This window comes from Eublepharis macularius, chromosome 7 (assembly GCF_028583425.1).
Source record: "Eublepharis macularius isolate TG4126 chromosome 7, MPM_Emac_v1.0, whole genome shotgun sequence".
Lineage (NCBI taxonomy): Eukaryota > Metazoa > Chordata > Lepidosauria > Squamata > Eublepharidae > Eublepharis > Eublepharis macularius.
In genome coordinates this window covers 51,882,667-51,954,755 of record NC_072796.1, presented here as the reverse complement: position 1 = coordinate 51,954,755, position 72,089 = coordinate 51,882,667, and positions in this window count along the sequence as shown.

Sequence of the window (72,089 nt, the reverse complement as noted above, 5' to 3'; positions counted from 1 at the left end):
ATTGAGATCCAGGCCCTGCAGGACCCTTTACAGTTCTGCAGGGCCTGCAAGATGGAAATGTTCCACCGGACCTTTGACTAGGGACCAGCTTTTTTTGTCCCCCTCCTGATCTCTACACCCTCCTTTTGCAGCCACCCTTGAGTTACATCATGGTGGTACAAGGGCTTATGATGATTTTGTAGTAGCCGATCTGGTGATAGCACCTGAATTTTAATGTGTTAATGCATTAATAAGGTTTTTATTGTATTTTAATAGTATATTTGCTTGAAGATGCCCTGAGCCTGCTTGAGGGAAGGGTGGGGCATAAGTTGAATTAAATAAATAAATAAATAAATAAATAACGCAGAAATATTACTCTAGATGTGTCAAGCACCATGTCTGACAGCATCCAACTCAGAGAGGTTGCTTCCTGGGGAACTAGGTGGCAGTTAGACTAGCATAATACCATATCAATCGTTAGTTCCCAATGTAATGAATATACAGACTATGCCCACTATATATTTTCAAAGGCTTTTACGGCCAGAGAACATTAGTTGTTGTAGATTTTCCAGGCTGTATGGCCGTGGTCTCAGCATTGTAGTTCCTGATGTTTCTCCAGCAGCTGTGACTGGCATCTTCAGAGGTATAGCACCAAAAGACAGAGAAAACTGAAAGTTGAGAAAGTGCGGTTCACAGGAAAAGTGTTTTTGCTATATTCCTGCCTCCAAGCCAGTGACATTGGCCACTTAGGCGGGAGGCAGCAGTTTGCTGCCCTGGAAGGAGGGAGACTGGAGATTGGCTCGACATACGCGCTTAGCTTAGGGGGTGGAGTCTTGCTGCGTTGGCTGTTCCTCCGCCCCCGAGGCTCATGCTCGGCCCACCCTCCTCACCCTATTTCAGTGCAGGATTAGCCGGTCGCCTTTTATGGGGCCAGGTAGGAATTTTTTATCTCCTTGCCCCTAATTGGCATTGGGATGGGAGTTTTTTCGCCTACCTCGCACTGGAAGGCTTGTGGGGTTAATTGGCTTGGTGGGTGCGAGTTAATGCCACGGGTGGCGGGATGTTAGTTAGGGAAGAATCTGTAGCAGCCCGGTGAGCACCCTTGGCACCTCCCCATTGGTGGGGAATTGTGGTCTGCCAGAAGCGGCTGGCTGCCGTATGGCCCAGTTGTGTGGTTAGACGCCGTGCTGGGGAACCCCTGGACAAGCCAGTCTACCCCCGCTGCCGTACGGCCGGGTGGGGGAGCTTTACAGGGGTGAACCGCTTCACCTGGCCAGGCCGGGTCCCAGCCATTGGATGGATGGCTCGCACCCGGGGCAGCGAGTGCTCACCCAGACAGGTCAGGGCGGGGTCCAGGAGTGACCCCAGGGCCTGACCTGTACTGCTAGTTAGGCCCTTGCCATAGTTGATGTTTGGTTTATGTTATTTTAATAAAGTAGCCCATTTTTATATCCCAAAACTTGGTGTCTGTCTCTCATTCCGACTAGGGGGGCAAATCAAAGGAATCACTGATGAGATGGGAAAGCTTATGAAAAAGCACAACCTACAAACAGTATTCAGACCCACTAGAAAAATACAATGCTACGATTAGCAAAAGACAGTAGAGACCCCCTCACCTCTGCAGGAGTATACTGTATACCCTGCAGCTGTGGACAAGTTTACATCAGGACCACACAGTGTAGCATCCAGACAAGAATAAAAGAACATGAAAGACACTGCAGACTTGGCCAACCTGAAAAATCAGCAGTGGCTGAACATAGCCTAACTCAGACAGGACACAGTATCTTATTCCAGGACACTAGAATACTGGACAACACATCCAACTACTTTGTCAGATTGCACAGGGAAGCCACTGAAATTCATAAGCATAAACACAATTTCAAAAGGAAAGAAGAGAGTTTAAGAATGAATAGGGCATGGTTTCCAGTCCTGAAAAACACCAGACTAACAAAATACTCTACATCTTACAATAGCCCTGCAGATAAGATTAGCCTATCAAGCACCAATCCATATGCAAAAGAACCTCCTCAAGATACAGTGAAGCTTCCCCCCATTAGCATTCCACACCCTGGGAAACTCTTACAGGATGACTCAGCCCAAACCCACCTTCCTGAGTAGATATGAATTACCTGCTAATATCTTCTCCACACATTGACTCTGAGAGATCTCTGTCTTTCGGTGCTACACCTCTGAAGATGCCAGTCACAGCTAGTCAGGAACTACAATGCCAAGACCATGGCCACAGAACCCGGAAAATCTACAATAACTAATGCCCGCTATAGTTTTTACTGGGAGTCTGTGGAAGTTAAAGGTTTTACAGAATTATAACAGCAATTCCAACTCCCCTGCAGACTGTGTGGGGTTGGTGGAGGACCACATAATCAAGTGGAATTAGCTGGGACAGGCATCATAGTCTTCCAACCATGTCTCAGTAATCCAAGCTAGGTCATTTCCCTCTTCCTGCAACAATGCATTCAGGCAGGCAGATTTGTGTCTACCAATCTGGCATTACACAGCATTAGAGAGAAAGTGAGAGAAGAATAGGGTCTAGCAACATCAACTTTGGGATGCTACAGAGACTGAGCAGGCAGCGAGGAGCTTTGCCTGGTATTGAGCATCTTCGCATATCATTCCCATTCTGCAGACACTCCACTGGCTACCCATCAGTTACTGGGCTCAATTCAGAGCTATGACTATCATATTCAAAGCCCTTCATGGCCTTAGCCCCTCACATCTGTACAACTGTCTTTCTCCCTATGTGCCTCCATGGCAGCTTTGGGCAAAATCAACAGCTGCCCATACACGAGTTTTCTCTGTGGTATCCCCCGCCTTATGTAATGGCCTGCCAGAGGAGGTCAGGAAAGGTCACACTCTCCTGGCTTTCCACAAACTATGCAAAAATGAATAATTCAGGAGGGCTTTCTACTCAGATTATAGGGCTGATGAAATAGCTTGGTAAGGGAAAGGGACTATAGATTATGGTTATGGGTACTGTCTGCTGAGATAGATGTGCTATTGGGTAGTTTCCATGTTGCTAAAGATGTCATGTTAATTAGTTATGCTTTGTTTCAGAAATTAGTTATGCTTTGTTTCTCTGTGTTCAGCTTTATGCTTGTTTTAAATTTTCTGCTACCGTATTCTGTTATATCTGTTCACTGAATGTCCTAGCTGTTGTAGCTGTCATATTCAGCTGGAGGAGTCTCTATGTTTAGGTGTCTCTACAAGCTTAACTACTGGCTCCTGAGGAAGCGTCTTCTGCGAAACAAGGAGCACTAACCATTTGCTGGACCATCACCAGACCAGTACCGGGCCAGAACTGGGCCAGGGTGGTGGAGGTTGCCCCTCTCCACCCCACAATTTTTGGCTACAAACAGATAGAATTACATTGTTGACTGTATTCATTGTATTTAGATTGTGGGGTTGCTGTGACTCGAGGAATTAGTAGAGACTAGACATGGGCATGAACGGAAAAACCCCCGAACAAGCGGTTCATTGTTCGTTGCCATTCACGAACAGTGAACAATGAACAGTAACGGACGTGACCCTGTTCACAAACATGTTCGTTGTTTGTTGTTCGTGGCCCATTAAAGATCCCTTTAAACTATCAGCTGGCAGGTGGCAGGGGGAATTCCCCCTGCCACCTGCCAGCTGATAGTTTAAAGGGCCCTTTCCTGCCAGGAGCAAGGGGCAGGGCCCTTTAAACACCCCACAAACTGACCTTCCCAATGTACAATACCCACCAAATTTGCAGGGGACATAGTCCTTACTGTCCTCCAAAGACCCCCCCAAGTTTCAGAGAGATTGCACCCCAGAAAAGGCATGATCCATGTGCCCCCCCTTTACTGTCATTTTCTCTTCACAGTGGCAAAAACGGAACTGCCTGTTGGAAGGCAGCTACTTCGAGGGGTTACAAACTGACCTTTCCAATGTCCAATACCCACCAAATTTGCAGGGGACATAGTCCTCACTGTTCTCTGAAGACCCCCCAAGTTTCAGAGAGATTGCACCCCGGGAAAGGCATGATGCATTGGTCTCCCCCTTTGTTGTCATTTTCTCTTCACACTGTCAAAAATGGGACTCTCTGCTGGAAGTACCTTGAAGGGTTAAAGCCAGAAGGAAAGCCAGAAGGAGTTCGGACAGAGTTCAGTCCCTGCCATTGCCAGGGGAATTGATTGAAAGGCCCCAGACTGTCTGGCTTGACAAATGGCTGTCAAAGGCAACGAACGAGGCTTGCAATGACCACTTGTTCATTTAGAATGGAGCCTCACGAACGGCTTCTTTATGAACAGAAAAACGGGCTGTACATGGGGTTTTTCCATTCGTAATGCTGTTCGTGCCCATGTCTAGTAGAGACTGCACCTGGCACTTTACCAACTCATAGACTTCTTGGGACTGAATCCTTCAACTGTGAATTGTGTATATATTATAAATGTATTCTGTATGTATCTTTTGAGAAATGATTAATGTGTGATGTGTATTGATATTTATCGAGATTGACTCTTTGGTAGATGTATTGACATAGGATTGACTGAGCACTTTTGCACTTTTCACATTTTGAGTAAATAAGTCATTAGTAGTTCATTGTATTTATTAAGAGAGGGAGATAGTGTTTGTTGTAGTTTGGTGGTTTCCCCTCTAGTGCCTCTTTTGGTTGTATATTGTATTCACTGCAGTATGTAATCTGTTTTCAGTCTCAGTGAGAAAGGTAGACTATAAACAAATAAAAAAATAAAAAAATACTTGTTGATGACCAGAGATCAACATGTCATGCACAATAAGCAAGTGCAAAAAAAAAAAAAAAGATTCAGGATGTCTAAAAACTTAGATAAAATTCTGTAACATCAGGATTAAAACTAACAACAAATCCATCTGTTACATGTATCCATTTACAGTGATAATGTCCCCTGGAAACTCAAATAGAATGAAATTTTAGGGGTTGTACCCATCGGTTCCTCCTATGGGGACATTCTGAGGACTTTTCTGGGGATGCTCTGGTATTAGGGCAACACTCTATGATTAAACCACAGGGTTTTATCCAAATACCAGAGCTTCCCCAGACATGATAATGTCGGTTCCAGGCATACAGGGATGATGTCAGCACATCAGATTGCTGCTGATGTTAATCCCTGTATCCTGCCATTTTCCCCCTGCTGGCCAATGAGCAGCTGTGGGAAGGACTTTCTCGTGGATAGGGATCCCCTGCCACTCACAGGAGGATGGTAAGCCTGGATCTACCCAACTATTACAGTAATTTTTAGAGTCCCTGATTCAGGTGCCCCAACCTTCTAACTAGGCATATGGCAACCCAAGAGAGAGCCTTCATGGAAATGGCACCAAAACTCTCTTTGCCCAGAGAGACTCATCTGTCCCTGGCTGTTGCCATCTTCTGCTAGCAGATAAAGGCTTTTTGTTCTGTTTGACATTCCCTCAGTGATCCTTCCTTCCAGTCCAATGTTTTAATTGTAGTTTGATTTTTGTTGGTTTTAATGGTTTTTAAGATGTGATTTTATTTATATGTTTTGATCTGTTAGCCCAGGTATAATGTTTTGCATATAATTGAGTCTGAATATTTTTTTTCTGCTTGCTAACGTGGGTTTTAAAAAAATTGTTACTGTGAGTTTAAATGTAGGTCTCTGAGGAAAAGAGGGGAGCTGGATGGGTGAATGGAGTCTGCTCTGATTGGACAGTAGCTGTACCACAGGAGGCAGAGTGAACTAAAGTTTTTAGTAGGTGTGCTGAGGGAAAGGATTCAGTCTGAGCAAAGCAGGCAAACTGTGTGGATCCTGTGAAAGAGTCTATGGGCCAAGCTACAAGTGACGAATGACACTTGAACGGCAAGTGCATTTCTCCCTGTTCACTTGCGCTCCACTCAATCCGCTTGCCATTCAAGTGTCATTCGTCACTTGTAGCTTGGCCCACAGTCTGTATGTTTCTGAGAGAAAATATTTATTTTAGTTAAGTCAGGCAACTTGTGTGGAAGCCTGAAAGGTGTCTCATTCTGCCAAGTTCAGTGGATAGTGTTCTGAGAAATTCTGTCAAAGTCAGGAAAACTGACTTAAAATCCCTTAGTCAAAAACCTGGATAAAATTAAATGTTTTGGTGTGGCACCTACAGAAAGGTAGGCTCTAGAGGTGCCTCAAGGGGAGACCATGCCAATGCCAGGGCACTACCTTGAAAAAATATGCCCAACTCACCTGACAGAAAGCAACATTAATTTAGAAAAGAAATGGTTTCCTTGATTATTTCAAGGCTGTTCAGGTTGCTAGAGGAGGAGCTATGTGGATTCCTTCTCTAGAATCCCAGCCTTGCCTAATTTGTCTAAGTTAAGGTTGCCAAAAGAAGCCTTGCTCACATTCTGACAACAAACCACAACAAGGAAGGGTGGCAAGGACTTGAGCATGGTACAACAATCTAAAAGACACCCAGGCCACCTATTGGGTAGAGCAGAGCAGAATACTCTCAGGCAGAGCCTTTTAGAGGATCAAGAATGAGTCACCGGTCCGCCCCCCCCCCCCCCCGGCAACACAGCAATAGTTATGGTTTTGTTAGATCTAAGTAGTTTGAATGTTGAGGAAAACTTGAAAAAGGATTCCTACATAGAAACGTTATTTAATTATAATTTCAGTAGCAGTAATAGCAGTAGTGCTAGACAAGTAGTAGCAGCAGCAGTAGAAGCTACTTAATTATAAATGTGTGGTTTTTAAATGCAGAAGCCTCTAAAAGGGTAGGTCAGGTATGTTGGAACTTGACATCTCTTACCTCTTGCTAACTCCTTCATTTGCCAAAAAATGGCCTAGAAAATTGCTTTTGACAACATTCCAGAAGTATCTCATTTGTCCAAAGATTTTTATGCCATACTACTAGAAAAACATGAATAGGTTCCATTTGTAGTCAGTCCACAAATATTTAACTTCTAATTGTATTATTCAGTAAACAAGGACTAGCCACCATGTGGAATGAACTGTTATCCCATACAAATGTTTGAAGGACAAATATGAATATGTGTGTTTGTGTGCATGTGTGTTTAGTGTAAGATGCCTGATTGAGGGACTTTACTTCCTGTATAGGGTTGCCAACTGCAGCCTGGGAAATTCCTGAAGAATTGGCAGTGGAGTCTGTGGAGGAGGGAATATGGGAAGGACTTTCAACTAGAATATATGGTGCACCACAGAATCTGCCCTCTGAAGCTTCCACTTACTTCAGGGGAACTGATCTCTGTAGACTTGAGATCTGTTGTAATTCTGGGAGGATGCCGGCCCCCACCTGGAAGTTGGCAAGCCTACTTCCCTTCACCTTAGCATATATATGCCAAAGAAGCTGCAAAGTGAAGCAGAACATTATCTAGGCAATTGACTTGGTTAGGTGACTGAAGGAACCAAAGCAATTCCATTTATAATGCCCCATCCAGAGACTTCCATCTGAGCAATATGTTTCCTAGGAGGAAGACTGACAGATTAGGTTCTGTCTTGCCCCTAACCAATCTTGTAGTAGCTGTTGTCTCTGGAATCTGGCAGTTCCACTGCAATGCATGCTACTGTCCCACTGTCAACTAAGGACCAAGCTACAAGTGACGAATGACACTTGAACGGCAAGTGAACAGACTCACATGTATTCCTCCCTGTTCACTTGCACTCCACTTGATCGAGGAATACAAGTGGGTCAGGGAGGAATACAAGTGAGTCTGTTCACTTGCTGTTCAAGTGTCATTCGTCACTTGTAGCTTGGCCCTGAGTCTGTTCACTTACTGTTCAAGTGTCATTCGTCACTTGCAGCTTGGCCCTAACTGCTGCTCTGAAAATCTGACTGCATGACTTTCTGGGCCACCCTGCTTTCCTCTGGCCACTGCCAGTCACTTGACTACTTCCTTCTTCAGAACTTGACAGCCACATATCCTAAAACCATGCCACTTGGCTAATGGCTTATTGCCTTCTCAGTTTAGAATCCTGATCCCATTACTAACTGGGAAGCTGACCCCACTGACCAAGTAAGTCTAGGAGTGGGGTAGGGGGGTAGTGTATACATAACAAATGAAAACTTTAAAACAGCTCTTTAAAATCTACTTTATTATCTATTTTAATGTGTTCTACCTAGATTAATCTACTAATATTTTGGAAAATTATTTAGAGAATATAAATTTTAATCAGTGGGTTTGTAAATCAAAGGCACACTTAATTTTTTTAGACTATTTTGATTCAGGAGTGTTATGGGAACAGAATATGAAAAGACAATATCAATGTTTGCTTTTGAAATCTTACATGAATGTCTGTTTATTAAGTTGCGTGGTACCGTCCCTGACACTTCCTTCCACATTGTAAAGGATTCTGGAGTAATTTTCACATTTATTTCAATTTAGTGAAATGGTTAATGATTAGATAACTACACATTTTTAATCAGTTCAGATCCTTAAGCCTAGTACATCTTTATTTTTCAATGGGGATTGAATAATGAATGGCATTGGTAAGCGGCCACCAGTATAATGCCAATGCAAATTGAATGCACTCTTTTAAGAGTAGCTGTTTTCACCAAAGCTGCTCTGTTGCTTACCTCTTTATTCCCAGGGCTTTAGTCTCTGAATCCCTAGCAATGCTTAGTGTTGGCAAGCACGTTATTTAATATTATCTGCTACGCTCTATACTTGTCTTCAAATATTGTGATTTAGATAGAACTCTAATGCACAAGAGCAACTTGTCCCCAGAGTATTATTCAGAATATAAATTAAGTGATATTATAACAGAGCCCTCACTTAGCTCAGCATAATGAATATGAAACATCATGTACTAGTGACCAAGGTCATTCTGCGAGAATGAATTACTCTATTAACTTCCCCTTTAAGTAGCATTAGAGATAATAAATGGAGAGATTTAATGTAATTCTGATAATATTATTCATGCAGAAGTAGCATACTTTATCTTGTTAAAATAATTAAGACACACATTGAGGGTGGTTTTACATGGCAGAGATATGAAGCTTAACAACATGTTTGTTGTGTGTCGCTGGGTGTCTCTGCATTCGCCAGCAGCAATGCAGATAATCTGATAAAAATAAAAAGCTGATTTATCGCTATGCTAATTCTCGATCATCCTCGTAGCCCTCCTAGGTACTTCCCAAATGCTGCATCAGATTATGCCAGGCTTAAGAAGTTATATTAGATTAAATTCCTTTCTTATGATTTTTTTAAAAAAAAGAAATTACATCTATCATTCTTTTCCATAAAACCTTCTTTAGCTTTTCTCTAAGAAGCATGTGATACTTTTTCAAGCTCTGCATATTACTTTTTTATCCAGACATATTTAAGCTTCCAATCTCAACAATGCAAGATATTACTTTAGAGTGCCTTGTGCTTAGCTATTATATTTTTAGCTGAATGACTATTATAATGGCCTAGTGATCATCACAGCCTTTTCTAGACCTGGTTTGTGTAGGCATTGAGGTACATGAAGGGCCAACAGTAAAGGATTATGTTGTCTCTTTTGAAATTAATTGCATTATATCATGAGAGGGTGAAAGAAAACTTCTATTCAGTTTGGATGCCAGGCTAGCTATGTAAGCATTGTGCTGGGAATTTTAAATGATTAAAACTGTGTTTATTTTAAAAGTGTCAACAAAGTGGTCTCCTTGTCACTGTTATTCACATGAAGACTCGTGGACTGTATGATTGAGTTCCCTAAAGGACATTTAAAAATTCTTGATGGGTAATTTATTTATTTGGTTGGTTTATTTAAAACTTTACTATGCTGCCTTTGCACCCAACTCAAGGTGCCCAAGGCAGTGAACATTAGAAAATTTCAAACATTAAAACAGCATTTAAAATCCAAATTATATATATTATTTAAAGTAATTAAATAAAGCATGTAAATACATAAATTCATATAAACACAAAAACTTCAGAATGAGTGACTGCAGAATAAGAGTAATATTCGTAATCTGCCTAGCTCCTGATAATAACCAAGCTGCAGCATTCTGCACCAACTAGAGTCTCTCAGTTAACTTCAAGGAGAGACCTACATAGTGCATCACAGTAGTCGAGTCTTGATGTTACCATGGTGTGGATCCTGATGGCTAGACTGGTTGTGTCAAAGTAGGGAGCTATCCATCTGACATTGGACCAGGACAGTAGCTAGCCTTACTTTCTCAGTGGGGCTCCCACTTTTCATGCATTATTTTTTTTATGTGACACCTGGAAAACCAGTGATTTTTACCCATAACCAACAGAAACTCCTAGAGCCTTTTCATTGAGCTCAATTATCGAGGTATATTTTAATGTTTATGACCTGCTAATTGTCACAAATGTATTAAGTTGAACAAGAACAGTTATTTTAAAGTTTTATGCATTTTTTACAGACATCATAACACCTTGAAGTTACCCTAACCACACAGTAACTAAAGGGGGATTTGCAGACATATGAAGGACAATCATCATCTTGGAAAATCCAGTAATGGGAATTGTGAATGCATGGGACACCAGTGGTTCTGGGTCTCCCCCCCCCCTATTTTAATCTATTTTTCCTGTTCTAAAACAAGTTCTTATTCTTTAATGGAAACTTTCATATTACAAATTTTAAAATTCTAGAATGCTTAAGTCCCAACCTATGCCTAGGATGGGACAGGACACCCACTGGCTCCACCCTGGCTACAGCCTTGCCTTGGACATCCAGAATGGAACTAGTCAAGTGGTTGTATGAATCTAGACCAGAAAAGAGACTCCCGCAGAAGTCCAAGATAGAAATTCCCAAGTTATATAATTGAATAAATGTCATAATTTACTCTCTGAGTAATAAATAGATCATTTAATCAGAGTATTAGGTTTTCCATTGAGAGGACATCCAACTTCAAATTCAACCATAAATCCATTGATTGACTTCAGGTAGGTCGTTGTTTCTCATCATAATATATTTCAACATGAGATCAAAGTTGTAATAATATATATGTATATCTGAAACTCTTGTTGTTCAAATGTCATCCTTGCTAGTCTGTCATTTATTACTTCCAGAAAACTTCCATTCATTTCAGTGGAATTTGCACAAGGGAAGCATTAACAAAGTAGATTGTACATATTGTACCATATTATAAGCCATATAGGCAATACAACCAGTGTTTCAATCTGTTTATTGATACTTCCCAGCCAATTTGAAAAGTAAGTCAAAATATTCATCTATGGTCTAGGGGGTAAAGGAGCTCTGTTGTACAACTTTATATAGTCATATTGTATGTGCCTATAAAATATGATGACTTGCTGTGCCAGACCACAACTGCTCAAGATGGAGTGGACTACTAGCACTCATCATAATAATTATATGGCAATGTTATGACAATATTTTAAGGGCAAGATAGAGCAGATATTTGGGGTCACAGTGCCAGCTCCGTAGCTATAAAGTTATATATTTATTATACCTACAAGTATCGGCACCCTTCTGTTTAGTTACATATGTAATATTCCACTATGTTGATGTAAAATCAACAGACGGCTCCACTTTGCACATGTACACAGAGAGCAAGTAATGAGGACAGAGTCCAAATTCTGATAATGCTTCCATGGGTGCACTTTCTGTGTGGCAACTGGAGTGCTTCATGGTCTAGGAAGGATTTTGCAATATATGAAGTTGGAAAGACACATGTGGCTCTGAGTAAATGAACAGTTGTAATTAAGACTTGTAAAGTATCTCTTCGGAATGCAAAGTAGAGCCAGGTAAATGAGCATGCTTCTGTTATTTATACAAGCTTTCAAATTATGCCTGGCATAGCCTGTTCAACTTGATCCCACATCAATTTTGCAAGTGTAAATGGAGCTAAAGTTCCAAAGAAAGATCAAGTTTTGTGTTAACTGACAAAATATATTTGGTCATGAATGAAAACTACTTAACTATATCTAATGAGCCAGGGAACATGTATCCAATAGACACATTAGGAGGAGAGGCTTTAAAGTATTAAAGTATTCTTAAAGCATTAAAGTATTGTTTATTTATTTTTCTCATATTTTATGATTAATGTCATCCTTATATAAGATTTAGAATCCAGATAAAATCATGAAAAGCAGGTTGGGTTAAATCTTTCTCTGCTATAGTGTAGGTATTAAACTTCTGTTAACTCCACAGAAATCCTTACTATCAAGACCCAAAATAGGTCAGCTCCTGAGTATTGCATTATATTTTATTATTTAAACTTTAACTGATTAGTTTAGCACTTAAAAAGGCTTTAGAGGGAATTAATAGTACCATCCTAAGCAGAGTTATATCCTTCTAAGACAATTATCTACAATGGACTTCAGTAGGGTGCATCTCTGCTTAGGATACCACAGTAATCCACTGTTCTCTCCTTATTCATAAGCAAACAGATATGCAGATGGAGGACAGATAGATATCTTTTGTGTCGTATTGCAGGGCTCTTCGCAAAGATTATTCACAGTGTGATCCTAAATAGGATTCTGACTGGCTTCAATGGGCTTGGAAGGGAGTAAATTTGTCCAGTATAGCACTGTTGGTTTCTTTACAGCATTAAAAATGTCGATGTTTTGAATCTGTGATGGCCATGAAGAACTCTGTGTCTGGAATGTAAGAAGGCGAGTAAGTTCTTGAACATTGTCATAGCCCTACAGATATTGTTAGGATACATAAAGTGTGTGAGAGAGTTAGCTTCCTTGTCCCTCCCTCTCATACACTGGTACATCCCACCCAATCCTCTATTTTCAGGAAACACGTGATGGTGATAATTGGGGCAATCTTAAGCAGAGTTACTCCCGTTTGAATCCCCTAAAGTTACAGGTCTTTGAAGGGTGTATCTCTGCTTAGGATTCTACTGAAATAGCCTTAACTAAATCTTTGTAAGGGGGGAGCATATATCACTGAGGAAGTTGGATTTAGTTTGGTTGTTGATCCCTGCTTTACAAACTATGGATATATACAACTTGTATGTATGCCAGGAAACTATATCAACTGATACTTTGTTAAGAAAGAGTTAAGAGGGAGAATGTGACCTCTAAAGTGTGATGGACCAAGCTGTTTTGGGTTTTATAAATGAAGAGTGTCATCTTGAATTGTACCAAAAGACCAACAAGCAGTAAGAGGCATCCTCAGGCAAAGCTAATTTTCTCTAGTATAACCAGGTATCTGTGACTTTAGTAATAAAAAGAAAATGTTCATAGCATATAGAAAGCCTGAAATGTAAATACAATTGACATGAAATATATCCACAAGACTTTGCAGTAAAAATATAGCTAGAGGTGGATGAATCCACTCTTTCTGATCTGAAATGGATCTGAGGAACATGGATTAATTTGGAGGTCATCTGGTGGATGTGCAAAATCTGACCTGAAATCTAACTCAGCCAAATCCTCTAGGCCTCGGTTGCACTCCAGAGAATGTTATCACGGATGTGATAGGATTTACAGCCTGCTCCACACCCATCTTTTCTAGAGCATGGGTCTGAAGACTGAGCACCTACATATACTTCCTCTCCTCAGTAAGTCTGGAAAAGGTGAGGATGATTGTTAGAAATACCTAGAGGTCTAAACGGCCTGATTTTGGTTTGGTCCAGATTCTAGAGTATCCAGGAAGGGGAACTCTGGAAATACACACATTTCTTCATTTTCTAGATATAGCTATAGCAGGTGGGTATAGCCGGCCAGCCAAGCCTCACCAGCTCTTTAAATGGGAATTTTCCTGCCACTTGGAATGGCCATTTAAACTGTGGGTGGGGCTTGGCTAGCTAGCTGGCCAGCTAGCCAAGCTCCACTATTTAAATGATCAGCTGCTTGTCAGGGATCTCCCTGACAAGCAGCTGATCAGCAGGTTTACATGCCCCTTTCCCTGCCGCTTGGCAGTGGCAGGGAAAGGGGCATTGCTCTTTAAAACAAACCTAACCTCATGGAAGTTCATGGAAATGAGCTTCCACAAACCACTGGTTCGCAAACCATGAACCAGGCTGGTTTGTGGGGGTTTTTTGGTTCATATTCCGGTTCATGCCCATCTCTAGTGCTGAACCAGGAATATTTCTCTCCCTCACATACTCCTGCCTTCTTTCTGTGTGCATGCATACTTTTACAAGAACATACACATAGTCTCTTAGGTAAAAATAGAATACACTTGCAGAAACAATTGGCTCGGTAATTTGGTACAAAATTAGGGGACAAGGAAGAAACCCCTAGAAACAAGTAAGGATGTGTGTAGCAGTAGTCCAAGCTGATATTGATCCTTGCTGGTATAGGCTTTTCTTCACTAACTGATCCCACAATCCTTCCATCTGCAGTTTTAAAAGTTTGTGGGGCCTAGAGACTGGGATATGTTGAATCAATGGAAACAATGTGGAGAAAAAGGCTACTTCCTGTACATGTACCTACATTTTTTCTTGTCTAAATAATGTCATACTTCAACTTTGTCACAGTATTTAGAAATCTATAATTTTCTGTTGTCCCAGTAATTTAAGTTGACAGTCGAAATGATCAGCCATGTACTGTAGTATGTCAGGTCATTGATAACCCCCTGTTCAGCATAGAGGGTCATCAGGTAGCTATTATTGACATATACTCATAATTTGTTTGGATTAATTAATTAATATACCTCTGTACCTTTATAGACACTTGGTGACATTCATTATATCGGTGCCTGCTCCAAGCATACAGAATTAAACTACAGTTCCCAGGTGGCAGTGTTAGAACTTTTAAATATGCTAATGTTGGTAGTCAGGCTTGCAAAACTAGCAAGACTGCAATATTAGAGAAAGAAGCCATGCAGCTTCCCTCCCTCTACCTAAACACCACCCACCAGGATCAAGTCAACAGAAGAAAATACATTTTTGTAAATTAGTATTTCTTTTTCCTGTCAGGTATTTGGGATGGACATTGGGTAGAGGGGCAACCATATGTGGAGCATTTGTGAACTAACCCCAGATGCTCCCATGAATGCAAAGAGTCAGGCAGGCAAACCAGAGCACAGCTAGAATAAGGGTCCCTGATTGGTAGCTTCCTCCCCCAGGATCAAGGAAATTTTTATTTGATTTTTTTGAAGTTGTAACAAAGATGATAGGGGGGAAAGCTTGGTAATGGAAGAAGCACTGGGAAAATATGCACTTGCAAAGCATTTATGATTCCAGTCAATTCTGGACATTTGCAAAAAAAAAAAAAGTGTGTTTTGAACTGTCCAAACCTATATTTGTAGGTCAGTTGAGCATCCCTGATACTGATAGGTTCGATTCTTGCCTTTTCTTCACAATGCTTGTTGCATGGTACCATTTTCTCAGCATAGCTATTTCATCAGAATATATTTATCTGGTTTTCGAAAATATTTCCACTTTGTGTCGGCTTTGAGCCCTGGCATTTTGCATCACTGACAGTCTTCAAAGATTAATCCAGAATGGTCAGGAAAACAGGGCACACACACACACACACACACACACACACAAAACACTCTTGCTTGAAATAGAAGAAGAAAAAACCAGTTAATTTCAATCATGATGACAGTTTTTCAGTGAACAATAGTCTCCAAGAGTTGACATGGTGAAGTAATGAATGAATGAAAGGAGAACTGAGTCACAGCTGCACTTTGCAATCACTTTAGAACATCTACACTCTCCCAGCCAAAATACTATTAATACGTGTGTCAGCAGAGTGAGTGAATCTCATAGTGTGAACAGCTCAGGAAAGAAAATGAAGAATATCCTCAGGGACAGACTTTTCTTTTTTTCTCTGAGAGGCTCTTCATTATTCAGGCATTGTGATACTTTTCCTTTATTTGTGTAAAGATTAAATTGCACATGATTTCTAATGTTTCTGCTACTCCAACTGTCATAGGTCAATGACCTTCATGGAAGTGAGATAATAGATACATCGTCTGTTGTTTGGGCTTGTGCTGTTCCTCCACAGCCCAGTACTTTCCCATTGTTAAAAGTCGAAAGCAATTAAATAAAAATCCACGATAAGCCTTCTCAAGTAACTTTAGTATTTCATATGCATCATTATGTGGCTGTCATTTAGCATTAATATGAGATATTATCTAATGTAATATAATGAGACCTTGAAGCATACATTGGAGAACTTCTTTGCGGGAGATACACAAAGTCAATGAAGAAGATGTCCATCTGGACAGGTATTTAATAATGCAGTTCCTGGAACTCTGCCTTTTAGTTGTTGCAAATAAGATGTTTTTACACACATGTAAGATGGTTATGGCCACAAAAATGATCTTAATGTTTTGTGTTGCTTCTTATACCATAAACAGAATAGATGTCTAAGTGTACTTGATTCGATTTGACTACTACGTACACTTTAATATCACTAACAGAAAATCTGTATGGAGATTTTGAATGTAGTCTAATGCACATCCAGTGCAATGAATGGCATTAGCACAGAAGCAGTAGAATGCTCATGCTGTTTCTATTTCCTCCCCTTATTAATAAAGCACCAGACTAAGCATATAGGAAAATACAGATACAATGAATCAATGAATCCTGTAGAAATTCAGATATAAATACAATGTTACCAAAAATATAGTTTAGTACTGTTGATTTTTTCCAATTCAGCAACAGTAACTAATGTATGGAAATACACATTAACATGCACAATTATTGCTGGATCATTCCTACAAGTGCTCATGTTTGTTGAATAGGATCAAAAGCCATACATCTAGATCTGAAAAGGTAACTGCAGTTTGTACAGATTATTAAGCACAATCATATTTGATAAATGATTGGTGCTCTCAGAATAGACTACCCAACTGTCCTATGGATATATATAGACAGATGCTTATGTGCAGCTCACTACTGTGCATCAGTATATGTGACTTGGGTCTCTTTTCCAAATAGGCATACATAGCCGGACAGATTTTAGTAGTATTCAACTTGGTTGAACTCTCCGGCCGTGAAAGCCTTTGACAGTATTCAACTTGTTGATCAGCAAAATGGTACCCCAACCAAGTACTGATCTAATGTAACCACTCTTCCAGTAACTAACTTTCCCTTTGTCTTACAGCTTGGCAGGCTTTTCGAACAGATATAATGAACAATTATAAAGCAAATTCTTCCCAATAGAATGTTTGCTTGAATCATTAACAATTATCATATTGTTACCTTTGTTTTCACTACTACCTCACCAGGTAATAGTGAGATTAAGAGGAGGACAGAACTGAGCTCCTTAGAGGAAGTGTGAGATAAAAATCGATCTAACATAATATTCACAACATGCCATATCCTAGGGATATATGTAGTGCACACGTGCTCAAGATTTTTATTCAGGTTCAGCTTGTTTGGTTTATTACAAATCAGAGTGATAAAAAAGGAGTCAGGGCTCAGGGAAGTAGTACGGGGCAGAAGCCATGGAATCAACACAGAAGATAGCAGATAGGTCAGAGTAAAATAAATACAGGATGAAATTGACATTAATGCACATCTTTGGTATAGGCCATAACTATTTCTTAGGATTCAACAGGAAAGGCAGAGATTTCATGGCAAGTGATTGCTTCTAATGAGGGCTAGTACCTTCTAAAAATAAAAAGTCTTATTTGAATGCCTAAGTTAAGTGTGCAAACATATTGGAAAGCCAATATATTGTAGTGGACAAAGTGCTGGACTAGGATCTGGGAGATTTGTGTTCAAATTCCCTTTACCATGAAGTTTGTTGGGATTAGAGACGGGCACGATCAGCAATACGAACAAAAAAAAAGCCACGAACAGCCCAATCTGCTATTCATGAACAAGCTGTTCATGAGGCCTTGTTCTAAATGAACAGGTGGTTGTTGCAAACCTCATCCGTTGCTGTTTGTCAAGCCAGACAGTCTGGCACCTGCAATCAATTCCCTTGGCAACTTAGACAGGGATTGTCTGAACTCCTGCTGTTGACCTGGAAACCCCAATCTAAGCCCAATTTAGCTTTATAGGCAGGTCTTCCTTTCACGTGTGGAGCTCCAAATTTGTTACAAGAAAGCAAATACCATGGGGAAGGTGGGGGGGGGGGCTCCCAGCTCTGGCTAGTCTTTGCAGATAGTGGAGAGGGAGAAAGCGAGCTGCTGTTTGCATTTTGATAGAGAGACAGGGAGAGTGCATTGGAGCATGAATTTTCTTTGTGTGTGGTGGGATATAGATCTACCCCTTCAAGTTCCAGGGCTGCTGCCAGGCTCTGGGGTCAAGCTATTGTTTACTATTGGTACCTTTCCTGCTGCCTGCTCAGGTAAGGTTTCTGGGAGTGGTGCGGTACGGATCTACCCCTTCAAGTTCCAGGGCTTCTGCCAGGCTCTGGGGCCAAGCTATTATTTATTATTGGTCCCTTTCCTGGTGCCTGCTCAGGTCAGGTATCTGGAAGTGGTGCAGTAGGGATCTTGACCATACTTGGATGATGGCTGGAGGAGAGCCTGCTGGCCCCTACAAACAGCCAATCACAAATATGTTCATGAACAGGTCATGCTCATAAGTCCCTGTTAGTGGATGGCGATGAACAACCAACATCATGTTCATTTTTTTTCTGTTTGTGCCCATCCCTAGTTGGGATGATCTTGTCCCCCCCTCTCTCTCTCACACACAGACACAGACACACACACACACACACACACACTCGTCATTTACCTTGCAGGACTGTTGTGAAGGTAGAATGGGAAAGTGAGAACTAGGTACAGTACTCTGAGCTCCTTAGAGGAGGGATAGCATAGCAGGATTTGAGTTCAGTGGCACCTTAGAGACCAACAAGATTTTCAGAGTGTAATCTTTCAAGAGCCAGAGCTCTCTTCTTCCCTTTATGTCAGAAAAAGGGAGCTCTGATATGCAAAAGCTTACACTCTGAAAATCTTATTGGTCTCTGGACACAAATCCTGCTGTTCCATTGCAGACTAGCACTGCTACACACCTAAAATATGAAAATGCATGAAAATAGAATACCCACAGTATTCACATGCAAGATTAACATATTATATGGGTTTTGTACTTTTCCTTTTAAAAATAAATAACATATTGATTTTATCTCCAAAGGTTTTCTGAACATGCAAAGCAAAAAAGAGAAATGTGTTAAGAATAACAATACTTTGAATCCTAATGGGGAGCATCAAAAAGCTATGCTGAGGATCATGGGACCTCCATAGTTAAAAACCATACGGAATGGAGATTGCAGTCAGGAGGGAAATTGGGTGAGATTCACTGAAAAAAAGCTGACTAGATCCAACCTTACCATCAGAATAACTAAAAATTGCAACTCATTTCTATAATTTCAAACTGTTTTCTATCATTTCAAAATCTTCATTTAAACAGTTTTTTAAAAAAATCTCTGATTATTATTTTTATAATGAATGTGTATATGTGTTACAGCTTCATTACAAGAATTGTTAAATATTTCACTCATAAATGTATCAAGTTGAAACCATAATCCATCTATACAGATTTTTAGAGTGTATAGGAAGAATATATCAATTTTGTTTTAGGTGTCTGTTCTTAATATCAGATCTAGAAAACCACTTTATGTGTCTGTGTCAGTCGTGGAGAGAGGTTCATTATCATTACAATAGTCACTGTCGGCTGTGCACTCTGTGATCCCAGCTTTATGTTGGCAAATTGCTCCAGTCTTTTCAACATAACTGGATGACAAATCCCAAGGCTGATTTAATAATTTGTCCTTTTTTAAGGCATGTTATTGCCTACAGACACTGTAGGGAACATTGGGAGATGGAATGATTGAATGAACAGATCTAGCCTTACTGCTACGATTGACTCAATTGCTGCAGCGATGGGAAGACCCTGTTAGTAAGATGGGAAATCAGTTTTTACAATCACAGATAGAACCCTAGAAACAGTGCATTAATTGGTCAGTCAGTAAATTCAGTGTGCTATTTTAATGTATAGAGACTTAGGAAGATCACTTTTTATTTTCCCCTTTGTGTATTTGTAAAACATTTTTAGGCTAGGAGGCACATGTGTTCCTTACATATCCGAGTAATGGATTCTCCCAGACTTTGATAGCTTCTGGGATGATGGTGGTGGTAGTAGATGTTATTGTTGTTTTCATCATCATCTTGTGATGCATGTTCACTGCAATGCTCTGTAAGCATACAAAGTGCTCGTGTGCAAGCTTCACTCTTATGACAGGAAACACAACTTGTTTGGTGTTTCTGATCGCAATTTTATGTACATAGGAACCATGCCGCATTCTGGCCTACTGCACGAGTGGGACCAATGCCATCAGTCCCAAGTGAAAGGACTAATCTGCTCAGTTCCACTACCTCCTAGATGAGTTGTTCTGTATGCACTTAAGTTGTGTGTTTACAAACTGAAAAGAGATGCTAACGTAGTCATCAGAAAAATAGCTAAGGCCACAAACATCAGGGATAATGCTTATATAAAAACATTCCCTAATGTGTAATCTTGAAGTTACTTTCAGAAAAACAGTTTCCTGTATGTTATTTGAGGTGGCAGAGTTATATGTTGGGCTTAACATATGTCTCGCCAATCATGTGAATTGTTGCTGTGCTTTTTAAACTCAAAAATATATGATGTGATATTTCTGATGAAGTATCTTCCCACAAGGTTTGATTTGAAACTTGATGAAATTTGATTTATTTTAAGCATAGTGGAGTAACAAAATCAGGTAGGTTTCTTTAGCTTTCCAAACAAAAACATAAGGATATAAATATTAACGTGCTTTGGACAATACACATGACAAAACCATAAGTATAAGAGATAACTTAAAAAAAAACTTGCCTTCCACTGTCATCCCAGTAATCACAAAATAACAGAAGACAAAGAGATAGTTGCATCCCAGTAACAAAATAACATCCCAGTAATCACAAAATAACAGAAAATAAAAAGATAGTTGCCACTTGCTGGTGCTGCAGATATGGAGTTACGTAAAAGAGAAAATGTACCCCTTCCCTCCCTTTAAATGTAATGGCAGTTATTCAACTGGCTTGTTAATTCCTGTTATGTTTTTTTAATGAACGTTATGATTTATGATTTTTATCATGTTTTATTTTTGTAAGCTGTCTCAAGCAGGTTCTCTGGAAAGATGGCATTATTTCCCCAAACAAACGAACAACAAACATTTCCCTTCTTTTATCTCCTCAAAAATCTCTGTTCCCTAAATGGCTTGTTTTTAGAATGTTGGTTTGGGGACACTGTTATGTTATCTTGCTTTATTAGAAATGATTTTGAATTTCTCATCCCTGGTGTTTTGATCTGAGAATCTGAAACCCCGTTTGATGGTTCATGTACTCTGTGCACATGTAACATGATTCTTTATTCTAATGTTATTTTATTTACTTGCACCAACTTTTCTTCATAAAACATACACATTTTAATGTTATCTGTGTATCACTGAATCACTGTATCATTGAATCTATAAATTTAGTAGCCAACATGGCTCTAGTTGCAGATACTTAAATCTGCTAATGGGGGCCATGTAGAGATGGGTACGAATCGGGGGGGAAAGAACCATGAGGTTTGTGGTTCATCACATTTCACAAACCATGAACCATGAACTTTCATGAACCTGCCCCGGTTCGCGAACTGATTCATTTGGTTCATGAAAACTTCACTTCTGGGTTAGCAAATTGTCACTTCTGGGTCAGCAGAAGGTCACTTCCAGGCCAGCAGAAGGTCACTTCTGGGTCAGCAGAAGGTCTGCAGAAAGCCCATCCCCATTGCCTAGAAAACTGATTGATCGGTGCCAGGCTGTCCGCAGTGACGAACTGAAAAATGAACCAAATGAACTAGCCAGTTCATCAGAACTGCCACCATGGCAGTTCATCAGAAATGGGCTCTGACGAACTGCTGATTCACAAAACACGAACCAGCCTGGTTCGTGCTGAACTTTGGTTCATATTTTGGTTCGTGGCCATCTCTAGGGTGATGTAGACACAAAAGAGATATTTCTACAAACCTGTGAGGAGTCCAAGGTTTTCAGAAAAACCCTATTATAAATACTCCAGACATAACAGCTGTCTGTGCAAGCATACACCACTGTTTTCCGGACACAGGGAGTATGCAAGGAGGGTAAGGAAAAGGAGCAGAAGCCACTACGCTCTGCCCCCCTCAGCCAGTGAGGCAGTGAAACTGGAGGAGGTCAGGAGATAATGTACTGGGCCTGCTAGCCCTCCCAGACACCAAAGTGCTAATCCTTTACTCTTTTGTGAAAGCAACATTTGGAGCGGGAAGGAAGCATGGGACACCCCCCCCTCAATGCATCCTCACTGCTAAGCCAGGGCTGTTTCACCCCACCAAGTTGCCAAAACTGGAGGTGGGCAGGAGAGGAGGTAAGAGATCTAACCTCCCTTCCTGATTCTGAGATAGCTATGCCACCCCCATGGAGTTGGTGACACTTGAGGCAGGAGGCATAGGACCCTCCACTGTTCTTCCTAATGAGGTAGCAATGCTCCTTTCCCCACATTCCACCAAGATAATGCTAGAGGTGGGTGAAAGAGTCATAGCTGCCCCTGGCCACTGAGGCAGCAGCTCTGGAGGCAGGTGGGGGGAGAAACAGAAGCCTGAGCTGCCAAGGGAGCAGCCTGGTGAGTGTGGGGGAGGATGAGATCCTTGTGGGTTCCCACTTATTATATATCTAATGCCAAACCTGGACCTTGGTGTGCAGAAAGAAAACATACACACAGTTGGGGAAGGTAAAGACTGAGCTGATGGTTGTGCATACCTGAGTCCCTAGGTTTGCACAAAAATCCCAACTCCCCTTCCCCAAATCCTTAAAACTTAAAAAAAGAGTATTTACTAGTGATCTTATAGTGCTACATCATCTCAGCTGCCATTTTGAGAGATGCTTAGCCACATAAACAATTAAAATAAGCCAGAGTGGCTCTATCAATGGGTAGGAACCTCCAATAGACAATATAAGGATTTCTGCATGATTGGGAATCTCTCTGGGACATGTACTTCGAAACAATTCACATTGATTTTGAATCCGGATTTCAAGGAGGGCACAGTTCTTGATTTCCGAAATTTTCGGGAGTGTCCTTACAGGTTTGGGATTCTAATGAAGCTTTGTGTTTTTTTTTGGTTTTGGCAATGCATAGTATATTGGATGGTTCATCTCTCTGCTCTCTGGTGTGTCCTGTACCGGGGACTGGGTTTAGTTCTGTATCGTAGATGCATATTTTACTAATTTACATGTAATTATTCATGTAACCTATATTATTTTTTGCAGACATAACCATTTTTTCTGGTGTTTCTGTATTCATAAGATGCCTCAAGGGTCAAACTACATAAAATAAAATATAATCAAAATAGCACAATATACACAATGATAAAATTAAAAAGAGGCCTGAATGTCAGGCTGTTTTAAAAGTCAGAGCAAGCTTTACATAAGCTGCAATATATTCCAAATACATTTGATGAACTATCAAATGACCAACATAAGATCATCTGCATTTCAGCCCCAACAGCCTTTCTCAGTGGTCAATAATGCACACTTTTACAAAGAATCATAAAAACAAACCAAAAACCAATCCAAAAACGAGTATATATCAATTCTGGCCAAATGTGGTTATCTCCTAAAATATGTAGTGTGACATAAATTTATAGAGCAGGCCATGCATTCCTTCACAGGCTAACTACACTCACACAAAGCTCTTGATGGATGTGATAATCTGGTGTGAAGTTGCCAGTATTTCTGGATGTGTGTGTCATCAACGTGTAGGTAAAATCAAATCTGTATTCATGCCTTTTACCATTCATTCATGTATCATGCGGTTGGCTTTCATAATGTATTGTGAAATAGTGCCTTCCGATAAACAGTTTAATTCGTATCAGAGCACCTTTGCAGGCTGTGTCTTCCTAATGGCAATCACTTACCCACTGGGATGATAAGAACTCAGAGTTGCAGGGGCCTTCTGTTTAAGAATACCCAAATACTTGTAATGAATTCTTTTAATAAAAACACAGTGATAAGGAAACTCTTAAGGCTCTTCCTTAATGTTCTGATTTTTAAAAAATCAATTCAAAGGCTGTAATCCTACACACATGCGCGCGCACGCGCGCACACACACACACACTTATATAAGGATATGCAGAGTGAATATGCTTAGGGTGGGGCTGCACGTGTATAGGGGGTCTTACATCCATTGATTCTTTCATCTTCCTCTACATCTGCCCTTCCTTCATTCTTCTAAGTCACTCATCAGACCTGACATATTTTATTTTTATTATTGTATCAATAGCTATGAAGGGAACAGTTAACCCAGTCTCTAAAATGTCAGTGGTAGTTTTGCCCTTGAGCCACTCAATAGTTTTGATTCATGTACTGCAAAAGTTAATGTTAACTCTCTCTCTCTCTCTTTCTCTCTCTCTCTTCCCCATCTACTCCTGCTCTGCTGCCAGTGTCTTTATCATTATGTTTGTCAGTATGCCTATGAAAACTCAACCCCCTCCCCCCAATCCTCAATATGGACCTTTTCTGGACACTATTCAGTAATTAAATTAAAATGCACTTGGTAGGATAGTTTCTTCTTCCCAGTGTTTTTATTTTCCAACTGTTTTAAGGAATCTGTATCAGCCATTATTGATTAAGACGCCAGCATCTTAGCTGAGAGTTTGATTCCATGTCATCTTCAGAAAAAAGCAACACACTTGGGACATTAAAATGCAAAAGAAAAATAGCTAGACTACTGTCAAGAAAGGACCAGGATAGAAGAGAGAGTCTTCTGCTCAGATGGACCTTGATTATTTTCATTGCTAGAGTGCTGAAGAGGCAAGTGACATTTGAAACTGGGCGCTCTCATCAGCAGCTGGAATTGATGAGACCAAAAGAGCTAACAAAACTCAAGCTGTGCTCATGGGTCTCTTATGTGCACACATGTCCCTTTTTGAATCCCATTCCTTCAATGAATTCTAATAAAATACGCTTTATTGTTGCTGTGATAAGAAGCAGAGATCAAATAAATATTAAATGAGTTGCACAAAATATACTGGGCATAAAAAATAAAATAAGCCCTCTTGCAAACTAAAAACTCACACACATACAAAATGATCAAATGCTAAACATCACAGTTAACTCTAATATTTTCTGCAAGGAAAGAAAAAAAACCCAAGAGATCTCACTGTTTCAAATTTTATTGGGATAATACGAAGTACTATAGAAGATATTTTTTGTAATCAGTAACATGAATCTGGTGCTTTTGTTTTGCCTCTGTTTGTTGCTCTCCTCTATAAGCATGCTTATCGAGGTCTACCAAAAGCCCAGAAGCCCATAGGTCAGAGAACAGCATTTTGATGGATTATGGGATTGTAACTGTCCCTGCCAGCTGACAGCTTTTATTGGCTGGGAGGATGAGCCTGTAAACCTTTATATAATTATTGTATTAAAGCCACTGCGCCTCTGTGTTGCTGGCGCTTGTTCAGGGATCAATGTGAAGATAATTTCAAAAATGAATAGTAAGTATTGATCGTCCCTTGGTGAAGCCTTATCAGTGTCTGAGGCAGACTACTGTAGATTATAACTTCAATGTCATTTATGATGATATGATACGTATTCCAGAGTAGCAATTTAAACAAAGGGCTGATTTAATTCACAATGGATTTTTGTAGCTTGATGGGTAATAAATCACAATCTGTGTAATTTTTAGAAATGAACACATGTTGGCAGTAGTTCAGGGCAGTTCCTGGGAGATCAGAAAATGACCAGGGAGGGCAAATATCAGCAGAGAACCCCTTCTGAATGATTGGCCTTTACTCGATTCTGACATTCAGATGACCTTGGGGCCTCTGCTGGCAGCTGCTGGTTAATTTGCTTCACTGAGGACACAGTTTAACTTTCTATCTGTCTGCCAATTACCTGACATTTTCAACTTATCACCATCTATTTTTTAAATTATTGGAGGCACTTCCACATTTTGAAAAAAAAAATTAAGGTAAGTATTAGGTTTTTTTGCCAGCTGCTGAGACAACTCCATGACAAGAACAGGCAATATCCCTATTACTCCACTTATTAATAGCTTGTATCAGAGTGGTTCAGGGACATATTTGGTAAAGAGAAAATATTAAGCTTTGTAAAAATGTAAACGTTTGTTGTAGTGCAACATAAAAAACTATGGTTTACTTTTTATGTCTATTATAGAAAGTGACAAAAAAAATCACTTGAGATGATGACAAATGTCAGTTCCCTAACATTTTTCCTGTAAATTATTAAGCATTTATGTCAAAGTAACAATTATTAAGTGTTCTCTTTAATAATCTTACTGTGTTTGAGGACACAAGAGGTGATATCTTTTCCTGCAAAGTTTGTGTTGTGATACATAAATACAAATAATCACCTCATGTTGCAGCTGTTACGAAGGTAACTAACAGGAATGTGTGAACTTTTCCTGAAAAAGAGTGACTTGTCCAAGAGCCACCTAAGGAATTCATCACTGTCCTGGGACGCATATCCAGGGCTGGAAAAGTCTTAGAACAAATCATCAAACAGTCAGTCCTTGAGCATTTAGAAATGATGGCTTTTATTACTAAGAGCCAGCATGAATTTCTCAAGAACAAGTCATGTCAGATTAACCTCATCTCTTTTTTTGGAGAAAGTTGCTACCTTGCGGGATCATGGGAATGCTGTAGACACAGTTTATCTCAATTTCAGTATTTCAGAACCTTTCAATAAGGTTCCACATAATATTCTTGTTGGTAAAATGTGGTTTGGATCCTATTACTATTAGGTGGATCTGTAACTGGTTGACAGATCAGACCCAAAGAGTGCTAGTTAACAGTTCCTCATCCTCTTGGAGAACAGTGACAAGTGGAGTTCTGCAGGGATGAGTCCTGGGACCTGCTCTGTTCAAGATTTTTATAAATGATTTGGATGGAATAGAGGGAATGCTTATTAAATTTGCAGATGATACTAAATGGGGAGGGATAGCAAATACAGTCGAAGACACTGTAAGGCTACAGGATGATCTTTTTTTTGAATTTTTTTTATTTTTTTATTACCTACATTAACTAACAATACAGAGGGAAAGAACGGGGGCAGGGGAAGGAAAGAAAAAAAACAGCAACATATAACAACACTACACTACAAATAATGCTTTCCCTTCATACTGCCATTATTAAAAAATTAAAACTTTGTAAGATATTGATGGAGTGGTTGACCTTGCAAAATACAGATTACAATCCAAATTAAGTCTTCCTCCTCCCCCTGGGCCTCGGACGCAGTTCTCTCTGAGCAACTGCAACCACAGTGCTCGTTCCCTCCCCCCCCCTTCAGACTTCAAATCCTTTTCTTCTTGCTTGGTGTCTTGCTGAAATTCTTGATTTTTGTCCTCAAAATCCCTTAGTTGATCTTCTGATATTATCTTGTAAGCTTGATCTTTGTAACTAAACCAGATACCTTCTGGAAATAGCCATTTATACTTTATTCCACGTTCCCTCAGAAGAGCTGCGAACTTTTTATACTTAAATCTTCTTTTCCGAACTAAAAATGGGACGTCCTTCAGTATCTTAACTTTATTACCCAGAAAGTCCAGATCCGCATTGTATGAGTTGTATAGGATAGTGTCTCGGATCCTTTTAGATGAAAAATCGATGATGATCTCGCGAGGCAGCTGACGCTTCGTTGCATATTTTGAAGAAGCCCGACGGACTTCCAAAATGGCACTTTTTACCTCTTCTTTAGTTGCCCTCGCGGGGTGTCGCCAATAGTTCCGAGGCCAGACCCCATAAATCCTCATTTTCCTCCTCTTTCACATTCTGGAGGCCCAAAATTGTCTGTGTTCGTTCCATTTGTAGCCCGATCAGCTGGTTCTCCACCAGCTTTAACTCTTTATTCGTTGCCCTCACGAGTGACGCATTTTCCCGAGCAGACTTCTCTGCCCCCCCCCGCTGCTTCCTTAATGGTTTTCACTTCGCTCTCAATTAAGCCCACCCTTTGATCTGTTTCATTCAGCTTGTCAACAAAGGGCTTTATGGCTTCGATAACCGACCTCTTCACCAAGTCCTCGAGCGACTCTCCTTTCCCCTGCAGGGCAGCCGAGATTGACTTGCCCAAAGCGGGACTCTGCTTTTTCGCTGCCATTTTAGGGGGGGGGGACCGCCGACCAAATTCTGAAACTCAGCGAGGGGGAAGAACGAGCCTTCTTAGCTTCAGATCCCACCACTCCTTTGCGTGCGCTTGTAATAACAGAAGGGATTCGCTTAATTACAGGCTTCCGCCTAGTTCTGCTCTTTGCTGTTTTCTATGGCCCAGCAGCACTCGAGGTGCCACGCACGCCTGCCGGCCTCCATAGGGACAAACGGGCAATTTACCCCCGCATCGATTTCGGGGGGCTCTTCCCACCATGTCCCGGACCCTGCCTCCCTCACTGGGAGTCCTGGGGGCTAATCTTCGCAGATCAGCCACCCGGTCAGGCTGCTTGGGCGCTTCCTCTCAGACCTGCGGAGAGGAGCATCCGACACGGCTGAGAAAATGAAACCGAATCAGGCTACAGGATGATCTTGACAGGCTGGAAAACTGGGCTAAAACAAATAAAATGAATTTCAACGGAGATAAATGCATTTAGGTAAGAAAAATCAAATGCATAATTATAGGATGGGGAAGACTTGTCTTGGCAGTATAGTATGTGTGATAAGGATCTAGGGGTCTTAGTAGACCATACACTGCACATGAGTCAGCAGTGTGACATGATTGTTAAACACAAATGCATTTTTGGGCTGTATCAACAGAAGCATAGTGTCCAGATCATGAGAAGTGATGATTTGCCCCCGTCCCCCCCCCCCGTCAGAATAAGAGGCAGACACAAGGCTTGGGTAATAAAGGGCCACTTTTATTTAGGCAACAACATGAACTGCAACAACTAAAAAACCTGGCAAGGGCCTAACCAGTGGTACAGGTCAAGCCCTGGGGTCACTCCCCTGGACTCCGCCTTGACCTGTCTGGGTGAGACCCGTTGCCCCGGATGTGAGCCATTCACATGCATGGCTGGGATCCGGGCGGCCTGGCGGATGGTTTCCCCCTTAAAGCTCCAAGCACCTCTGCCACAGAGCATGAGGGAAGGACTTGTCCAGGAGATCCCACCAGGCAGCCTGCCCTCTCAACTGGCCGCTGCCAAGCATGCCAGCCGATCCTGACAGGCCCCTAATATCCCCACCAATGGGGATGTGCCAAGGGAACTCACCATCCCGCTAACATCCCCCCAACTAAATCCTGCCATTGATGGCCTATACAGCACCACCATAGTCCAATAGCCACAGCTCCAGCAAGCAGTACAAGGTAGGCAAAAAACTTCCTTCTACTCAAAGAGGAAGGAAAAGGAAGTGTGCCACACAACAAGGGGATAACTGAATTCTCTAGGGAGACTGTATAAATTTAATAATTCAACAAGTGTGTTATACCCTATGTAGTAAATGTCCACTAAAAGTGCTAAATCCAATTAAAGTGAGAGAGTACAGTCCCAGGGATTATATAATCAAAGTTCAGATGGCTGTATGTTGACCACGACGTCGCGTAGTCACGAGGGGAAGCACCCGTAGCAGCGGCAACGAGCAGTACCGGTCCAATCCCAATTTGCTCGTTTCAGAGGTACTCTTTCGTCAGGCCCACATTCTACAGGTACAATATCAATTTTTGTACCTGCTCGTTGCCGCTGCTACAGGTGCTTCCCCTCGTGACTACGCGACATCGTGGTCAACATACAGCCGTCTGAACTTTGATTATATAATCCCTGGGACTGTACTCTCTCACTTTAATTGGATTTAGCACTTTTAGTGGACATATACTATGTAGGGTATAACTCACTTGTTGAATTATTAAATTTATACAGTCTCCCTAGAGAATTCAGTTATCCCCTTGTTGTGTGGCACGCTTCCTTTCCCTTCCCTTTTGAGTAGTTCCGTGTAGGAAGCTCCTCCCCCCCTTTTTCGGTTTGCCTATAAAAAACTTCCTTCCCCAAGGCCAATCAGGGAAAGAAAGGAAAAATTCCTACCTGGCCCCCCAAAAGGCAACTGGTCAAAAACCTGTACTGCTACTGGGTAAGCAGGCAGGCCGAGCATGAGGCAGCAAGTGCTGATGCAGTGGCAGGGCTTTCCTATTAAGGCACTTAGCCCCGCCCCCTTCCCACGTGACCCTGAGAGGTCAGGGAAATGCTGCCGCTTCTCCTCTGCAGTGGCATAAGCAGTCTCCGGCCTTAAGCCCTTGGCTGCCGGCTGGGTGGGGGCTGAAATCTCTCTACTCTTCTCTGGTTACACCTCACCTAGAGTATTGTGTTCATTTTCGGGCACTACAGTTTAAGAACGTGCTGGAACATGTCCAAAGGACGGCGACGAAGATGGTGAGGAGTCTGGAGACCAAGTCCTATGAGGAAAGATTGAAGGCACTCAGAATGTTTAGCCTGGAGAGGAGACGACTGAGAGGTGATATGATAACTAGACATGGGCACGAACTGGAAAAATTTAACAAACCAGCGGTTCGCGGTTTGATGCTACCAACGATCCCGAGGTTGTGAACTGCAATGAACATTTTCCGTTGCCAAACCGGTTTGTGGTTTGTGGTTCATGGGGCACGGAACGGCCCCCATGGCACTTAGAGAGCCCATATTCCCTGGGAGTCTTTTGCAGGCTCTCCTACAGCCATTACCCAAGTTTGGACAAGACTGAAAAAGGGATCTTGGGGTTATACCCTCTCCAATCCAAGGCCCCCAGGAAACTCCCACAAAAATCCAAGCTCAATTATACTCTCAGTCTCTCTCCCCAAAGGCTAGCAAGTAGCAAGCAAGAGCTCTGTCCCACTGCACTGCTCGCTGAAAGTGAAACCCAGCCTGGGAGTCCATGGCTATTTATAAGCACAGGTCCCATCGAGCAACGCAGGAGGTCTGTGTTTGGCCATCAGAGCTGCCTATCATGGTTTGCAGGGATGAGATTGGAGTGCCCATGGCTACAGAACACCCCCTTCCCCCTCCCTCCCCTGGATGTCTTCTCCCAACTTGTAACCGCTTTGCAGCTCCGTGGTTGGAAGGAAGATCTGCCGATCAAGGTAAGCTGGGCTTCCATTCGGGTTTCCAGGGCGACAGAAGGAGCACAGAAAGAGTTCAGGCATTCCCCTGAGTGTCTGGCTTCCTGAACTGTGGCCGAATGCACTGAACCAGGCATCTCCCGACCGCTGGTTCGTTGGCCGTGGCAGATCACGAACCGCCATATCGCGATCACGCGATCACCAATTTCATGGGGTTTTGAAGTTCGTAATGTGGTTCATGCCCATCTCTAATGATAACCATCTTCAAGTACTTGAAGGGCTGTCATATAGAGGATGGCGCAGAGTTGTTTTCCACTGCCCCAGAAGGTCATACCAAAACCAATGGGTTGAAATTAAATCAGAAGAGTTTTCAGCTAAACATTAGGAAGAATTTCCTGACCATTAGAGTGGTCCCTCAGTGGAACAGGCTTCCTCAGGAGGTAGTGGGCTTTCCTTCTTTGGAGGTTTTTAAGCAGAGGCTAGATGGCCATCTGACAGCAATGTTGATTCAGTGGATCTAGGCAGATTATGAGGGAGAGGGCAATATGGGTTATATCAGTGCTTAGTTCTCGTGGCCTTATGGTAAGTAGACCTGGCCTCCACAGTCCCCCCCATGCCCCAAGTGTAAGGCCCCCCCCCCCATGCCGATCACGACCTTAGGGTCAGGTAGCAATTTTCCACAGGCCAGTTTGGCTAGGGATCCTGGAGGTGTTTTGCCATTTTCTGGGCATGGAACAGAAGTCACTGGGGCAGTCGGAGGGGAGAGGTAGTTGTGAATTTCCTGCATTGTGCAGGGTGTTAGACTAGATGACCCTAGAGGTCCCTTCCAATATTATGAGTCTATGATTCTATGAAGGCACTTTATTTGATTTGGTTGTGGTAAACCAAAAAAGTGGGAAGCTTTCCTTTGAGAGGAAGGGCTGAAGTGCCACAATGGAGAGAGTATTGCTACATCATCACCTCTTGCGGTAATTGTTGAGTGCATGAATAAGTGAACTCCATCTGAAAAAGAAATTAGATATCTTAAAGCTGAAATGCTGAAACTTGAGGAAGAACTTGGTGGATTGATGGTTTAGAGGGTCCGAAGTGATTTTGGTGCCATTAAGTATAAAAAGGAGCTGCCCCAGAACTTCATTCCCCAGCCCTTCCTTGAAAAGAACAGTGTTCACATGCACAACTGACACTTGCCTTCCCCAAGCATTCTTTAGGCTGCATAAACACCAAATCCCATTGCTGTGTGTGCTTCAAACTCAGTAGGTCAATGGTTTGAGGGAGGACATGGTCTGTGCAGTTTTGGTGCTATAAAATGCAAACACAGCTGAACTAAAGAGCCTTGAAGGCCTCTCCTTACAAAAGACTGGTATGAAACTCACGGTAATGAAAAAAAATGGATTAGAGCCAAACCAGAAACACTCCACCTAAAAAAACCCAACAATGGTAAATAGTTTGAAAATCCTGGATTTGAAACTGAAACAAAAAATTTATCTGTTCAAACCTCTAGTACTTAGAGGCGTGTCATCACTTACAATAGCTACATATTCAAAAGCTTAAAAATTACCCTAGAGCTGGTATCAGGGATTCACATGTATTAGGAAGCTTACACGTGCATAGCTGACATGGGTGTCCATTTGAGTTACACAAGGGAAAGGGCAAGCTACAGACAATTTCCCTTAACTTAAAAAAAACCTGCTGTCAACTGCAATTTCCTCTAAGGTTGTGTCACATATTGACCTTCAGTCAGGGTGCAGGAGTCAGGATTAAGAGCCCAGCTGAGCAAAGGCTCGGTTATCTGAATATAATACATAGACCCAGCCAGCTAAAAGGAGAGGCACTCTTGGTTGAGTACATTCTCTGACATAATTAACTGGATTCCAGAAACCATGTATTTTAGAATTTTATTATATTGGGATGGCAGCATATCTCAAAGGCATATTTAAAATCATAGTTCAATCCCCTCCAACTTCTTCCCCCTCAATAAAACTCTCTCTCTCTCTGTTCTTTATCAAGAATACAAGTAACCTTGATTCTCAGCACTGCAGCACAGAACAATTAACCGTCATACAAAGTTGTTTTCCACTTTGCTAAAAGAATTCAAAACATACTGGAAATTCAGAAGGTATGACTCTGTCCACAAGGACGAGAAGGCTATCAGATGCCACAGTATCTCATTCACAAACCATAGCTCAAAGGCAAAAGTATACAATCTTTTTTTTAATAAAATTTTTATTGGTGAGTGGGAAAACAAAAGAAAATTTTCCAAATTTAACACATATAATCCCATTCTTTCCCCTTACTCTGTCCCCCACCCTTTTCCTCCCCCCTCCCTATTGACTTCCAACAGCTTTCCAACCCTTAACCCTTCTTATTACTTAAATCTATTTCATTTGTATTTTCCTACCAACTTTGAATCATAATATCTCTTACTCTAAGCACATTCTTATTCTTTTACATAAACTCTATCAAACATACTATCAATATAGTATATCTCATATCAATATAACATAACAATATAGTATAATATATAGCAGGGATCACACTCTCTCTTACTTTAAACTTATTCTATTTCTTTTCTTTTAGGCATATAGTCCATCAAATACACTATCAATATAGTATATATTATAATAATATATTACATATATATTGTATGCTATGCCACCAATGTAGCACAGCACACAACACCATATAACATATCTACATAATATGTTATAAAGTCTGATCCACTAACCCGTTATTTTATGTTATATATCATATATAGTATACCTCATTGAGATATCTATTTACCCCTTCTCATTATCTCATACATTCAATGTACATTTCTCTTAAATATTATATTAGCTTAGATTATAATTACATTGCCCCTAAATGGTAAGATCCCTTCTCTCTTCTCATTGCAACATTGTTTTTTAAAAATTTTCAAACTGCCACAGTTCTCCTTTTACATCCCACTTTTTTCCCAAAAAATGTTTCAATTTTCCCCAATCAACAATATATTGTCCTAGGTCAAGATCTTTAAGTTTCCTTGTCATTTTGTCCATTTCTGCCATGTACAGCAATTTGTAAATCCAGTCTTCTACAGTTGGTATTTCTTGCGTCTTCCATTTCTGCGCATACAAAAGTCTTGCCGCTGCTGTCATATAAAATAACAATGTTCTATGCTGCATTGGAACTGCCTCCATTCCCAAGTTCAGTAGCAACAATTCTGGGTTCTTGTTTATTTGTATTTGTAAAATCTCATTTATTGCTTCAATTATTTCTCCCCAGTACTGTTTAGCTACTTCACATGTCCACCACATATGATAAAATGATCCTTCATGCTTTTTACATTTCCAGCATTTGTCTGACATATTAGTATTTCCTAGCGCAATTTTCTTTGGTGTTAAATACCATCTGTAGATCATTTTGTACACATTCTCTTTAATGTTCGTACAAGTTGAAATCTTCACTGTATTTTTCCATAGGTACTCCCATGCCTCCATTGTTATTTCTTTATGGAAGTTTATTGCCCACTTCACCATCTGGACTTTTACTGCTTCGTCCACCGTAAACCATTTTAAAAGTAATTTGTAAATCTTGGATATTTCTTTCTTGCCTTCTTGTAGTATCACTTCCTCTAGCTCCGAATTTTCCAGTCTTATTCCTCCTCTCTGGCAGTCCGCATTATAAAGGTCTCTGATCTGTCTGTACTGGAACCATCCATAACAAGGAGACAATTCTTCTTCTGTCTTTATTCTCAGCTTTGAATATTGTATTTGTGTAATATCCTTGTAGGTTAAACATTGCTGTTCGTTATCGACAGTTCTCGGATCTATTACTTCATACGGAACCACCCATGAAGGAATTCCATCTTCCATATACAACTTGTATTTCTTCCAGACCGTGAAGAGGCTTCTCCGAATATAGTGATGCAAAAACAGAGTCCACTTTTACTTTGTCATACCACATGTATGCATGCCATCCAAATATTTTTTTATGTCCCTCCAGGGCCAGCAACTTACGGTTTTTTAACGTTATCCAGTCTTTCAACCATACAAGACATACTGCCTCATGGTACAGTCTTATGTTGGGCAGTTGCAAGCCACCTCTTTCCTTCGCATCTTGTAAAACCTTCATTTTCACTTGTGGTTTCTTGCCTGCCCGCACAAAATCTGAGATTTTCCTTTGCCATTTATCAAATTGTTTGGAGTCTCGGATAATTGGTATAGTTTGCAACAAGAACATCACACGTGGTAAGACGTTCATTTTTACTGCTGCAATTCTTCCCAGCCATGATAAATTGTTCCATTTTATTAAGTCTCTCTATTTGTATCCACAGTTTCTCATAATTGTTTTTGAACAAATCTATATTTTTCACAGTCAGCTCAATGCCAAGATATTTTACTTTATTAGTCACCTCACAGTCTGTTATCTCCGTTAGCTCTTGCTGCTTCTGTTTAGTCATATTCTTACATAAAATCTTTGACTTCTTTTTGTTCACATAAAATCCAGCCAAATCTCCAAATTCTTTTATTTTCTCTATTACCTTTGGCATATTTTCAATTGGATCTTCTACTATTAACATTATGTCATCCGCAAAAGCTCTGACCTTGTAAGAAAACTCTTTTATTTTCATACCTCGGATTGTGTCATCTTCACGTATTTGAATCATCAATATTTCCAAAATCAAAATAAACAACAATGGAGACAGTGGCAATCCCTGTCTAGTTCCTTTGCTGATTTTCAATTTTTTTGTCAAATCCTCATTCACTATGATTGCTGCACTCTGGTCTCTATAAATTTCCTTGACCGCTTGTATGAACTTTTCTCCCATTTGCAGCTTTTCCATGGTAGCAGACATAAAATCCCAGTTCAGATTGTCAAATGCTTTTTCCGCGTCTACGAAGAAAAAACCAACCTCTCTGTCACAGTGCTCATCATAGTATTCAATAGCGTTTATTACTGTCCTCAAATTGTCTTTAATTTGTCTGTTGGGTAAAAATCCCGCCTGTTCTTCAGCAATGAATTCTGACATCCATCCTTTCAACCTCTCTGCCAACACCTTTGCAAATATTTTATAGTCATTATTCAACAACGAAATTGGTCTGTAATTTTTAACATTAGTCAAATCCTGACCTTCCTTCGGTATCAGCGATATATTGGCTTAGTTCCATGAGTCAGGAATCCTTTGATCTTGCATCGCTCCATTCATTGCCTCTTTCAGGAATGGCGCTAGTTCATTAGCCATCACTTTATAAAACTTTGCCGTTAGTCCATCTGGTCCTGGTGCCTTTCCTATCTTCGTTGATTGTATAGCTTCTTTTATTTCTTCTTCCGTCACTTCCTTATTAAATTTCTCTTTCCATTTTTCAGGAATTGTCAGAATTTTCATCTTCTCTAGGTATTCTGCTATTAAATCTTTACCCACTTCTTTTTTTTGGTACAATTTTGCATAAAACTTAAAAAAGGCTCTACTAATAGCCGCTTGATCCATAAGCACCTTATCATCTTCTAGAATTTTACTTATGATTTTCTTCTCCTTCCTTTTTTTTAGTTGCCACGCCAAATATTTCCCAGGTTTATTTGCACCTTCAAATGACCTCTGATTCATCCTCTTTAAATTCCACTCTAATTCTTTATTGTCCATTGCTGTCAATTGTTCCTGCAGAATTTTAATATCCTGATATGTCTTCCCCCCCCCCCGGTCTTTTCTTAAGTTGTATCTCTTTGGCTTTTATTTTATCCAAAATTTCAGATCTCTTTTCCTCCTTTTTCCTCCTAGCTCTTGCATTCAGGGCTATTAGTATGCCTCTTATCACCGCTTTATATGTGTCCCATACTTTATTGGTTGGCAGTTCTTTGTTCAGGTTATATTGTATGAAAAATGTGGTCTCCCTTCGCAGCAACGCAATATTTTCTTCTATTTGTAACAAGTCCTCATTTATTCTCCATCCTTTTCTTTTATTATTTTCCCCAAATCTCCACATAATTGGGTTATGATCTGAGCCTACCTTTGGCATTATCTCCACCTCTCTAGTCCATAATGTCAGTTCTTTAGAGGCCCAGATCATATCTATTCTTGATAAAAAACGCCTTTGGTAATAGTCCTCTTTTTTTGTGAGCAGCTTTAGACTGCTTGTCCTCATCCAGGTTTGTAACTCCATTGAAGTCACCCGCCAAGATTATGTGATCATAGGTCAATTCATCTAATTGTTTCTCTAAGTCCTTAAAAAAAAATTATTTTGCATCGTTAGGTGCATAGATCCCGATCATCAATATTTTCTTAGAATTCCAAATAATTTCCACTGCTAAATATCTGGCTTCTGCATCTTTTAAAACTAATCTGGGCTGCAATTCTTCTTTTATGTACAATACAACTCCCCTTTTTTTCTTTTTAGAAGCGGCAACAAATTCTTTTCCCAATTTAACAAATTTCAAATATTTTTCGTCCTGCTTTCTAATATGTGTCTCTTGCAGACAAACTATATTGCATTTTTGTTTTGCTAGCTAGTGGAAAGTAGCTTTGCGTTTACAAGGTGAATTTAGTCCATTAACATTCCAAGATATAACTTTACATTCCATGATCACTTTCTTATAGTTTTTGGTAAGTCCTTTTAATTTTCCCTAATAAAAGTCTCCATCTCATGGCCAGATCTGATGCTCTTTCTAACTCCACCAAACTCAAATGTCAGTCCTTCTGGTATTTCCCATCTATATCTGATTTTCAGCTCCTTTAACATCTGAACCAGTTCTCTATACTTCTTCCGCTCGAACAGCACCGATCTGGGCAACTCTTTCATGATTCTCACCACTTTTCCATCAACTTCTAGTGGATCTTGAAATTGTTTGCTCACAATTAATTCTCTTGTGCTTCTAGTCTTAAATTGGACAATCATATCCCTTGGTAACGTCCTCTGAGCTGCAAATCTGGAATTGATTCTATACACCACATCCAAGAAAGCTGCAATTTCTTCCTCTTCTTTCCCCAGATATTCTGCCAAAATTTCTGTAATCTGTTCTTGGGCTGATTTTCCCTCTACTTCTGGGACCGAACAAAATCTGAGTTGTTTTTCCATCTGTTTACTTTCTGCAACGGCCATTCGGTCTCTCATCCCTCTCATTTCAGTCTTTTGCACGTCTGTTAAAGTTTCCACCGTTTCCTCTACTGCGTTGACTCTCTGCTGTGTAGCTTGTAGGTCATTTTGTATTTTATCCATACCTTTTGTCAGTTCTGCCATCTCCAATTTAAGCGTCTCTTTAAAGTCTTTTAATTCTTTCGCCATCTCTAGCATCATATCCTTAAGCTCTTTATTTCCCTCTGAAACTTTTTTGTCCAAATTTTCCATCGTAGTTTGCCACTCTTTCTTCGACATCGTGGGGCTAGCTCTGCTTCGCTCCCACGAGTCTGCCCTGTTCCTTAAATCCGTGATGCTACTTTTTTACTTTCTTTTATTTTTAAAAGTCCGATTGCAGTTTATTTTCCTAAAGCACTGCTTTAAACTGTCCAAAATGTCGGGCGTTTTTTCTCTATGGTTTTGTACTGAAGCGCTCGCCCTTACCTTCTTTAAAGATGGCCTACTTCCTTTTTCATTGAAGTCGCCAGTTGCCCTCTTTCAAAATGGCGTCGCCCTACTTCTGGCGTTTAAGAAAAGGGCCCTTCTCTTCTGTCTCCTTATGGTTCTGACGCACTTCCTGTTCCTCTCCGTTGCACAGCAGTTCTCACGATTTTTAAACTTTCTCACAGTCTACTATCTCTTCCCCACCACAGGTATGTAAACAATAATCCAATTTCCGCGCTAGCTTCTCCTTACAAGTTGACTTTTTCAAATTTTTTCTTGCCAGAATCTTCCCCCTTATATAACTAGTCTGTTGCAGTTCTTAAATCCGCTTTTGTCTCTTATTTCTTTTTAAAATCTGTCCCATACTGAGAGATAGCGATCTTTACCTCCTTTAGCGTTTTTCTTGGGTTGTATTCGCTGCTTCTGTTATCTGGTCGAATCCAGCCCCTTTGCTGTTTTGCTGAAGTTTGGGCATGTAGGTCTTATGCCAAAATTTGACTCCAGAGCCACTGCAGAGATCTTGGCAACCTTTCTTTGGGTGGGACCTCAAGGGTGGGTGGGAGTTCATTGTGTAGAACCCCCCCTCACCCGAGATCAATGCGCCCTCAGGTTCTCGAGCATTCTTGCCTGTTCTCCGCCTGAGAACAGGTGGCTGCGGGCAATTTGTGCCCCTCCAGCCTTCAAAACAGCACCACGGACAGCTCAGCTCTTAGAGCTGCGTTAGACCTTCATGGATCCCAAACTGGAATGCAAAAGTATACAATCTTACTACATAATTGAGTAAGTGTATTCTAGATGACTCACCCTGTTATCCTGGCGCAGGCATAGGTCAAGCAAACTCTGGGGATTCAGAAGGGCCCACAGGTCAGCTTCACTCTCCTCAGCCTTGATTGGGCCAGCCAGCATGGGGTGTGCAAAGCTGGCCTGAACTCTGCCTCCAAGCCTTCCAGCCAAGCCTGTATCTGCTGGGTGGGGGAGCACAGCTTTGCTGCTCTTCCCCCACCAAGCCTTCCCCTCCCAAGCCTGGAAATGCAGGGGGGGCAGAAAGCAGCAGGGGGCAGAAGGGACAGCATGGCTTTCCTGCCATTCCCCCACCAAGTCTTCCTTCCCAAACCTGGAAAAATGGTGGGGGGAGTGTAGCTTTCTTGACCTTTCCCCTCCAAGCCTTCTTCCTCCAAGCTTCAAACAGCCACATTGGGGGCAAGGGGATCTTGCACTTGCCTTCACTCCCTCTGAAGTCCTTCCTCCAAGCCTCAATCAGCCACAGGGGGGGAAGGGCGTGGGGGGAACTATGGAGGCCAGGTCTACTCACCATAAATTTGCAAGGCAAGTAGACCTGGCCTCTGGACATGCAGAAGCCAGATCTACTTGCCATACTTCTGTAAGGCTTTGTCAGACCTGTGGAGGCCAGGTCTAATCACCATGGCTTTTGCAAGGCAAGTAGACCTGATCTCTGGACCTATAAAAGCCAGATCTACTAGCCATGGCTTTGCAAAGTGGGTATACCAGGCCTCTGCACCTGTGGAGGCCAGGCATACTGACCATGACTTTGCAAGTTAAGTAGGCCTGGCCTTTGGACCTGTGGAGGCCAGGTATACTCACCGTGGATTTGAAAGATGAGTAGACCTGGCCCCTGGATCCACAGCAGCCTGGTATACCCAGCAAAAGTTTTGCAAGGCAGGTAGACCCAGCCTCCATACCTGTGAAGCCCAGATCTACCTGCCATAGTTTTGCAGGGCTGGTATACCTAGCCTCCATCCTCTCAGAGGCCAGACTGAGGGGGGGGGAGTGAGGGAATGCATCTTCCAGAGCACGCTCCCTGATGGCACAGCACTCTCCTGCGCAGCACAGTAGGACAATTTCAACACAAAGCAGGCCCAATTCAACCCACTGCAGAGCATAGGAACACTCCAGGGCCCTTCCCCCCCAACAGCACTCCCAGGCTCCGCAGCCATCCAATTTGGCCCAAGGAGGAGACAGGATGGATGGGCCCACCTTCTAGTCCTTCCCTGCTGTGATCAGCTGGTGCTGCTGCCCTTCTGTGGCCCAGATCAGGGCATTGGGGAGGGGGCAAGGCTAGCCCAGGCCACCCTGCCCTCCCATCAAAGGGATCAAGGCATGGCGGAGGCAGCAATGCCTGCCCTACCTGCCCTGCCCATTGTATTTTTTCTCCACAATGGGCTTTGGTACTAATTATTAATATTAATCTAATTGCTCAAAAGTTTCTATAACGGTTAACCTCCATGAATTCTTTTAAAGTGCCAGTTGAAAGTGCTCAGTGAATAAACATATTAATAAATACATAAACAGGCAATAAGAGGTTAAATACATATAAAAGACTTTGTTCATGTGGACCTGATATAGCACATTCAAACCACCATAAGGTAAGACCATTAATAATCAATTCACATAGTCCATTGTAAACATCATTGGTAAGTCCATAAATAGTCAATATTGTTATAGTGTATTCCTTCTTGCTTTTCACTTACTTTTCCAAGAGAGGATACATAGTCCCATGACTCCACCCAATGAAGAGCCAGCTTGCTCCTCCGTTTCCAATTCTTTATCAAGAGCATGCTGCAAATCACACCAAGACTCTCCAAGGTGTATTCCTTAGTGTTAATTCTCTAAGCACTGATTCCTCATGAAGAGGAATCTTAATGGTCTTAATGAGTTTTTTTGTTTTGTTTTGCTTTTAAAACAACAATGTTGCAACATTGTTGTTTAACATATTCTAAAAAAATGGGAAGGGGGGGGCTGGACTAAAATGCAAGAAACCCAGAGACTCCTGTACAAAATGTCATTCTAAATCGCTTGTGTGGTTACACCTTGCTGTTCAACCAATGAGGATACATTCAGCCAGGGCTTTTTTTCTGGGAAAAGAGGTGGTGGAACTCAGTGGGTTGCCCTCGGAGAAAATAGTCACATGGCTGGTGGCCCCACCCCCTAACCTCCAGACAGAGGGGAGTTTAGATTGCCCTCCGTGTCACCGAGCGGTGCGGAGGGCAAGTTAAACTCCCCTCTGTCTGGAGATCAGGGGGCGGGGCCACCAGCCATGTGACCATTTTCAAGAGGTGCCAGAACTCCATTCCACCACGTTCCCACTGAAAAAAGCCCTGCATTCAGCTAAGCAGCAATCCTCCTTCTTGAACTGGCTGGTTGAGTATGCACAGATCCACTGAAGTATGGTATCATTGTTGCCAAGTAGGCCCCCTCCCCTGCTTTGAAGCCCGCTATGAACTGTGCTAAAGTTTCCTGCATTACTGTTTCACTGCTGCACAAAGACTGCTTTGCACGTGTGTGTTCTGATACACGTGTCAGTTTCCTGCCTGCGTGTCAATTACCTTGCTGCTGCTATAGACTGTGTAGTTTACTGACTCCATGTTTGGTTAACTGCACAAAGGACTCTTGTCCTGGGCAACCCTGCCCAGACCTGTATCTGGATTCCCTGTGTGCGTTTGGACTCTGTTACAAGTGTGCCCCGTGCCTGCATTGCCATCTGCCACGGACCGTGCCTGTTCCCTGCCTTGGACTGTGTTTTAAAGTGTTGTTCCCGCTGCCTCCATGGAAGCCTGCCTCATATGGGCCCAAGCCGCTGCTAGCAGCCGGGCGCCTGCCGGGGAAACCTCCAGCGAGCCTGGCTAGGCGCTCCCTGGTCAGTTCCCGCCTGGAGCCTCCCGCGGGCCGGTCGCCGAGCTTGCCCTCGCTACCGGGCAGCCTGCTATCCAGCCCCAGCTATGCCCAGCCGGCATCCATGTTCTCAGGCAGCCAGAAGACCCTGGGAAGAAGACTGCTTTGAGAAGCCATTTCGGCGAAGCGGGCACACCACGTCCGCAGCGAGAGCCCCTCGCCCCGCTCTGCATATCTTAGGAGCCGCCCCGGAGAAGGAACTAAGTGCCGACCATCCCAAGCACTTAGAGAATGCATCTCAAAGGAACCTCCGCATTCCAGAAGCTGATGACATCAGGACAAGCCCTGTCCGCTGGAACATCCTTTCAGCCCACTTGGATTTCCCCCTCCCTCTTTTGTCCCCTCTTCCTGAGGTGTCACTTATCACAATCTGATTACCAAAGTGGCCCATCCAAGCCATTCAGTAGCCCATTAGACCCTTTGTTTTAATCTGTGAGAACCACCAAGTACAGCACCAGCCCCAGGGTACGTTTTGGGGTATTTAAGCTGGTCTCTCAGACCGCATGGTGCTCAGGCCATTCCTATCCAGACTTCCTTGCTGTCCGTCTGTGGTCCCAGTGCTGGCATTGGGCCACCTCGCTGTTGTGTCTCTGCTTCACTTCAGGATAAGTGAGTATTCCCCCTATCATCGTTGGGAACCAGCTAATGCGAACGTCTCTGTATTTCTTACTCTGTATTTCTTAGACCTTGTATGTTCTTTGTATGATTGTGCAAGCTAGGCTTACGCTACACTCAATACACGTGTTTGGACCTGACTCGTTGTCTGCCTCTTTTTCACTAGAGTGTCTGGGATCGGGACCTCCGTAAACATAGGTTATGATCCTCGCTTAATATTAATAGTTACAGACTGCTACAGCTAATTCCCCATTACAATAAAGAGCAGTTCTGGTAACAGTTTACTGGTGGAGAATGCGGGCATAACCCAGTTCGTGTGAATACACGTGAGTCGACACGCGTGTCTTCAGCGAACTGACTTAGAGGAAAATTTTCCAGACCTCAGTGTAAAGAGCGCAATTTAGCTCAGGGAATTAAAAGTGTGAGTGTGTGTGGCTCTAGCGAGCATTTCTATCTTGTGGGTTGGCTTTTCCCCATTTCCTCCTTCAGCCAGCTTTGGACTACTTGCCTTTTGTGGTGCACCGCGAGGCCCTCCAGCCGTTATAACCGGTGTACTGTGGGTGAGGACCTCTGAACTGGTGAAGTTCCTGGCCACCTTCCGGGCCGCCTAAACGCGTCTATGTGGGTGGGATCCCAGAAGTAGGCTCTATAGATTTATATATATCCTGAAGCAGCACGTATAAAATTCTCTTCCGCCCTCCCCCGTCTCTCCTAAGCCCGTCCAAACCCCCGTTCCTGCCAGCACTTAGGCTTCAATCCCCGCTCCGGAGGAAACGTGAAGGGATCGTTAGTCCGTTTGGTTGTTCAGTCAGTTTAGCTTTGGGAATCTAAAGCCAGGTTCCTGAAGCCCTGCGGCAGCCGGCCGCACCGTGCTTAAGAGTTTTAAGTTAGACTCTTGGGCGCCTTTCCGCTTGCGAGTTGTAAGTCAGACTCGTGGGCGCACCTCGCTTGGGAGTCAGTGGGACTCTTGGGCACACTTTTGCTTGGGAGTTGTTAGAACTCTTGAGCGCACCCCGCTTGGGAGTACAGTAAATTTACTCCTGAGCACTTTTGCTTGGGGACTTGCAGAGGCAGTCCTTGAGCACATTTAGTCTTTTGGTCAAGGCTTGGAGACAGTTTAACCGTTTGTCTCGGAGCACGAGGCCTGGGGACACTTTGAGTTTAGTTCTTGGGCTTAGAGAGCTTGAGAGCATTTTGGCTTCTGAGCAGAGGCTTGGGAGCATTTCTGGTTGCCTGAGCAGAGGCTTGGGAGACCCCTTAATTGCGGCTTCTGAGCAGAGGCTTGGGAGCACTTCAGTTTCCGAGCAGAGGCTTGGGAACACTTTCTGGTTTTCTGAGCGCATAGGCTTGGGAGACCCCTGAGCTTTAGCTTCTGAGCAGAGGCTTGGAAGCACTGAGTGTTTTTGGTTCTTGGGCTAAGAGAGCTTGAGAGCACCTTCTGAGCCAGTAAACCTTTCCTGGTCCCGTGGCTTGTAGGCAAGCTTGAAACGGGAATAGGAATTTTTCCTTCTCCCCCGGTGGAGAAGAGCCGAGTGTAGGACCCTTAAAATACCCTGTGAACCTAAAAGTAGAACCTTAAAACCCCCTGGTAAAAACCCTTGAGGACCTGAGGGAAGGATAAACCTCCCAAAAGGAACATAGAGAGGAAGAAGTTGTTAAAACCCTTGAGCAGCTTTAATCGCCCCACCCCTGGTGTCGCTGATCCACTCTTTAACCTCCCCCGAGATCAGCCTTAAACTAAAAGGAAAAATGTACCGGGCAACCCCCACCGTGCCCCGCCTGGAGAAGTGGCTAGTTAAGAAAGGAGATTGCCCTTGGGAAGCCGGTTCCTTCAAGGGACCCGACCCACTTCAGATAGTTAGAAGCGCCTTCCAAGATTTTTGCGAAAAAGAGAAACCTAGGTCTAGCAAGAAAGATAGGTATGGAGCCTGGGCACTTTTCACCGCCCTACAGGACAGCGTGTCCCTAATTAATAAGCTACAGATAGCTCAGGAAGAACAGGAGCAGGAGATAGAAAAGCTAAGGAAAGTAAAGAAGGAACATGAGGAAAAAGCAGCCGAGTGGCGTTCAGAACGCGTTAACTTCATGCTGGAGAAGCAGGGACTAGCCGCTGCCCTCCAGGACGCCCAGCACAAGGCTGAAGTAGCCACCGCTCGTGCTGATATGGCTGAGCACGCAGTAATTGAAGGTCAGGAGAAAATTGCAAAATTAACCCATGCTGCCCAGTTCATGGCAGAGCAGAAAGTTGCAAAGATAACCGCAGCAGACCACTCCGCTTGTAAGAGGGAGCTAGAGGCCCTAAAACAGCACCTGGGGATGCAGCAGGCCGTAATTTCCGCCGTGCATCCCGCAGCCCTCTTGGCCCTCCCCGAAGGTAGTACCGACAGTTGGTCACCTCCTTCGTCCCAGCCCGAGGAAGCTCCACAGCCCCTCCATCCGATAGCTACCAAAGAAATTGTCACCACAGACGATGATGGCAGGAAGACAGACCGAATAGTTAAGGAAACCCGCAATTGGAGGCCCGATGAGCTCCAAGCCATAGCGGACCGCATGGGACCCCTGAACCGAGATTCAGCTATACAATGGTTTGCACACGTGACCATGTCCCAGCCCTCTGCCAGTGGCTCCGATGTAGCTCAGCTGGCTCGCCATTGTGCCAGCCCCGAAATAGTCACCTCTCTTAACGCATATATTTCCAACCGGAGACTAGCCACTCGCAGTCAGTATGGTGCCATGAAAGAGTTGTGCGCCTTCCTGTGGCCCACCAAGAGTTTAAAGGCCTTATATATTGCAGAATCTCAAAAACCCGGAGAGGATCCAGAGGCATATTTAGCCAGGAAACAGCTCCTAGCCGAACTAGCAGACGAGGTAGATTTAGATTTAAGTGACATGCCGGACTTCGACGACTTGGAGTTCAGGAGAGCAGTCATAGATGGACTCAACAGCACCACTCGCCTAGCCCTAGCAGGAGTAGAGCCCGGGAGCATTACATGGGGAGAGCTGGAATCCCGCATCAGGAGCATTGCTGGCCTGTTGCGAGAGACCGGCGCCATCCGCCATGTGAAGTCCCCAGCCTCTCGTAGGAAGGAAAGCGAGCCGATTAGCGCGGTTACCTATGCCAATCATGGCCCTCACTCTCAGTACCGACCACAGGGACGCAGCCCGTATCCGGAGGCAAGGGGAGGAATCCTGAGGGGAAGGAGCAGTAGCTTTAACCGGGGAAGAGGACCAAGGGACTACCGCCCGGGAGTCTCCTTTGCACCCGCCCCGAGTTACAGTTCCTCCTCCCAGCAAGGACCCCACGAGCCCCGACTACAGGATGCACCCATAGCCCCTTCTCACTCGCGAGCATCGCACCCGTACCACCATCAGGTCTACCCGCCTCCAGATCAGTCTAATGCTTGGGGAGCATCGCAGGGCGACCACGAGGGTTACCGGGACCGCGGCAGCACGCCCCAGTCCAGGGACTCCCTCCGTTGGGAACTATGGATGCGCCTCAAAAACATTGGAGCGAACATGGAGCTCTTCGACGGAAAGCCCACGTCCGTTCTAATGAAGGCGATCATGGAATGGGAAGACCAGCAGCAGCCCCCAGTACCTCCGTCGGCGCCCCCTTTGCCGCCAGACCCTCCCTTCTCGAGTCCCCCGATAGCTGCGGTTCGGGAACGCCCGAGCCCCAACAACCCCTTTAGAGGAAGCGCCGCTTCCACCGACCAGAGTGCAGGATCAGCATAGGGTTGCCCCGAGTCCCAGTCTCCTTCCGTGGGCATAGTTGCCAAACTAAAGCCGGACACATGGGGGAGACCGACAGTAAAGGCAGGGATCGGGACTCCCGGGGAAAAGAAGAAGCCTGCCACTCTCCTCATAGATACCGGAGCTTCACTTAATATACTCCGGCCCACCTTTGTCACAAAGGGAACTCAGACCCCCACAACCATGCAGCTCGCCGGTTTTGGAGGCGGCACGCAGGAATCCCCGGTCTGGCAGGATATCCCCCTCTCCGTTGGGAGCCTGGCCACCCGGATTTCGGCGTGCGCAAACCGGGGAGAAGACGATGGACTTTTGGGCATGCCATTTTTCCGTGCCAAGGGACTGACCATTGACTTAGCGAACGGGCTCCTGTGGCGCATCCCGGGAGGCCCAGACTTTGTTAATGCAGTCCATCGATGCGCAGCCCTCAAGGCCCCCCTTCCTCTCGCCCCCATCACAGGAGACCCCTGGGTTCAGGACTTTCCCGAAGTGTGGGTGACAGACAAGGCCGAGTGTGGGATAGTGAAGGGCGCCTGCGTCCTGATTGAAGGAAAGGACCCCCCTCCCCAAAGACAGTACAAGTACCCAGCAGAAGCTGAGGCAGGGATAGCCAAGACTATAGAAGGACTCCTTGAGTGGGACGTCATACTCCCGATGCAGTCCATCTGCAACGCCCCATTGTGGCCAGTTCTGAAAGCAGATGGAGTGACCTGGAGAATGACGGTCGACTTCCGTGCCCTGAATGCCACCACCCCTCCAGTTGCCCCGGTTGTGGCCAAGTATAATGAGATCCTAACGGCCATTGCCGCTGGGTCACGGTTCTACTCGGTCATAGACCTGGCCAATGCTTTCCACTCCATCCGGTTGCATGAGTCTTGCTGGTACAAGTTCGCGTTCACTTTCCGCGGCCAGCAATACGCATTCAAGCGGACCCCCCAGGGATTCCACTCCAGCCCCAGTATTTGTCATGCCCATGTAGTTCAGATGTGGGAACGCCTCCAACCCTCCTCGAGGCCCCACGTACTGAGCTACGTGGATGACATTTTAGTCCACGCCCCCACGGAAGAATTAGCCCGCCAAATCACCAGGGAAGTCCTGGAACTCCTCCGCGAGACTGGGTTCAAGGCAAGCAGGGAAAAGGCCCAATTGGTTCAGACCAGCGTCAAGTACCTGGGTCTGACCCTGGGACCCGAGGGTCGTACCCCGGACGCCCAGCGAATGGAGGTCATTTCCAAGCTGCCTGCACCCACCGATGTCCCCTCCCTCAGAGCCCTTTTAGGAACTTTTAACTTCTCACGAGACTTCATTGAGTCCTTTGCAGACAAAGCTCACCCCCTTTATGCTCTCCTCAAGAAGAACACTCCCTGGGAGTGGGGACCGGAGCAACAGACAGCCTTAGCCGAGCTAAAGCGCAGCCTGGCCGCAGCCCCGGCCCTAGCCCATCCAGATGTTACCCAGCCCTTCTTTATCCAGCTAGCAATATCAGACAAGAGCATAGGAGCCACGCTCACCCAGCAGCAAGCGGGGACCGCTAGAGTAGTAGCCTATGCCTCTCGCAACCTAACCGCAGTAGAAACTAAGTTTAGCCCATGCGAGAAGACATGCCTTGCCCTAGTTTGGAGTCTGACCCATTGGGAATTTATCATAGGAGGCTCCCGCACAATAGTTCAAACTACCCACACGCCTCTCAAATATATTCTGTCTGGCAAGATACAAGACGGACAAGTTTCAAACGCCCGCATAGCACAGTGGACCCTGGCCCTAGTCAACCGCGGAGTGGAATTTAAAAAGGAGACCACTGAGCCACCAGCCCCCTATGGCCTATTGGTAACCGGGACCGAGCACGAGTGCCCCCTGGACCCGCCACCACAGGTTGTCTGGCCAGTCACTTGGGGAGTCCCGCTAGAGGAAGCCCGACAGAACGGCTTCACATGCTGGTTCTGTGACGGCTCCTCCTTTCACGTTGGAGGCTCCCCTCGGACAGGCTACGGCGCCGTGCGAGTGAGCGACGCCCACACTCTCAAAGGTCCAGCCCGCCCCCATTCCAGCCAAGCGGCTGAGGTGCAAGCGCTTCTGGCAGTGCTTGAGTTTGAGCCCCCAGAAAGCCCACTTGCCATTTATACAGACTCGGATTGGACGGCCAAAGCCGCCACGGTCTGGCTCCCGGTGTGGCAGAATCAGGGGTGGAGAGCCAGCGATGGGAAACCCGTAGCCCACCTACAGCTATGGCAGCAGGTAGCAGCACTCCTCCAGTCCCGCTCAGGCCCAACACAGGTGACCCATGTCAAGGGACACCAGAAGACAAATTCAGAGACCGCTTATTGGAACGACCAGGCAGACCTTGCAGCCAAGGCAGCCGCCACTGAAAATGCTCCCCTACCGGAATCAGCCACCGACTGTCCCCTCCGCCCTGTCACCACTCGGGCACAAGCCCGCAGCCAAACTCAGGGAACCGCAGGAACACTAGACCTAGCACAACTGCAGCAATCTGACCCAGAAATAACTGACCTCCTAGCCGCAGGAAGGGATCAGACAGGGAGACTCATGATCAGAGAAGAGGAAGGCATAGTCTGGGCAGTAGATGCAGCCGGCGAACGCCATTGGGTAGTGCCATTGGAAGTTAGGCCTGACTTAATTCAGTTTGTCCACGAGCAGGGACACCGAGGCAAGGATCTGACTCTGGAAAGGGTAAAAGAGGTTGGTTGGTGGCCTGGCATGCGCACCGAAGTAGCGCAATGGGTGGACAACTGTCTGTCCTGCGCTATGGTCAATGCAGACCCCACCGGACCTAGAGCTCCCCTCCAGCATCAGAGAATTGATGGACCCTGGGCTCGCATACAGATTGACTTTATCGGCCCTCTTCCCCCCACTGCTCGCGGCAATCGCTACTGTCTCACTGTCATTGACCCCTTTAGCAAATGGGTCGAAGCGTTTCCGTGCAAGAGCAACAATGCAGCCACCACAGCCAAACTACTGTTCAATAATGTCTTTTCAAGATGGGGCATTGTGAGAGTCATGGACTCTGATTTAGGCTCACACTTCATCGGAGAAGTAACACAGGAGCTTTGTAAAGCACTGGGCATCCAGCAACGCTTCCACATAGCCGGCCACCCTCAAGCTTCAGGCGCCATAGAAAGAACCAACCGGACCCTCAAGGAGGCTCTCCGCAAGATGGTTCGCTCCTCCGGGAGAGACTGGGATGAAAAACTCCCCATAATCCTAATGGCCATTAGAGGCACTACCGCAGTTCACGGGCTCACACCTCATATGGTAATGACAGGGCGAAGAATGCAACTCCCGGAAGCCTTCTGGCTAGATACGCAGCTCCCTTCTGATATGCAGCCCGTTGTAATTAATGACGCTTGGGTCCAGGACCTGCTCTCATCCATACACGCCGTCCACATGCAAGTGGCCCAGAAGTTGGGCACAGCTCAGAAAGATATGGACCGCAAACTAGGATGGGTCAGGAACCCCAGGCAGTGGGAGGAAGGACAGCTCGTTCTGTACAGGAAGTTTTCGCAAAAGGCGCATTCACTAGCAGCCAAATGGCAAGGCCCAGTCCCTATCACAAAAAGAGTCTCCCCAGCTGTCTATCAGGTAGCCATCCAGAGAAAGACAGGAGGAACGTGGCTAAAATACTTTCATGCCTCTCAATTAAAAGAATGGAAAGGGAAGCCGCTGCAAACCGCCCCCCCTGTGTATGACCCTGGGGGAACCACCACCAGCCCAGCCCCCCTCTGCCCAGTGATTCGCCAGATATCACTCCACCCTGGGCCAGAGATACCGTGTGTCCCCTTAGACCAGACTTTTGTAGCTTTAGAATAAAAGAAACAATAGAATATGTAGATATCGGTGTAAATGTTAAAAGTTTTTCCAGTTCTATTCTTTAACTTCATTAGGCGGGCCCCACAGTTGGGACCCTTAGGGAAAGACACGGCAATCAAAGCCAAATAGGACCACCACCGAAAGTGATTCTTGATTGGATTGTAAGCCGCATGTTCGGAAAAAAATTGCACAGGCAAAAGAGATTTGCTGTGTGGAGGTGGTTGGAGAGGCTTTAGCCCAGAAGTGAATGCAGTCTTCCAACGTTGAAACCACCAAATAAGGTGATTTCTTTGTTTGAAAACATTTCACCCGCCGTGCTGGTGAAGATCCCGCATCTACGTAGATTCGGGGTCTCACCTGCCAGACCCACGCTTTCGCATGATGGTCGGCTTTGGCTTTGAGGGCCGTGCCTCCCCTGGAAAAGGATCCCCCAAATAGCCCAACATCCCTCTTTTACTAATTTTTATATTCGTCATGGTGAGTTGCTATACGGCGCCACCATCTAGTACGCTTTAGTGTAAAAGTAAAAGACCCGCCAGTATTTTGTAAATATGTGACCTCTGGAATGTGTTATTGGGGTGCGTTCGCCACGCACAAGGGGCAGCGTACCTCATTTACATAGCCAGAATCCCCTGCGCCAAGATGACCCCCAAACAACCCAGACCCAGTGGCGCCGGCAGATCTCGGCCGCCTCCGCCACTTTTCGATAAACGCCGCCGAGCACCTTCGGCTCCATGTCGGCCCTTTCCGCCAGCAGCCGCCCGCCCCACGTAATCTTTTCCCTTGCCCGTACCGTATAAGGGAAAAGAAGGGGGGGAGACATATTGAAGTTATAATGAAGCCATGCCAGGCCTTCCAAGTGAGGGCAACCCGAAAGTACCCCACACCCGTGTGCTTTTGCTTTGTGTATTTCTCTCTTTTAACCAGAAAATGGGGCCTCCCGAGGGAGTCCCTCCAAAAATTGCTAGTCCTGCAAACATATGACGAAAGCCCATTTTTAGGAAATTAAAGCGAGGGCCCCCGTCTGCAGCAACCCTTATAGTTAATGTAAGCCGCTCTCTAGTTTTTTTTTCGCTTTAAAACGGCAAGGCCAGGCCGAGCCGGACCGACAGCTCTCAGCCCGCAAAATAAAAATAGCCCGCCACCGAGCAAGGGGCACCTGAAGGCCACATAGCCTAGGCACCCAGGGACCCCTGGGGCGAGTTTGCATAATCCCGCCTAACGCACAGCCGACCCTCGCTCGACGTAAAGACGTTTCCCCCCCCTGAAATATACATGCTATAGGAAGAAACCGTCGCACAGGAGTTCCCCAGAGCAACAAGCTGGAAGGCTCGCTTAGTGCTCTGGGACTTCTCGTTCGAGCCCCAATCAGTAAGAGTGCTGGCAGAAAAACCCCCTCTCTTTTTCCCTACTTCACTTTATTTTATTTTGCTGCAACCAACTCAGGGAACCTGTACTTATATCCGCAGGTCTCCCCAGGATATTCTCACCACAAAAGGAAAAGGAAGGCCAGGAGATGAGGCACCTGGCTACTCTGTGTTTGCTCGTGCTGGCAGGCACCCTAATAGAGGGACGGCCGTCCAAATTAATGCCCTACCCCCACTGGAGATGTATCAATACCCTGGCAGGAAACGAAATGATGGTCTGCAAGGTTGTGCAGCAAAGCAATATGACCACCCCCACGGATCGCACTAACTTCCGCAGTTGCGAAGAGCAGTGGATCCGACCCCCAGAGCTTGTTATTTTATGTGTGGGAGTAAAAACTCTGTCTCAAGAGCTAGTGTGTTACTCGCCTACGGATACTGTTTCACCACTTGCTCCGATTCCCTGTATGTTTCTTCCCCGTATAAGGCCAGCCCCCACCGCAGTCCCGGTGGTAGACAAATATACCACCCCTGCCAACTTCGAGACCTCGCCATTTGTCACTGAGGCTCTCGGACCATACTGTGAAGTTATTTTAGTGTCGGCCGCAGTATGGAAGGCAGGAGACCCCTTTAGAATGACCATCCTACTAGGCACCACTGCCACTGAGTCTGCATCAGTCACTATCACGCCCCCTTCAGGCGCAGTTCTCTCCTTTGCTATAGAGCGCTGGGAGAACCTGACCTGGATTGTAAAGGAGGAAGACCTAGCCAAACACGGCCCACCCGATTGGATACTGGTTCAACAGACGCCCGAATGCCAAACCAAGCCCCTAGTAGAGAAATTTCACCGGCTTGGGCTGCTCTTTGTAAATTTGACTCACGAACCAGGCAATTATTCCCTGCTGATCCAGACCCAGGAGACCCACACCATCCAAATTGACCCTTTGATTGCTAGCAATGAACAATTAAGCCAAGGCGGCACGCATATAGTGGGCTCCCATGTTTTGAAAACTGACATTCGAGAGAGAGTTCTAGTCCGTCCGCAAATGTCTTTAAAAGAGATCCGCATAGACTTAGCTGAGTTAAATATAACCCAGAGGCTGCCGCAGTGCGCTCCCTATCTGGAGGCCGGTAGCAAGGGTTGGAATGCATGGCTACAACTGTGGATCGATCCCTCCCCCTCTCTCTCGCGTGCCAGACGAAGCATTGCCGACTGGACTGCTCCAGCAGCCGGAGGCTTAGCAATCATGGATTCGGTCAACATTGAGACTCTCGCTAATAAGTTTGCCCATGTTACGACTAGCATCTCTGACTTAGGTAAACCGGTGGTGCAGTCTCTAAATTCCATTTCGAATGGGCAACACGAGATCAGCTCCATTTTAGTTAACTGGGAGAGTCAAATTGAAAGAGATTTTTCTCTGCTGCTCAAAGGGACACAGTCTTTTGAACGCAACGTGTCAATAGCCATGGCATGTATGCAAGCCCAACAATTAAATCAGGCTGTGGCCATGGGGCTAATTCGGCAAGCCACGGACGGGCATTTGCCCCTGGAAATTAAAAGATTGATTATGCCCAAATTGTCACCCATAGAACTGGAGCTTGAATCCTGGTGGTCTCTTGTAAATTCCTCGTTCTCACCGACCACCCAGGAGCTTAAATTATTTTTGTTAACGGCCAGTGCGCACGAGTCATTCCACGTGTATCCAGTCGTGCCTCTGGGACTCCAAGTCAGCGACACCGAAGTCCTCTACGCCAGACACCCCGACCATTGGGCCCGCTTCACCCCGACCGGATGGCAGCTCGTCAGCCTCCAAGGGTGCCAGCATCGAGACCAGACCGGCTTCATTTGCCAGGACCAAGCCTTTGCACCTCATCACCCCTGTGTAGCCCCGCAAGTCGACGCCCTCAACGAATGCCCTTTCGAGGTCATCCAGGAGAACAGCTCCGCTGTGGTCTACATTGGGAAAGGATGTGCCTGCGTGCGAACGGCCTGCGATTTTGTGGTCCTGAGCTCGTTCCAGCTGAAGCCCGTGATCCCGGGAGTCAATCGCTGCTTTTGCAACCTGTCTTCGGTGGCAGCCTGCGACTTCACCTACACGGTACCGGTCTGGACCCAAGAAGAGATCCTGGTGGCACCCTCCATCTATCGACATGTGAAGCCAGTCTCCCTTGGCATCGGCCTGGAGCTAATTCACGAGCTCCTGGCCCACCCCCAGCTCCACCGCACCCTCCAGAGCATCCAGAGGGACGGGGACACTACTGCTTTGGTTGTGTCCCACAACGGAAAGGAGATTTTGGATCTGGTCCAGCGGATTAAGACCACCGGAGAGCATTCGTGGTGGGAGACCCTCTTTGGCTGGAGCCCCACTGCCACTGGAATTTACAATTTGGCTTTGCACCCGATCATTGTTATTTTGGCCTTTCAAGTTTTGTTATGTGCCTCACTGCTTTATTTGGGCTGTTGGAGCCGCCGACAGCTCCAGCAACTCCAACTGTCCTACCGTCTGGACCATTACAATCCAGACCTCCTCTTGCCCTAATGGTTATTCTTGGCGCCCTCCTTTAACCCGTGTTTGTTTTATTGCTTGTGCCGTTATGAACCGTGACTATGTTTATTATGTGTACGGATCCTGAACCGGCCCCATGGACGCTCTGCTGCCGGACACCGCTCCGAGGCCCTCTTGTGGACTAGGGGGGGACGTGTTTCTCTGCCTCCCAGCCCACGGCCCGTCTCCAAACGACCGCCAGCGGCACTACCTCCATGAGGACTAGAACTGTGTGCCTGAAGCCCTTCTCGCCGCCTGCCGACCCTGCTCTGCGGATTGACGCAGACAGCAAGGGGGGGTGGAAGTGTGTTTTGGGACACATGGACTAAGTTTGCTTGTTCCTGTATATATGCAACCCAGTCCAGCAGCTATACTGCGGACTGAGCCGTCTGTGATCTTTGTTACTCTATGGTCTTATGAATTTCTCCTCATTGCTTTTATGAATTTTAACTCCCATGAATTTAGCCCCGAACTAGTCCCCCTCTCTATCTATTGCAAGTGCGCCCATGAACTTTATCCCTATGAATTTGATTTTAACCTTAGGAATTGCCTTTTTAACCCGACTCCCTCCGCCGAGGTAATTCTAGCATATCTATTATTTTATGAATTTGGTTTTAACCGGGACCCCTCCTGAACGGTCTCTTTTAAAGGTTATTTTATTTCTGATTTTAAGCTCGATGAATTTGGTTTTAATCTGACTATATGAGTTGGTCTTTTAATTGCAGAGTTTATTTTTCTGACCCCCTATGAGCCCTTCCGCCGCTCACCCCTCATGAATTGTTTCCACGCACTTGCTTTTACTCTTGCTGCTTTTATTGGTTTTAACCTCCCGAATCATTGCTTTTAATCCTATGTATTTATGTATTTATGGTTTTAATTATCTATGAATTGTTCAACCCTTGATGAATTGGTCTATGCCTTGCTTGCACATTTCACTTTTATCCTTGTATGAATTGCTTTTAATTGTCCCTGCTTTTAATCCTATGTATCTATTTATGATTTTAACTATCCATGAATTGATCCATGTATATTAATTGCTCCTGGTTTTTAATGCTTTTAACCCATCATGAATTCCGTATGAATTACTTTCAATCATGAATTAATCAATGTACACAATTATGAATTATTGCTATTTATATGCATGAATTGATCATTGCTGCCTACCACTATGAATTGCTATCACCTATGAATTATTACTATTTATTCTGACGGTTGCACTTAACACACCCCCTGGTGTGAACCCAGAGACCTGCAGCCCATTGGCTGATCTAAATTGCACTTATTCGGTTAGGTGGTTCTCCGAACTAAATTTTTGAGTGACGCCTCCCCCTCCTTCCCTTCCCACTCCTTCTTCGCTCGAAGCTCGACCACCGGACATTGCCGACCACCTCGCCTTTGAAGTCAAGTTCGGAGACCCGCGCGCCTGACGTCCCGGGGTCTCCGAGGGGGGGAATTGTTGCCAAGTAGGCCCCCTCCCCTGCTTTGAAGCCCGCTATGAACTGTGCTAAAGTTTCCTGCATTACTGTTTCACTGCTGCACAAAGACTGCTTTGCACGTGTGTGTTCTGATACACGTGTCAGTTTCCTGCCTGCGTGTCAATTACCTTGCTGCTGCTATAGACTGTGTAGTTTACTGACTCCATGTTTGGTTAACTGCACAAAGGACTCTTGTCCTGGGCAACCCTGCCCAGACCTGTATCTGGATTCCCTGTGTGCGTTTGGACTCTGTTACAAGTGTGCCCCGTGCCTGCATTGCCATCTGCCACGGACCGTGCCTGTTCCCTGCCTTGGACTGTGTTTTAAAGTGTTGTTCCCGCTGCCTCCATGGAAGCCTGCCTCATATGGGCCCAAGCCGCTGCTAGCAGCCGGGCGCCTGCCGGGGAAACCTCCAGCGAGCCTGGCTAGGCGCTCCCTGGTCAGTTCCCGCCTGGAGCCTCCCGCGGGCCAGTCGCCGAGCTTGCCCTCGCTACCGGGCAGCCTGCTATCCAGCCCCAGCTATGCCCAGCCGGCATCCATGTTCTCAGGCAGCCAGAAGACCCTGGGAAGAAGACTGCTTTGAGAAGCCATTTCGGCGAAGCGGGCACACCACGTCCGCAGCGAGAGCCCCTCGCCCCGCTCTGCATATCTTAGGAGCCGCCCCGGAGAAGGAACTAAGTGCCGACCATCCCAAGCACTTAGAGAATGCATCTCAAAGGAACCTCCGCATTCCAGAAGCTGATGACATCAGGACAAGCCCTGTCCGCTGGAACATCCTTTCAGCCCACTTGGATTTCCCCCTCCCTCTTTTGTCCCCTCTTCCTGAGGTGTCACTTATCACAATCTGATTACCAAAGTGGCCCATCCAAGCCATTCAGTAGCCCATTAGACCCTTTGTTTTAATCTGTGAGAACCACCAAGTACAGCACCAGCCCCAGGGTACGTTTTGGGGTATTTAAGCTGGTCTCTCAGACCGCATGGTGCTCAGGCCATTCCTATCCAGACTTCCTTGCTGTCCGTCTGTGGTCCCAGTGCTGGCATTGGGCCACCTCGCTGTTGTGTCTCTGCTTCACTTCAGGATAAGTGAGTATTCCCCCTATCATCGTTGGGAACCAGCTAATGCGAACGTCTCTGTATTTCTTACTCTGTATTTCTTAGACCTTGTATGTTCTTTGTATGATTGTGCAAGCTAGGCTTACGCTACACTCAATACACGTGTTTGGACCTGACTCGTTGTCTGCCTCTTTTTCACTAGAGTGTCTGGGATCGGGACCTCCGTAAACATAGGTTATGATCCTCGCTTAATATTAATAGTTACAGACTGCTACAGCTAATTCCCCATTACAATAAAGAGCAGTTCTGGTAACATCATGTACACCCAACTAGCCAGTCACTTCCGTATGATACCATGGCCAATGGTTCCAAAATTAGCTAAGAAGTCCATGAGAATAAATGGGGGATGCACTTCTTGATTACTCTCCCAGCAAAGATCATTTGTCAAGGAGACCAAGGGCATTTCCACCCCAACCCCAGTCTGTATCTGGATTGAAATGGGTCTAGAATAGATAATCTGTTTTCTCCAAGAACACTTGAAGCTTGCATAGCCAATAATTTCTCAAAGGTCTTGCCTAAGAAAGGAAAGCTGTCAATGGGCCAGTAGTTATTTAGGCCATTAGCATCCAGGGATGCCTTCTTCAAAGTGGTTAAAACTCTCCCTCCTGCAGAGAGGTGTTTATTACCTCCCAGCTTCACTTGACTAAGCGAACACTCTAAGTCATGAAGGGCAAGGATCAGGCCTAGATGGGGTAGACCACACACATAAGCAGCTTTTCCACCACTAGGCCTAGCCACTGAAAGTTGTTAATAAAACTAGGACCATAATACATGCCAATATTATGAGACTGAAATGAAACAATGGGGAAGGTTTGGGGGGTAGGAGGTTCAGCCTATGCCATGGTCTGATCACCATCTAATCAAGGCAAGCACTAACACATTGTAGGGTTGGGGAGGTGGTTGAAATGGTCTGTCCATGGAGACTTATGGATCCTACTGGATCTTGGGGTTTTGAGATCCCAAACAACAGCTCTGTTGAAACCTTAGTGAAAGTTTGGAACAAGAAGCTTGTGGAAACTCTTGATATGATTGCTCTTCATCAACCTTTTCTGTCTCTTGAGACAGAATCCAAATCCTTGGTTTACTATAGAGCTAGGAGACCTGAAAAGGGCTTTTTGAGACATCTAGAGCAGCATTGGTGGAAAAGTTGAAGTGAATCTGAAAGAGGGTGCTATAGATCTCATTGAAGACCTAGTATGTGGCAATAACAGCAGCATATACATTTCATTTCTTTGCTACCATTGCATCAGCCAGTTTGCCACCAGTTCAATTGTTTAAAGCATTTCAGCACTTGCTAAATTATAGATTTAAGGCCTTATTTTCTCAAGAACATGTGATTAGTTAAGACAACTTTGCTAAATTATTTGCTGATAAAATATCTCAAATTCATTCTGAGTTGGATGCTGGTTGTAATATAGTTCAGAGAGAAGAAAAGTCTGGTCCATTTATGATTCATTTTGACTCAGTTACTGTCATGGATGTTGACAGTTTAAAACCAACAGAAGAACTGGGGAAAAGTCGACAAGCAAGTTAGGGAAGTAAGTGCAGACTCCCATTCAGGCCAAAGAAAGGGGATAGAACTTCTAAGGAGAGGAGACTTTCCCTACCCAGTTAAAAAGGGGGGTAGCTCTGGAGGGTGAAGTGATCCCTGACTGGGTGTGGTTGGAAATGGCCTTTGGAGATCTCAAGATTCAGTAACCAAAAACAAAAACAAACAACGCCCCCCCCCCCCCCGAAATAAAGCACTGGTGTTGGAAGAGAAAGGGTTTGGGGTACTAGAAAGTAAGTGCCAGCATTCTTAAACCCCAAAGAGACAGAAAACACTAAAATAAAGTGTACCAGAGCGTTGGGGGGGGGGGAACGGGACAAGAACAAAAGCCTCTAAATATAAGGATTCAAGTATCTGTGAATAGCATAAGAACTAAGGTCTGTGCATGTATTGATTTTACCTGAGAGATATCTATGTTGAATTACCTCAGAAATTTTCAACCCCTAATTTCACCTGTCCTTTCCCCTCTAAAATAAATAAAATAGTTATTTTTGATTTTTTAAAAAAAATGTCTTACTACTGTTCAAGGACAAAGAAGAGGGAAAGAGGAGGACAGAACATCATACTAGACTATTATAACACATTCTACATGGATCTGCTCTTGAAGTCAGCTTAGAAACTGCAATTGGTGCAAATGTCACAGCTCAGTTACAATTGGGAGCTAGTATGAATATATTGCACCCATTGTGCAGTCATTCCATTGGTTGATTACCTGTTAATTAGGGGTTCAATTCAAGGTACTTATTACATACAAAGCTCTACATGGCCTTGGACCCCAAGTGTGCAGGACCACCTCTCACTATGCTCTGCTGTGACAGAATCTCTGATCTGAGCAAATTCTTCTGAAGAATGTGCAGAAAAGTAGGATCGATAGCTGCCCATACGCATTCATTCTCTCTTGTTGTTCCCTGCTTGAGGAATAGCCTGCCTGAAAATGTTCCCTCATTTCTGTCATTCTGTAGAAGGGAATTGTTCAGGAGTACGGGTATAGTATAATGGTATGTATGATGCAACAGCCCCATTATCCTGTAAGCACTGCCCCTTCTTGCCCTCTGGGGTGTTTGGGGTTAACCAGTGGCAGTCTGCCTGGCATATGCCACCCACCTGAAGCCCCCCAACCCTCAGTATGGCTTTGGCTTCTTTTCTATTATACCTGCTGCCGCCACTTGGCTTTTGTGAGAACTGTCCAAGGGCCAAGACTCCCAGATCCACTGTGCAGGCTTTCTGCTCTGACCTGCCTTGTGCACAGTCTCCTGCTGTCCAGCACCTGGTTGCCACAAGGACTGCTTGCTAGACTGCATTGATACGTTAGATAACTGCGCGAAAAAAGCGGCATAAAAATGAAAATGGAACAAAACAAGTTTCACAAAAAATGCTCAAAACTCGGAATCATGATGACCTGCTTGCGCGTGGGAAACGAAGACGTCTCCCATGAGTGAGAACAGAACCACAAGTGACAAAAGGCACAGATTGGACACTTGTCAGCTTCCCTCAAGTTTTGATGGGAAATGTAGGCATCCTGGTCTTGCAGCTTCGCTCTCTGACTGCTGTCCAATGGACTTTTCAACTGTCACTTGTCCAACATTCTGCCAAGCTGCCTACATTTCCCATCAAAACTTGAGGGAAGCTGACAAGTGTCCCATCTGTGCCTTTTGTCACTTGTGGTTCTGCTCTGAGATAACCCGCCAAAGTTCTGTTAGCAGGCCATCCCATTAAGGACGTGTGGAAGCAACCATTGTTTCTAATTTTTGTAATCCGGGTTCTATTGCATTTGTAATAGGATATTTTATGCTATTATATTGCATTGCTTTACTCTGTGTAATCTGCCTTGAGTCTCAGTGAGAAAGGCAGGATATATAGTAAATAAAGCAAATAAATTTAAGTCATTGTGGATCTTAGCAATTTTATCCCCCAAATTCATCATTAGTGAATTTAGCAGGCTCATACATTTTCCTAGTCTACATCTTCAAGCTCCATCACAACCTCGAAAATGGACCCCCCCCCAAGTTGTTTATAATCCTGGTATGGAAAAAATAAAGGTGCCCATATTATGCCTTTCTTTTTCCCTGCCAAGGCTAAAATAAGGGAGAACTTTTTAACTTAGGAAACAGCAGAAATTCAGCCATCCCGGCCAGTGGCAACAGCCACTCAGGCCGGTGGCTGCTTTTGCCTCCTCGGAAGGAGGAAAGCAGAAGGCACACCCTGGCATCCAGGGCTTAGCATTGGGGGTGGAGCCTGTAGCCTTAGCTGGCTTCTCCGCCCCATTGCATTCAGTTGTGCCTCATGCTCGGCCTGAGTAGAGCTCATTTCAAGCTCTCTCAGCCGAGCTCCTCTGAGGCTGGTTTTACTGAGGGGCCTCAGGGCTTGGCAGCAGCAGCAGCCTTAGAGAAGCTGTGCTATTCCCCTGCTTGCTACCATCGGACTTCATGAGGAGAGCCAGGGCCCAGCGCCAGGCTCACTGGTTTGGCAGAGACTTTTTTCTCCTTATTTACATTTGGGGCCTGTTGTCTATCAGTCAGGAGGGATAATGCAGGATTATGCCCAGCCCTTGAGGCCTCTGGCCTACCTAGGCTCCTTCCCCCTCCCCCCAACACTGTTGTACTTCGTTGAGAGAGAATACTTGCAACAGCAGCAATAGGCCACAGGGGTGAGTTGCAGACATTTAAGGGGTGGATTAGTTCATACTTTATTGCTACTGGCCTAGCAGGGTGGATTCTAGTAGTCCCCCCCCCCCTTCCTTCCACCTAGGCTTTATCCCCCCTCGCCATTTACACATACTTGGGAGGGAGTATTTCTAGCAGCAATAGCTCGGCCTTGGCCTGCAGGCAGCAGGAGCCATTTTGCAGTTTATTCAGTGGGTGCAGCCATTTTGAGAGGGGCACCCAGTGACCTTCTTAGCCTGGCAGTGCAGCCATGTTATGAAGGCATCTACAATATGCACAGCTCCAAGAGTGGCCATTTTGAGTGTGGCATTTGTGTGGCCTGATTTGCCTCCTGCTTACTAGCAGTTGCAGTCATTTTGGTGGGGCTTGTGCAGCTGCCTGCAGACTCATCCTTTGAGAATGATTAATAGACCAAAGGAAATAGGGAAATGCTGGGCTATCAGTGTCCATCAGTCAGGAGGGCTGAGGCAGGGTAGGCCCAGCCCCCCTCAGGCCTCCAGCCTATCTAGGCTCCTCCACTCAATTGTTTTACTATATTGGTGAGAGTACTTACAGCAACAAAGGTGGATTGCAGCCATCTGAGGGGCAGATTGCTTCACACCTGGGCTGCTGGCACACACTATTACTTTTTCACTCATGCCACCAATGGCATATTGTGTTATTGCATCTGTTTTAGCAAGTACTGGGTTTTGTGCAAAGAAAGAGGCACTGAAGGGTTGAGAGGAGGTTAACCATTTGATTGGCAGTGTGTGGGATGAATCTGGCGAAATGTGAAAAACAACATGGATATGGCTGAGGGAGGCTGGTAGCAGTGGCAGTGCAGCCACCTAATAAGGAGGTAATGGGAGCATCTGCCATACTGGCAGTGAGGGAAGCGGATTCCAGACTGTAGAGTGCATGGCTGTGAGGTGGTATCTTGGCAGGTATCCAGTGGTCAGTGATGGTAGGTCCATTTGGCCCTGGCTGGGGTATGCTTGGCCATTGGGGCCTTGTGGGTCAGTCCCTGCCTCCTTACCTCATGGCTCTTTCCACCCAACATGGCCTGGCTAGCACATTCCAGGGTTAGTCCCGACTGGTTATGTGAATGGGCTTATATGGTGGGGTAGCTTAGGCGCTGTCCACTCAAGTTCCTATCAGCACACACACACACACACCCTTCATTGGAGCACGGACTGGCTATGTCATGGCTATCCAGGTCCCTCAGGGATGGCTTCAGTCCACCATATCCTGCCTTAGGTGGCTAAGTGTGGGTGCCAGGTGCTGGTGGATCTGTGGGAAGCCCAGCAGTAGTCTGGTATGAGGACCCAGCCCTATACAACTGAGGGTACCTCGGCAGCATGGAGCATCTCCCAAACGTGCCAATGCCTTGTTTTGGGGAAGAATGTTCCTAGGGATGGGAAACTCCCTCCTTTCTGGCTGGTCTCCCCCACTTTTTGGTCAGGTACCAGACAGCCTGCTGTAGTTCATTCCATTCATCACCCTTCCCACCCAAAGAAGCCCAGTAAATGATGCCTGTGCGGACACATGCTTCGACTGGCCATCAGGTTATCAGCGGTGCACAGTTGCACAGAAAGGTGAAAATGAGTTGGCATTTTGCCTCCTCCGGGGCCTGCCTGCGGACTCTTTGCTTTTGGGTTGTCATTCAAGGACCATCCCTACACGGGCAAGGCTCTGCCAACCGGGTGCTCTGTCTCAGGTGTGACTTTTGGCTGCTTCAGCTCTTTTCTTGAGGGGGCATGTAACGCTTACCCGCAGCTTTAACACGGCCATGATTATCCCACGGTTTCCATGTCTCAGTTTTAGGATTACAGCAGGCATGTGGGAGGACCTCTAAGTATGGGGGGTTCTCAACTCCGTTACCTGAGTCACTTTATAGAGTGAGGCCTGTTGTTAGTTGGTGTGCTTCAGGCCTTCTCCGATGTCTGTTGAAGGTCTTTGATGGTGGCCCTGGTTAGTTTGCCCTTGAGGCCGATGGATCCCTGGCCTGGATTCCTCAAGATTTCCCCCTTCCCCAGCGTGGAAAGCAGAGGTGTACAGGGCAGTCTATTTGCCATTTTACTCAGCACTCAATGGGCTTTCAATACTGCTGAACACCTGTTTAGGTCGAGGGGAGGCATGGCAACTTTGGTTTAGCGTGCCCCCCAGCTTTGATGTGACACTTCTTTCAGCTGTTCTGCCTTGTTGTGGCCTAATCCCTTAAGGATGGGTCATGAGGAGCCTTTATGGCTCATAACACAAATCTTACAGGTGTCAAGTTTGCAAACAAGCCAACGGCAATGGGGCTTAGGAGGCTATTGGGCCCCAGGGTGGTTGGGAGCTATGCCCAGGGGTCCCCTTGGCCTGTACATGGAGGTCCAGCGATAAGATGCGACTGTTCTGACATGCATGGCACACCCCCATCTCAGAGCCCGAGTGGCCTGGTGGCTGGAAGGGAGATGTAGTTCTCTGCCTCACCTCCTGGTCATATAGGTGTGGTCCTCCACCTCATGTTGGTCATTCACTTTGTGGTAATGACCTTGTCTCACAGGGCATGGCTCTTTCCTTACAGGCTCACACAGGCTTGCAGCACCCAGGCGAGTAGTGGCCTGAGGGTTTGAGGGGAGGTTCCATCCTCCACCTCATGTCCTGGTCATTCACCGTGTGGTGTTGACCTGGCTCACAGGGCAGGGACTTTTCCTTACAGGCTCGCACAGGCTAGCAGCGCCCGGGCAAGTAGTGGCCTGATGGTAGAGGGGAGGTGCGTGCCTCCACCTCACATGCTGGTCATTCGCCACGTGGTGTTGACCTTGTCTCACAGGGCATGGCCCTTTCCTTACAGGTTCACACAGGCTTGCAGCACCCAGGCAAGTAGTGGCCTGATGGTAGAGGGGAGGTGCGTGCCTCCACCTCACATGCTGGTCATTCGCCGCGTGGTGTTGACCTTGTCTCACAGGGCATGGCCCTTTCCTTACAGGCTCACACAGGCTTGCAGCACCCAGGCAAGTAGTGGCCTAATGGTAGAGGGGAGGTGCGTGCCTCCACCTCACATGCTGGTCATTCGCCGCGTGGTGTTGACCTTGTCTCACAGGGCATGGCCCTTTCCTTACAGGCTCACACAGGCTTGCAGCACCCAAGCAAGTAGTGGCCTGATGGTAGAGGGGAGGTGCAGACCTCCACTTCAAGTTGGTCATTCACCGCGTGGTAATGACCTTGGCTCACGGAGCATGGCCGCTTCCTTACAGGCGCACGCAGGCTTGCAACGCCCAGGCAAGTAGTGGCCTGGTGGTTTGATGGGAGGTGCGGACCTCCACCTCACGTTGGTCATTTATCGCGTGGTAATGACCTTGGCTCACACATCCTGGTTGTTCATTTGGGAGATGATGACCTGGGTTTGATGAAGGGCATGGCCCTGTCTTGGCAGGTGCGGGATGACTTGCTGGAGAATAGCAAGCATTGACCCGGCATCCTGATTTGTTGGTCTGCAATGCTTCTGTGCCGGGTGTGGCAGGATGCATTGGACCAGAACGCTTTAGAATGGGCTAGGCGAATGGCCAACTGAGCCCTATTCAAGGCTAGGACAGAGGGGTTGGGGTTTTATTTGCTCCATCCGCAAATTCGGGCCAAGTTTGCAGACCTCTACCGAGGGGATGGTGTACACCTCTCTTCCAGAGGTAACAGCATTTTTCTGAACGATCTGCGGCAGGGGCTTAGGCTGGCTTTAAGCCATTTGTGGGGCGCTGAGGCCTAAGCAGAGGCTTGGCCTCTGCGGTGGCAGGATTTTAGTTAGGGAAAATCTGTAGCGGGCCGGTGAGCACCCTTGGCACCTCCCCATTGGTGGGGAATTGGGGTCTTTCAGGAGCGGCTGGCTGCCGTACGGCCCAGCTGCGAGGTCAGACGCCCTGGGTGGGGAACCCCTGGACAAGCCAGTCTCCCCCCGCTGCCGTACGGCCGGGTGGGGGAGCTTTACAGGGGTGAACCATTCCGCCTCCGCCTGGCCAGGCCAGGTCCCAGCCATTTTGTGGATGGCTCGCACCCGGGGCAGCGGGTGCTCGCCCAGACAGGTCAGGGCGGGGTCCAGGAGTGACCCCAGGGCCTGACCTGTACCGCTAGTTAGGCCCTTGCCGTAGTTTATATTTAATTGTTGTAATTTTAATAAAGTGGCCCATTTTAGAACCCAAATACTGTGTCTGCCTTTCATTCCGACTGAGGGGGCAATTCAGCCATCCCGGCCAGTGGCAACAGCCACTCAGGCCGGTGGCTGCTTTTGCCTCCTCGGAAGGAGGAAAGCAGAAGGCACACCCTGGCATCCAGGGCTTAGCATTGGGGGCGGAGCCTGTAGCCTTAGCTGGCTTCTCCGCCCCATTGCATTCAGTTGTGCCTCATGCTCGGCTCACCCACCTCACCCTATTGCAGTGCAGGATTAGCCGGTCGCCTTTTGGGCCAGGTAGGAATTTTTCTCTCCTTGTCCCTGATTGGCACTTGGGAATGGAGTTTTTTCGCCTACCTTGCACTGTGAGAAGAGGAAGGTAATTGGCTTGGTGGGACTGAGGTAATTCCCTGGTGGCAGGATTTTAGTTAGGGAAAATCTGTAGCGGGCCGGTGAGCACCCTTGGCACCTCCCCATTGGTGGGGAATTGGGGTCTTTCAGGAGCGGCTGGCTGCCGTACGGCCCAGCTGCGAGGTCAGACGCCCTGGGTGGGGAACCCCTGGACAAGCCAGTCTCCCGCTGCCGTACGGCCGGGTGGGGGAGCTTTACAGGGGTGAACCATTCCGCCTCCGCCTGGCCAGGCCAGGTCCCAGCCATTTTGTGGATGGCTCGCACCCGGGGCAGCGGGTGCTCGCCCAGACAGGTCAGGGCGGGGTCCAGGAGTGACCCCAGGGCCTGACCTGTACCGCTAGTTAGGCCCTTGCCGTAGTTTATATTTAATTGTTGTAATTTTAATAAAGTGGCCCATTTTAGAACCCAAATACTGTGTCTGCCTTTCATTCCGACTGAGGGGGCAATAGCCAACCCCCCTTTCAGCAGCACTTGAGGCTGATCCCTCTCCTCCCAAATTCTTTTAGGCCCAAAAGACTTAGTGAGATTTCCACTCATGAAACTAGAACATCATATATTGTTTGGTCCTCGCTGGCTGTTCACCATCTGAAAAAAAAAACAAAAATCCAAACTCTTACTGTTATCTTTTCCCCTCATTTCTATTAGTTTAGAGAATTATGCTGTATATAATTTCCTGCAGTGTCTCCTGCAGATGCTCCTGAAAGCAATTTATAGCCAGCGGAATGTGTGTAAACGGCTGGTCCATTTAGCAAAGGAAAAGAGCAAAACTGGGTATTAACTCTTTTCACAATACAAAGCTCACAAGGCAGTGGGTAAAATTCTGGCATTATTAAAATTGGTGGCAAAATTGCCATTGACTTTATTGGTATAATAATTTATCTCTAATTAAACAAAAATTACAGTAATGGGTTTCCTGCGATCCAAATAGATTATGCAAAAGTTGATTTTTCTAAGACACTGAAACCTTCTTGGGTGGCTAGGCTTTTTCCTTAAGTGGCCAATTAAAGAATTCAGTCATTGTGCACAAAGATGATACATTTAACAGCTGCATACTGTACTACTGAAAATCACTAGAATCTTATAAAATATCCCAATTTAAGGCCTCATTAACTTGTGTAATAACTTTAATGTTGCACTTGCAATGCTTTACTGTAGTTAAGGGTCAACAGGCATTTACAATAACTATTTAAAAACATTTCTCAAACTTTAGTTATGTCCATTTCTAAGGACGTTAGAATAAATGTGGGTATTTTTTCTTGTTTGTATGTTAATTATGTTTAATGAAAGGGTTTTTAAATTGTATAAATGAGGAAAAATTACAAGCACATTGCTACAGTGTCTTTTATAGTTTAGTCAACTTGTGTAATCCATATATATATATGCCACAATATATTCTCCATTCACATATATATACTAGCTTGATACCTGTGCTTCACTACGGTATTTAACTACTTTAAATCCAGTTATAATACTTATGGGTATGTAACATTTATCAGTTTGTGTGTATGTGTTTTTTAGTTGGTTCTGTAGTATAATAGCAGAGTACCCAAGCTTCACAAAGGGGTTTGAATAAAGTGAAGTGTGTTATCCCTTTTCAGGATTGTACCATCTTTCTTTACCACCTTTACCTGGATTTCAGTAAAGCTTTTGATAAGGTCCCCCATGACATTCTAACGGGTAAACTGGAAGACTGCGGACTGGACTATAGGACAGTTTGGTGGATAGGGAACTGGTTAGAGGACCGCACCCAAAGAGTGGTGGTCAATGGCGTTTCATCAGATTGAAGGGAGGTGTCCAGTGGGGTGCCACAGGGCTCAGTTTGGGGCCTGGTACTTTTCAATATTTTTATCAATGATCTGGATGAAGGGGTAAATGGGCTACTCATTAAATTTGATGATACCAAATTGGGAGGAGTGGCAAACACCCAAGAAGATAGAATTAAAATTCAACAAGACCTGAATATTCTGGAGAAGTGGGTGGTTGTGAACAGGATGCAATTCAACATAGATAAGTGCACAGTATTACATCTGGGCCAGAAAAAACGTGAAGCACAAATACAGGATGGTGGATACACTTCTGGGTAGTAGTGTATGTGAAAAAGATCTTGGAGTAAGAGTGAACTGTAAACTAAATATGAGCAGTCAGTATGATGCGCTGGCAAAAAAAGGCAAACTCAGTCTTGGGTTGCATCAAAAGGGCCATTGCATTGAAATCGCAAGAGGTCATAGTCCCTCTCTATACTGCCTTGGTCAGGCTGCACCTGGAGTACTGCGTGCAGTTCTGGAGGCCTCACTTCAAAAAGGATGTGGACAAAATTGAGAGGGTGCAGAAGAGAGCGATGAGAATGATCAGGGGTCTGGAGACTGAGCCCTACGAGGAAAGGCTGAGGGCCTTGGGAGTGTTTCGTTTGGAGAAGAGGAGATTGAGGGGTGACATGATTGCTCTCTTTAAATATTTGAAAGGCTGTCATTTGGAGGAGGGCAAGGAGCTGTTCCAGTTGGCAGCAGAAGATAGAACTCGAAGCAACAGGCTTAAATTACATGCAGAAAGGTACCGGCTGGATATTAGGAAAAACTTTTTCACAGTCAGAGTAGTTCAAAGGTGGAATCAGCTGCCTAGGGAGATGGTAAGCTCCTCTTCACTGGCAGTTTTCAAGAAGAGGCTAGATGAATATTTGTCAGGGATGCTTTAGGCTCATCCTGCATTGGGCAGGGGGTTGGACTAGAAGGTCTGTATGGTCCCTTCCAACTCTGTGGTTCTGTGATTCTGTGATTCTTCAGCTGTCTGCAGTTTACTTTACCTGATTGTTACCTCAGAAGACAGAGTTCCACAGCTGATCAATTAGAGAGAGGGGACTGCAAGCAGGCAGGAGCCTGCTAGCCACACAAGAAACCAGGCCCCACAGGGAGGTTGTCAACTTTTCGGGAAGACTGGGAGGTGCATTTTACCTCAGTCAGGACACATTCAATGGCTCCCAATCACTGTTCTGAAGGGGGCCTCACAAATCTGTTTTAAAAACTACAAATCGATTAAAAATAGTCTGCAGACATGGGTTTAAATCAGGAACTTGTCCCTTGTAGTGTGGGCCTAAGAATGACTTTCCTTGGTAGTATTCCAAAGCTTCATGCTCCCTGCTGGGGTAGAAAAAGGGAAAGAGAAAGAAAAGAATGACTCTGACTGGAGCACAGAGGCTGTCTAGGAGAAATGGGGCCACAGATATGGGCAAGGTGGGTAGCTGTTGACAGGACTTAAACATTGCCATTTCTAATGTGCTTTTCTATTGTCTACTGAATCCCAAGCATGTTTTAATCTCATTTCCTGTTTCCTCATACCAACTTTTCAACATATTTTGCATCAGTTACATGTAACTGGTACATAATAGCAAAATGGTATTAAAATCATGTAAAACAAATGAAATGACAATACCAGCAATGGAAGTGGTTATCATGAAAAAGGCACATAGCTTAGTGAAAAATGAAGAAGCTGCAACCATTGACAGAAATATAAACAAACAGGGTTTTTTTAAGGCAGCATTTGCTCATCTATACTAAAAATTAATTAGAGGAACTGCAAACTCAGGCATGTGTGCTGCAATTTTAGAGCTTTAATCTTGGGTAAAGATCTCTCACTGCTATTCTAAAGAAAGTCTCTTCAATTGTCGAAGCATGAATGAACTAATTGTGGCTTAAGTAGTATCCTCAATAAAGAACAGAATCTCTTCATAGCACTACAGCTGTGATTTACTCATATTATTACCTTTTATTTTCTGTGGCATAAATCCCAGTAGCTTCCCCATAAGTTGCCATCTCCATTGAAATGAATAATGAAATTACAATGTAATTGCTATAGAGTGGGGATGTTCTATACAAAATAAAAGTAAAGTTAAAACAATCAGTCACTGTTGTATTCTGGAAAAGATATTAATGATAAGTCAAACAAAGGTTTGGGGTGAACCATTGAATGGCAAACACTGCATCATAAAAGTAATGTACATCTTGTAAAGGTACCTGCTAAGTAGGGTTGCCAGGCCCCCTTACCCTCTGGGTGGGAGGTGAGAAACCCGCACTCACCTTTGTGATGTCTTCATGTGCGCACTCAAAGCACTTGCACAAGCTCCCGGGCTATGCAATGACATCACTTCCCAGGAGTGACATCATCGCACAGGCTGTGTGAAGCCCTGGGAGAGCTTCTGCACTCCACAGCAAGTCAAATTGGGAATCGAGCCTGTTTCAAGCCAAATCAGGTCACTGTGGAACTCCTCCAATCCATAGCATGCCGAATCAGACCTATTTCAGGCCAAAATTGGCATACTGTGGCATGCAGGAGCGTGATATGCTGCCCAGGAGCGTGCTTTGGGAGGCACGTCTCCCCGACTTTTCCCCTGCCGGCCAGGTAAGTGGGGATGGGGAGTGGAGGGTGGGAGCAGGGGATCCCACAACCACAGTAGGGACTGGCAATCCTACTGCTAAGCATTACTAAACGGATGAGCAATTTTTGTTCTTTTCATTGCCATTTATATTTTGGTCAACAGCTTCGATTCTTTTGGTTTTCACTGTGCATGGCATAGACTTATTCACATTGTATACATTTATTAAATATCCAGTTGTACAGTATATGCACAGTGTATGTCATTAATACATAAAATCCATGTGTATCATTAATTCATTAACACAAACATACTAAAAATGAATACATTTTTAAAGAGAAATTTGGTGGAAAAGCCAATTTGAAATGAGGATTTTCCACATAAAACAGTGGGTCTTAGAAATGTCCACTTAGAAGCATTCTATGCCCCTCCCTTAATTTTCAGGTTTCATATTTTTTCTGCAATGAAAAGCTCACAAACCCCACTCCTTTCATACTTAACCCATCATTACTTCATGTTTTCTCACTGTTCCAGGGACTACCAGCTTCTCCTTGAGGCACAGTGGGGGCAGATGCATGTCTCTAGGTACTTACTGGATAGTAGTTGCCCCCCATCCATGTTTATCAGGTGTCCCTCGGTGGCAAACCACCTGGTGATTGCCTGCCACCAGCAGGCATCCTGGACAAATGTGCAGTCTGTGCGCTCCTGTCAGGTGCAACAATGTCACTTCATGAAGTGATGTTATTGTGCTGCTGCAGGATTGCGCCTGAGGGCCAAGCTACACATGACGAATGACACTTGAACGGCAAGTGTATTTCTCCCTGTTCACTTGCCCTCCACTCAATCCACTTGCTGTTCAAGTGTCATTCGTCATGTGTAGCTTGGCCCTGAGTTTTGCACAGGGCTGATTGTGGCCCCTAAAAGGCTGATTCTTGAAGAATTGGTTGTGTGATGATGTCACTTCTAGAAGTGGTATCCTCACATGCTGACCAGGAGCCTGCATGTGGGAAGTGCACACACGAAGGAGAAGAAGCCTAGTAAGTACCACCCCTGCCAGTTGCCAGGGAGGCCTGACAACCCTGCCCATCTGCCTGCCTCTGTAAGTGAGGGGGTGGGCTCCTCAGCCCCAGACAATATGCATGCCATACCATAGCTTACAAATAATCAAGTGACCCCAAAACTATTGGTTGTGGTCTATGCTTCCCAAGACACAGTATATGCCTTGATATTTGTTGGCTGTCACAAACATTTACAGCAGTGTCCAAAAGTATAAATATTTTATTTCCACAAATGAATGGCTTCTAGAAAATACCCAATCATTGTGCCATTGCTATGTCTCTTGTACACATTTTTAAGTCATCAGAGGCCAGAAAATATTGAATTCTTTTCTTTCTTTGCTTTCCAGTGAAAAACAACAATGAATTTAAATGTAAGTCATTTATCCACACACACACATTCAAATTTATTGGGTACTATAGTCCAATGGCATAGATGTTACCATATAATTTTACATGCTTTGTGTCCTCTTGAGCCTTCCAAGGCAGTATTTATTAGTCTTTAGACAAAAACTATGTGCATGCCATATCATTACTAGCTCAGGGGGAATCATTTGAACCAATGTAATTTACTCAATATTGGTCAGTTTGACTCCTGACCCTCATCCCTTGACGGTGTATCCTTAGCAACCCTTGATGTGTGTGAAGTCAGGAGGTGCTTATTGGTCTCATCTGTGACAGCTTGCTAAAGGCTGCTTAGCAAGGTTTGGTCTCTTCAAAGGAATGTAAGACATACAATAAAACAGAATATTCAGATCCAGTAAAACAAGAGAATATTCTGATCATTTTATTTGGATCAGTGATATTCTACATTTAAATTCTCTTTTTTCAAAAAGGCTAGTAAGAAAAACAAACAGTTGTAAGTGGGGACGTTGTGCTGAAATTCATTGAGCAATTTTGTGAATTTGGAAAAGAATCTCCTTTCTATGACTATATTATCAGTTATGTTGACATCTTAGCGTTACGAATTCTCTGCACCAGGCACAAAAATGTATGCACATTTCAAATTTGTTACTAGCCACCTTTACAAGTTCTTGGCTCTCTGGATGTTGCATGTTTGAGAGAAAGACTGGAGCTCAATGGTAGACAACGGTTTTTTATGCAAAAACTCCAGTTTCTGGTAATTTGGACTGTTCGGGAAACA